This window comes from Phalangium opilio, unplaced genomic scaffold (genome assembly GCF_054372755.1).
Source record: "Phalangium opilio isolate 3A_F unplaced genomic scaffold, DU_Popi_V2 ptg000032l_1, whole genome shotgun sequence".
Lineage (NCBI taxonomy): Eukaryota > Metazoa > Arthropoda > Arachnida > Opiliones > Phalangiidae > Phalangium > Phalangium opilio.
The window spans coordinates 8,726,214-8,798,302 of NW_028324159.1; the positions used below are offsets into that span (position 1 = coordinate 8,726,214).

The 72,089-nt window shown below is 37.7% G+C and overlaps 1 protein-coding gene and 5 long non-coding RNA genes across 10 annotated transcripts; 2 read left to right on the plus strand and 4 right to left on the minus strand.

The window, feature by feature from the left end:
* Positions 1–1,290: 1,290 nt before the first annotated feature.
* Positions 1,291–2,621, minus strand: LOC149685906 (uncharacterized). Its single transcript, XM_089871143.1, has 2 exons — positions 2,067–2,621; positions 1,291–1,987 (listed from the first exon to the last, which is right to left on the minus strand). Exons 1-2 carry the CDS (start codon positions 2,171–2,173, stop codon positions 1,309–1,311), a joined length of 786 nt encoding a protein of 261 aa, XP_089727269.1. The 5' UTR covers positions 2,174–2,621; the 3' UTR covers positions 1,291–1,308.
* A 31,466-nt stretch (positions 2,622–34,087) lies between these two features.
* LOC149685907 (uncharacterized) lies at positions 34,088–35,766 on the plus strand. Of its 3 annotated transcripts, XR_016384095.1 has the most exons (6): positions 34,088–34,345; positions 34,492–34,562; positions 34,623–34,694; positions 34,822–34,936; positions 35,000–35,095; positions 35,176–35,766. It is a non-coding gene; the product is annotated as an uncharacterized LOC149685907 (long non-coding RNA). The 3 variants fall into 3 exon arrangements; XR_016384096.1 differs by lacking the exon at positions 35,000–35,095 and having other exon boundaries at positions 34,094–34,345; positions 35,096–35,765; XR_016384094.1 differs by having other exon boundaries at positions 34,094–34,345; positions 35,000–35,760.
* A 409-nt stretch (positions 35,767–36,175) lies between these two features.
* LOC149685908 (uncharacterized) lies at positions 36,176–36,606 on the minus strand. The gene is made up of 2 exons (XR_016384027.1): positions 36,364–36,606; positions 36,176–36,294 (listed from the first exon to the last, which is right to left on the minus strand). It is a non-coding gene; the product is annotated as an uncharacterized LOC149685908 (long non-coding RNA).
* An 82-nt stretch (positions 36,607–36,688) lies between these two features.
* Positions 36,689–44,802, minus strand: LOC149685909 (uncharacterized). 3 transcript variants are annotated; one of them, XR_016384099.1, is made up of 5 exons: positions 44,606–44,802; positions 43,937–44,549; positions 43,720–43,790; positions 43,588–43,654; positions 36,689–36,787 (listed from the first exon to the last, which is right to left on the minus strand). It is a non-coding gene; the product is annotated as an uncharacterized LOC149685909 (long non-coding RNA). The 3 variants fall into 3 exon arrangements; XR_016384097.1 differs by having other exon boundaries at positions 43,588–43,659; XR_016384098.1 differs by having other exon boundaries at positions 43,588–43,659; positions 43,720–43,859.
* Positions 44,803–54,698: 9,896 nt separating this feature from the next.
* On the plus strand, positions 54,699–55,576 carry LOC149685910 (uncharacterized). The gene is made up of 3 exons (XR_016384101.1): positions 54,699–54,807; positions 54,880–55,148; positions 55,228–55,576. It is a non-coding gene; the product is annotated as an uncharacterized LOC149685910 (long non-coding RNA).
* Positions 55,577–55,717: 141 nt separating this feature from the next.
* LOC149685911 (uncharacterized) lies at positions 55,718–56,912 on the minus strand. The gene is made up of 3 exons (XR_016384100.1): positions 56,820–56,912; positions 56,145–56,746; positions 55,718–56,062 (listed from the first exon to the last, which is right to left on the minus strand). It is a non-coding gene; the product is annotated as an uncharacterized LOC149685911 (long non-coding RNA).
* Between the last annotated feature and the right edge of the window lie 15,177 nt (positions 56,913–72,089).

A 72,089-nucleotide genomic window follows, 5' to 3' on the forward strand; every position in this document is an offset into this window, starting at 1 on the left:
GATATCAATCCACTTGTATAAGGCAATGGCTGGTTTGAGGTGTGAATCTGGTATTGTCATGGCTATTTCAGAATACCAATCTTTCTTTTTCTGTTGTTTAACAGGTTTCTTCTTTTTTCTTTTGTTAATAGCACTCGTTAGTAAATGATTGTACATGTTAACTTTTTGCGTCTGGTTCAATTTGTTGTCTACCAAAACAGTCTTCGTATCCAAATTTTCACTATGTTCAACTTTTGGTTGTGAGTTTAATCGGCGGTAAACCTCTTCAGGTACCAAAATCATCTTTCTAGCCATTTTTAATTGCTCTGCTTATAGCTGCACCGGCAGCAGTGCTAACAAGTGATAAGAGGGGTGCTAACAAAAGAGGTAAAATCCACCTTTTTGAATAAGGATCTTTTTTCGTTTTGCTACGGTGCTTTGTTTAGATAACTTCCGTAACATTAGACAGTGCTTCTTCAATCGTTTCTTCTGGTCATCTGATAACTTCACGTTACCGCGTAGGACATTTATACAACATTCCACTATAGCCTTGATAGAGTCATTACTAGCGTGTTTGATAGCGTATTTTCTCTGACACGCATTACAAGTAGTCAGATACTTTAAGAAATGTTGATGCGTATGCACTCTTTTCATTTTGGAATATAGACTGCGGCTTCTTCGCCCGGTATGAGTCCCGTCCGTAGTCTATGATCATCTGACGTCGTTGGCTTTAAATCAACCCATAAATACCCAAAATCTCTAGCAATTGCCTGATGGAACGCGTCGATAACGTATTTACTATTGGTGGGACAAATCTGTTTGGCTAAATGAAATATAGCCGATTTATCTCGAGGAGATTTGAATATTATCAAGTAGTGGGCGTTTAAATTTAATGTTCTAATTTCCTTCCCGGGGTAATATAAATTTTGCATCAAAATAAAAACAGAGGTGTTTTTATGGTGCGATCCCCGTATGAACAAATTAGTTACATCCTTGTTATTAGATATTTCACAAAGTAAATCATCAAGTATAACAAAATTCTTGATATTGGGGTCTAATATATTCACATTTAATATACCTTCGTGAAATTCTACAGAAGGCGTGTGATCTAATACCGAATTAAATAATTTCGGTTGATATTCAGTGTAACACCATATTATCCTATCTGGAGGGGGTGATATACATATATCTTTATACTTTATAAGGTTAGCTACAAAGTATGATTTTCCCGATTGTGTCGCCCCGGCTATGAGACCATTAAATGGGTGTTGTAAACTGAAGTCTATTTTAAGGAATGAATCATTTTTTAAGAATCAAGTTGTTTTTTATTCACAAATATTCTTTGGCATTACATACGATTTGACCAATCATAGACTTACAAAATTCGTCACTTAGAAAAGTGCTCAAAGTAAATATCTTATAAATTTCAACATAATCAAGATTACTTATCGCGGTGTCAAAGTTCATTGAAACACGCATTTCCCACCCATTCAAACAATCGTGTTGAGTTTGAGAGGGGTGATCAATACTACATCCGTAACAACATTTACGGATGTTTGATTTCAATTGTTCTACAATACAATTTTTTAATAACACACGTACTCGACTCGCCTCGTTAAGAATTGTGACTACGTCTTTATTCGTATCCATTAACGTCTTGGCAAGGTAGTGTCCAACGGCGAATCCCTTCTTTGTTGGGAAGAACTTTCCGTACATAGCACCTGTTCCGGGGTATAGTTCCCTGATGTCTATAATCTTACGGTCTCGATATGTTCGCAACTCCACACGCTTCGTTTCAGAACCGGTAAAGAACCATGATGTCTCCGTGGCGTCGTCGGTTTTGAAGAACTTGAATATTTCATCCTTCCTAGCGTATAGCTCGTGGAAATCGGACTGGTGAAGTATGAGTCCCGTAGAACTGTCTTTGAACCCTAGTCGTACGTCTAACTTCGGGGTAACCTCAATTACTTTCTCATCTGATAGGGGAAATAGCACTACGGCAGACATTCTGTCAAATAGAAAAAAATCTAAGTTTTATATCCAAACTATAGCTTTAAAAATAACAAGTCCACAAAAACTATACTTACATTGTACTTGGTGGCTGTTCCTTCCTTCCTCGTCGAGCTTGAGTGAGATTGTGATGGTGGTTTAACTCAGGGTCCTGGCTATTTATACAATTTAATATGATCATCATCCTAGCTTTGACTGTACATTATTGGTGTTTACGTTGTGGGTTTTTTCGGGAAGATTATTCTCGAACAATCTACAACTTTGACTGTACATTTTACGTCATGGCCTTAAACAACGTTAACCTGGGTTTTACGGGGCGAATTTTAATTTTTCTAGAATGATCTAGAATAATCGGTAGAGCTGGGTTTTTACTGGGATTCTTTATTTTCCCCCAACGTCATCTGGAGTTTCATACCCCCTTAACCATTTGATTAATACGGGAGAAATTAATGGTTCAAATTTTAATCTAATTAACATATTAAAATACTGTTTATTTCTTAAATCATAATTCACCCTATCTTCATACTCCAATGTATGTACTTCTACATCCGAGAATCGAACACGCTTCATTGACCTGTCAATCAAAAACACCCCTTGCAGGTGCGGGGATGAGAGGGGTGAGTCAATCATAAACGCCCTCTTACCGGTCTGAGAGAGAGGCGAGTCAATCAAAAGGTTTACGTTTTCTCTCCCGCCATCTTGCCATCCTCCAATCCTCCCATCCTCCCATCCTCCAATCCTCCCATCCTCCCCTGCCTTCCACTGTACCTGTGCTGGGACCGGCAAATATGTACTACTTATGCGACTTAAAGTGTGTTACATATTTAATATAAACCAGAATTAATATCATTTAATTAAACAAAATAGTGTTATAAAGGTCGAAAATTAGGAAAGCATGTTATAAGACCAATAACCAGCAATGGTTTTCACCTACAGAAGTTTATACAGCCCTTTGAATTTAAATAATTAGAAATGAGAAATGTTATTAAATGAATAAATCTATACGGTTGCAGTTGTGTTGAAATGAGAGCAATTAAATATATTTAGCTCTGATAATTTCAGAAACTTAATAAATAGTAGTGCTACTAGGAGTTCATAATAACCCCCGACCATGACTCATTTTATGGATTCTAAAACCACCCTTAGCAACTTTATGCTTTATAAAATTATCTATTAGTTGGATCTCTTTGAAATTTTATAATGATAAAATCAATACTTAAACTTAATTGATTTTAATGAAACTAAGAAAAGGCGCTACCTTGAACTCTTTTCTTTCATTCAAGATGGTTTTCAAACGTATCGAATGAACATTTTTCCTTATATCCCTGCGGGGTTGACCCCCACTTTCTATAAAATGCCCATGTTATGTCTATGGAAAAATATTGTATTTTTCACCGAATGTCGGATTAATTTTATGGATTCTAAAACCACCCTTAACAACTTTTTTCTTTATAGAAATAACTATTAGTTGGATCTCTTTGAAATTTTAACCACAAAGTAAGGGCCAAACGTTTAGTTTACTGGCAAAATTTCAAAGCAGCAAACACAATACGAAAAATGTTACGGTCAATCAGAGAACCCTCCTTTAGCATTAGAGGCAGTATCAAGTCTTATCTAAGAAAGCGACCGCTCTCCTAGAATAAATGTAGGAAAAACTATTCCATGTTATACACCCATGAGCACTGCACTAGAATGCAAGATTCTCTTTATTTACAAATCCCCATGTTTCGAAAGGCAAGCAACCAACGCAATGTTACATTCCATGGACCTAGAATATTTAACTACTTAAATACAACAATTAAAATTGAACAAAATCAAAATCGATATAAAATGGAGATCCAAAAATGGCTTAAAACAAAATATTCCATAATAGCTAATTGGTTGGTAAATAGCCAATTATGTTCTCTTTTACTCAGCTAAATAACATAAAGAAAAAGAGAGAAAAACAAAAAATTAATTCCATCCGAAAAATAAAATAAAATTTTATAAGAATTTACGCCCTCTGCTCACAATCATTCGCTTAAGAAAAACATGGCGCATTGTACAGTCTGTACGTAATAATTACATCCTACGCATGACCCCGATACCGATACAATAATGAAGCTTAAAGCTAAGAAAACAATGATTGCCAAAATTGACAACTCCAAGGTTAAGAAGAGTATTCGGGACGTTTTGATGGATATCTGCCAAGAGAAAAAGCGTCCGGCTTGGACAATGGAATTGCCGAGCAACAAATCCATTCATTGCTACCGGTGTTCAAATCAGTTCGATCATCGTTGTACAGGCATCAGACGGAACATCACCCTAAAGATCCACTAAATCGAAGGGATATTTTATTGGAAGGAGACTGGACGTGTGTCGGAGATCACAGAGAAAACTTTCTATTAGTAGCTGATGAAAAAATTATTCTTTTTGCTACAGATGAATTTCTTCACATCCTCTAAGAAGCAGATAGCGTGTTTATTAATGGCACGCACTATGCTTGTCCGAAACAATTTTCCAAACTATACATTCTACATGTGCTCTACAATGGCTTTATGATCCATTGCGACTACGCCCTACTTCCTGGACATTCAAAAATGGTCTATAAACAAATGTTTAATCTCATTCAACAAGGGCTGCCAAAATAGGACTGACGTTTTAACCGAAACAGTTTCAAATCGACTTCAAGAAAGCCATGATATCTACTATAAACACGAAATTTCCATCTGCCACTTTGAAAGGATGCTTCTTCCATTCCAAACAGTCAATTTGGCCCGCTGTCAGTAACAAAGGCCTATCATCCTTATACCGCAAGAACAACGATGGTCGCACCATGGTTCGCCGCTTTTAGATGACGTTTGGCTGAACATTCAAGCCACTTTCCCTATTGGCGAACCAAACGTTAAGCGATTTCTATACTATTTCACGGAAACTTGCCTCGAAATCTCTACGCATACTCCTGATATTTGGAATCATAACAATTGCTACGAGACACGAACAAATAACCATTTGGAAGGATTCCACCACAGTTTAAACCAAAAACTGAACAGAAAACCTACCTTGTACAAGTTCATAGAGAAAACCGTATCAAAAAACTAGACCATGATGCAGAAAAACTCCAAGACAAGCTCACACACAAATTTCAAATATTCAATGAAAGATACGAATGCGCCGTCAAAACATATGAAAAAGATATTAAAAAATCTCAAAATAAAATTTATTTTCTATTAAACTTCTTGATATTGCAGAAAATAATATGTATGTTAACCAATAACATTCTTGAATAAATTTCAATAAATTATTTTCATTGTTTTAAATTGTTTAACCTAACCTAACCTTACCTTTAAGAGATCTCCTTCCCAAGTACTGATGGCGCTCGATGCTGCTTAACTTCATAAATCGTCCAACTCACTCTATCCATTGCGCTACTGGCGCTCGGCAACTCAATAAAAACGCTATGATATTATATGTGTAAACCTGTCCCATTCAGTCGAAAGCTCTTCCATACCTGATATAAATATTCCCGTTCAGCAGAAAATCGCTCTTTGGGCTATAAATTGCATTAAATTTGGCTAGAATTGAACAAATCTGAATTCGGTCAAACGGGATTTTATCCAATAGAAGTATACCTTTAATCAAATGGATTTAGCACATATAAAATTCAATTTTTGTCTCATTTTATTTACACAAAAATATTTCGCCCAATCTGCCAAACTTTCCCCTTTTTTCATTAATGCTCCCATATTATTATAGAAAGAAATTTCATCCACTTGCTTAATGTGTTTGGTGGCCTTAAAATCTATGCGAACTTTTCCATCTACTGAATTTTTTTTCCCAAGGCGTTCTCATTTTTTTCTTCGTATGATTAATCATGTTTCGTAATAGATCGTTTTTCGATATTCCGTCTAGAGTGTAGTCTTTTTCTTGATGCCGAAAATGGTATAAGAAATTATTTTCGATCTCAGGGTCGAAAAATCTTCTTTCGGTCTCTTCTTTTGATAATATATCGCCCAGGTGATCGCAAAGAACGTCTCCCTTTTCGAATTCAAGAGTGGCAAAAACACCAACCCTGTTTCTCCAGCTATTCCCTTTTCAAAATTAAATTATCAATTATGTTCTCTTCCCTAACAGAATCCCTTTTCTGGCAAATTCTTCCTGTAAAAATTGTCCATGAGAAAAACAAAAGTAAACAACAAAATTATATGTGATTATACCATTAATATTTTCAACGCTTTGAAGGCTTTCGGCACCATTTTTTCCTCATGCATTTCATCTAAATTAACTTGGTGAAAATTTCACTATCTGATGGCTCTTCTTTTCTTTTTCGGAAACTGGATGTAAAAACTACTTCAATTAAATATTTAACTATTTTAAAATGCAATATGTGAATAACAAACAAAACTTACAAATACGCATCTTCATGCGACTGTGATACTTCTTTGCAATACATTCACCTGTTTCGCACAGATTTTACTTCACATTTAAATACCCCTCGATATCCTTTCTTCTTCAGGGAGGCGTTAATTATTTCGGAGGAAAAACTTTTATATTATCCGGCGGCATTAGCTCTACCATAATTTTTCGAAGTTCACCTGTTTCACTGGATTCACTTTCGGCAGAGATACACTAAGCAAGGGCTACAAGAGGGCATAAAATGTATTATTAGTTTGGAATTTTTTTAATAAAATAAATATTTTCTTACTTTCCACCGCTTTTGATTGTTCTCCACACGTTGCAGCCTCTTTACTGGATGATGCCCAACATTTACTAGTTCTGAAATTAAATATTCATTAAAATACGTTCGATTTGATAAACAGATATATATATTTTATACCCTCTGAGGAAATATTTTTGACAACTGGTTGCTAAATGACGTTTGCCATTTCATATATTTTTCCCTGGAGTCCAACCTATAACTTCTTGGAGCGGTAGATTCGGAAGGTACCAGAAACCCTGATAAAAGTTCATTGTTTTCTTTAAGCATTAGATCAGCCGCCGTTTGGAATGCTTTTTGGCACCTAGTAACAGTCATGTTTGTAAAATCAAAGGTATCCAAAAATCTGTAATGAACCATTAATTCTACTTAAAACCCCTCTGTATAACGTTAATTTTTAATATATATATCAAATTGTATAGAATAATTACCTGGCAATTTCTTTGGATCCATTTGGGTTTGTTTTCCCATTTGAAAAAATAAAATTGGTTTTGTTTGGCGGAGCCTTTAACTTTTGGGCCAATTTTTTTCAAATATATGCACAAAATAGTTTATAATTTTAGATATGGTCTTCTAATAAAATAAATTACTGACACTTACAAATTCGTTTAAAACAATTTTGTCACATTTGCTTGTTTTGTATAGTTTTAAGGACCTCCGCTGAGCCAGTATTAGCAAAAAAGCTTCTTTTCTGTAACCTTTTAATCCGTTTTTAGGTTGTCCCAAGTAATCGCCCGTTGCTAATAGAGTATTACCGGTACGTGGCAAATAGAGCAGGGAATCAGTAACGTGATAGAAGCAGTGTTGACTTACTTGTTCTATAGTTTTAATAAATGTTATCTCGCCATCGCGATGGTATGGTCTGCTACAACAACGTTGGTATGTTTTTGTTCGAATACGTGTTCTTCTGACGGGATATATTTGACTAAAATGGTTCTTTAATTTATAGTTAATATACATCTTTCTTCAATTTTTGGATTTAACTGTGGCAAGAATAACACGTGAGTGGTTTTTAACAACTTTTTTTTGTTAAAGTAGTACGTTGGGCGAATTTTTCTCATAAATAATTTAAAATAAGTTAAAAAAAAAGGTCCTTAAGCCTTCATTTTTCATAATATTATCTAGACTCAAAACGATACGTTCCACTGATTCAAAATTATTAACATAATTATGTTTCTCTTCTTCCGTCTGTTACTTAATTGCAAAACCACTAGCTTTTGTTTCGTATTTCAGGAACGTATCTGTATATTCCTGAAACAGTCCCCCTTCCCCGTGGTTTTATCGTAAAAAGTCAAGTCGGATACCCATGCCTCAATCTTTTCTACAATTTTGTAACTTCTTTTAACAGCGTATCAGATCTCATCGACTACCTATGCGCCCTTCAGTTTTCTTTCGGACAGTTCATGGGTACATTTTCCTTGGTTTTTAATTCTCCAACACGTGAGACATAGCGTGAAATCTAATTTAAAAATAGCTATTAACGGCAAAACAGGATAGAATAGGTTCGTAAGGAGCAATATTATGCAATTTCAGTAGCCATTCAAACTCTAAAATATCCGAAATGTTATTCCAAGGAGTAGTATATCGGGCCCACACCACACCCCATCCCCTAAGGAGACCTAACTTAGCCTTTGAAAGCGCCTAGCTACTTTCCGAGACAATTGTTATTGGTCAAAGCCAAACTTGGTCTCGGATTCGCCAAAAAATCCGTCTGCTCTAAAAGTTTCTTTTGAGGCGCTGAATCGCCTTACAATCCCGGTTCCCAACATTCTTCCTAGTGTTTTTCTATTTTAAAGGTACTAATTGTTAACATTTTCATCATAATTAAATTGGATTTCGTTCGTAATTAAATTTTACTTAAATTTATGTATATATTAGGGGTTATTATAGAAACCTTCACCGAGTTCTTCACTTAAGCCTTGGTAAGTGAATTTTTATTTATTGACGGCGACGCACGCGGCACAAGTGTTAAAATAACAAAATTATGTATAATTTTTAGTAAAATATGGTTGCTACAAGACACTGTTTATACCCTGGTTGCCATAATGACTGTCGCCACAATACCTTATTAATTTCCAATGTTCTCTTCTTCACGAGAACTAGGTTCTACACGAGGTGACCGTAATTTCGAAAACGGATTTGTTTTGTCGTCTGCTTATATCGCCAAAAATTCTCTTAACACTATTGGCTTAAGAGTGTCGCGCAGTGAGCCAATCGTATTTGTCTCACTTAGTAGCTAGGGGAAATGGCTAAGTTAGGTCTCCTTAGGAGATGGGGTGTGGTGTGGGCCCGATATACTACTCCTTGATCTGATAATAAAAATTGTTGTAAGGAAATCACCTTAAGACTAGCATCAACTAGAGCAGTATAACTGAAAGTCCCCTTTGTAATAGAAAGTGCCTGAATTCGTAGTCGGATAAATTGTCACGTGCTTTCCATCTAAAGCTCCTATGCAGCGCAGATGCTGCCGTGGCGAAAGTGGGTGCTGGCTATCCGGTGGCAGGCGTAGTGGGTGCTGGCTATCCGGTGGCAGGCGTAGTGGGTGCTGGCTATCTGGTGGCAGACGAAGTGGGTGCTGGCTATCCGGTGGCAGGCGGGGTGGGTGCTGGCTATCCGATGGCAGGCGGGGTGGGTGCTGGCTATCCGATGGCAGGCGGGGTGGGTGCTGGCTATCCGGTGGCAGGCGCGGTGGGTGCTGGTTATCCGGTGGCGGGCGCGGTGGGTGCTGGCTATCCGGTGGCAGGCGCGGTGGGTGCTGGCTATCCGGTGGCAGGCGCGGTGGGTGCTGGCTATCCGGTGGCAGGCGCGGTGGGTGCTGGCTATCCGGTGGCAGGCGCGGTGGGTGCTGGCTATCCGGTGGCAGGCGCGGTGGGTGCTGGCTATCCGGTGGCAGGCGCGGTGGGTGCTGGCTATCCGGTGGCAGGCGCGGTGGGTGCTGGCGATCCGGTGGCAGGCGCAGTGGGTGTTGGCGATCCGCTGGCAGAGAAATAGGTTCTAGCGGTCCGGTGGCAGTCGAAATGGATGCTGGCGATCCGGTTGCAGGAGAAATGGATGTTTATACTCAAACTAGTTTTTTGGCCTATTAATAATCTCATTTACTGTTTTTTATTTTTTGTATATAACGGCATACTATTTATGCGTTAAAGCAGTTCTATCACAGGTAACAATGCAGTAACATCTTGCAGCAAATAAAGTTTATTTAATTGATTTTATACTCGACGTGTTCATTTACATTCCGTCTTATACTTTACTTTGTTCGCAATTTCATTTTGGTCCGTCGAGCCCGATCCTCGTTACATATCCTCAATTTACGACTGAATTGAGAGGATACGGTTATTTCGCGTGGAAGAGTTAAGTACTTGAGGAACTTAGCTGATCAAGTGTGTTTCATCATGGAAGCCTTACTCAGTAAGCGTCGTGCTATTTAAGGTCAACTTACTAGATTGGAAGCCATCATTAATGACAATACACTGGAGTCGTTCTCAGTCACCGCTGTAAAGACATACCAAGAAAGAGCGGACAGAGTTCTTAACGACTTGGAAATCATACAAGAGGGAATCATAGTTGAAAGCCCAGCAGCAGCCTTCAATCAACATGAAGAAGAATACAATCTACTCATTGGACGATAAGAAGCAATCAGAATCTACTTCAACTATCTTCTGAGTCAAAAAACTGCCATAACCCAACAACCAGTTAGAGCCGAACCAACTGCGGATATAAGACTGCCTAAGATGGAATTACCGACGTTTAACGGAAGCCACGTTGAATGGTTCTCGTTCCATGACTTGTTTACTGCCTCCGTCCACAACTCATCATTGTCTGGTGCGCAGAAACTTCAATACCTAAAGATGTCTCTACGAGGAGAAGCTGCAGTACTTGTTAAATCAATCAGATGAAAACAACACTCAAGCATGGAACATTCTCGTGAATCGGTACAACAAAACGAGAGAGATAATCGACGCCCACCTCAAAAGATTGTTCTGTCAACCAGGCAACAAGGAAGAGTCATCGTCAGCACTTCGCTGCCTTATTGATACGACAACCGAATGCATTCGTTCATTGAAGGTCTTGAAGGAGCCAGTTGAGTATTGGGATGCGGTTCTTCTGTATATAGTCAAGGAAAAGATCGATCAAGAATCCAGGAAGCATTTGAAATTATCACTAACCGGCACCAGCAGACCAACATTTCAAGAGCTAACACTGTTCTTGGAACAACGTGCTCGTGCATTGATGATATCCCAAGCCTCCAACAATCCTCAGAAGACTAAAATCTTTCCGTACACAAAGAAGAACACGCTTTCCCATCATGGTTCAGTAAAGGAAGGATGCAGCATTTGCAAGGAGTCATACGCTGTCTACAAATGCCCGGCTCTCCTAAAAGCAAGCATAGATGATAGATGGAAGATAGCCAAGCAGCATTCCTTTTGCTATAACTGTCTACGATCTGATCATCAACTGTCTAAATGCAAATCTGGAAGCTGTCGAAAATGACCAGGCAATCATAACACGCTGTTGTATCAAGATACGAGACCATCAGGAGAATCAGCCACAAATTCTAATGATATCGTCACGTCCTTGGTATCCAGAGAGCCATGTGCATTACTTCAAGTTGTAGTGACCACAGCCATTATCGAAGCGCAACTCTCAAATGGAGAATGGGCAACGGTCCGCGCACTGTTGGATTCTGGTTCACAGGCCACTTTTATTCATGAACAGTGCTACAGAAAGCTGCAGTTGAAGTGGAGACATCTCATTGTTGCGGTCGGAGGAATTGGAGCCACTGGATTCGAAACCTCGAGGAAGCATTGAATTAATCATGAAACCAAGAACAGGAAGCTTGCTTTTGAATGTCAACGCCTTAATTTTAAGGAAGATAACAGCTGACTTGCCTACTCATCCTATCAACGTTGAATCATTTGCACATATCAAGAATCTACGATTGGCCGATTCAACTTTCCATCGACCTGGGCCAATTGACGTCTTATTAGGAGCGGATGTATATATGCATCTATTGCGGAATGGCGTGTGCTCAGGCCAGTCCGGTACAGCTGGCGCCTATAACACAGTCTTTGGTTGGGTGATCTGCGACCCGATTGAATCAAAGAGACTACTTGAACCGACCCAAGGGATCAAAGTACATCCAACTACAATAGATGAGCAGCTTGCTAAATTGTGGGAGTTGGAAGAAATCGGTCCAGAAAGGGTATTTACCGCAAATGAACGCCGATGTGAAGAGAATTTCGTCAATACCTACGGTCGAAATGAGGAAGGAAAATACATCGTTCGGCTACCTCTAAAATGTCACAAAGAATTCGGCGATTCCAGGAAATACGCCATACGAAGATTTATCTCCATCAAGAAGCGACTACAGACTACTCCCAGTATCTTCGAGCAATATCGCGACTTCATGGAGGAATACATCAAACTCCTATCTCCCACACCACCCTATCTTCAAAGAAAGCAGTAGCACCACTAAATCACGAGTGGTGTTCGACGCATAGGCGAAATCAGCTAACGAGACTTCGCTAAATGATGTCCTCCTCGTCGGTCCTAAAATCCAAGAAGACCTAATAATGCTATTGCTTCGTTTCAGACTATATGCTGTGGCAATAACTGCAGACATTGCTAAAATGTACCGACAGGTTTTGGTAAATCCGCATGATACGCACTTACAAAGGATAATTTGGCGATCTAATCCATCACAACCGATCTGGGATTACGAACTCCGCACTGTCACATACGGAACCGCTTCTGCGCCCTTTCTAGCAACTCGGTTCCTAAAGATTTTTGTGTCGACGACCTGATGACCGGTTCAGACACTACAGAAATGGCACTTCAACTACAACGTGAACTCTTAGAAGCCACTAACGAAGCAGGCTTCAGTCTACGAAAATGGGCCTCCAACGATCCTGCACTCTTAGCATCGCTTTCCGAAGATCTGCGCGAATTTCAAGGTCCACTTAACTTCGACAACGATGAATCGATTAAGACCCTTGGTCTGCGATGGACACCGGCAGCAGATTACATTTCCTTTATTGTCAACATATCACTGGAAATGGACAGCATAACCAAACGTGTAGTTCTTTCCGAGACAGCCAAGGTCTTTGATCCACCGGGACTACTATCACCAGTTATAGTCCAAATCAAATTGTTACTTCAAGAGTTATGGAGGCTCAAACTGGATTGGGATGACCACTTGCCTGAAACACAGGTGGATGACCTCTCAATCTGAGCTCCCAGAGATTGAAACCTCGCTATTCAACGCCATATGTCGCAACGTCATTCAGGGATTCTGCGATGCCTCAGAAAAAGCGTATGCCGCTGTAGTCCAAGGGAGCGCATGCTAAGAACGAGGTTTTGAGATTTTTTGGATCGCGCCTGGAGAGAAATTTTTTCCATGGAAGTGACGTCAAACGTGGGCCAAGTTCGTATAGACTCGCATTTTTTGGAAGGCTTATTTTTACAAGAACATGTCGGTCAGATGCATAATAAGAAAATACTGGTTTAGTTCTTCATAGTCGAGGTTTGTCGAGAAAAATACACACTATTCTTCATAATATGATGGAACTAAATTTAATACGGATTTAAATAAAACGGGTGAACATCATTCTCACTGTATAACTAAGATGAAGAAATTGTGAAGGACTATCTTTTACAGGGATCTCAGCCAAAAAAATCATTATAGAAAAAATAGGATTTTATAGGAGAAAAATGTGTTTTTACAGGTCAATATAGGAATAAAAATTCTCAAATATAATACTATTTTGGCTTAAACTACGTAGAAAAATCTCAAAAAATAAATATAAATTGTATTTTACTTTCAAAAGAGGAACTTAATTAAAATACAATATATAAAAATTTCGTTTTCTAGTCAAAAGTGATCTCGATAAAAGAGCTCGAAATGGTAAATTTTATTCAAAACTATACGAAAACATTGACTATGTCAAAAATACAGGGTATTATAGGACCGTTCATGAAATTGAAGGACAGTTTAGTACTGGTTAAAAAATAGGGTTTAAGGGAATAATAGGACCGCTGTGTCCCCTGCTTTTATTCAAAAATAAGGTATTTTTTCTTAAAGATGGAAGATGAATGTTCCAAGTATCACTAATCGCTTATTTATTAATTTAAAACAAATTGAAATTACAGTCATTTCCATAAAATAGAAACGTTTTACAGTTTAACGAAAAATTTATAATCATCACATAGATTTTTATCCATTTTGAACATCACAGAGATTTTTATCAATTTTAAACTGTAGCTTATACAAATGAAAAATAATCACAGTAATTTATCATTTCTATCGACTTATGTTTTACCCGTTTTTCAAAATAAGAAAAATAACTCATGTTAATAATTTTTTAATTATTTTAGCTCTTGCTCTATTTTTTTCTTTTAATTATTCTTGGTGTAATTGATTTAAATAGTTCATCCTTATAAATGAATGAATAACATCAGAGGGATATAAACACGCTCCATCTCTCAAGATTTTCTCAACAACAGATTGAACTATTCCCCTTTCATTACTTAAACCCTTATTAACCATTTCATTTTCGTGTGCCACAAGAAAAAAGATTCATAGATCTTAGCTTCATTTAAAAACTCCGTACTTGGTTTCACTAAGTGGTTAAGAGACAGTTGCGTAAACTGTAATTGTGCTGAAATGTAAAATTACTTTCGCATTTCAGATCTAAATCGGGATATTTCTCATTGTATTTCCTAGCTACCCAACCAGATAGATATTCCATTCCCCTTCTTCGAACTCTCCAATTTCTTTTGGTTTTGATGATTGTAAGCAACCGAATTTAATACTCTTTTTGGGGGGTGATGCGCAAGGGTTTAAGTTCTCATTTTCACTTGTTTCAAGAATATCAATTTCACTGGCAACTTCCCAGTCTTCGTTTATTTCATTAAGATCTTTATCGTCAAAAGCATTTTTTAAAATATCTGTAATGAAATATTCTTCCGCTCCTTGAGAAACCGTGTTAGAGTTCCCGTGAACAACCCGTCAATTTTTTCCCAAAATTATCATTCGCACTCTGTAAATAGCATTCAAAGGCGTTAGGTGGTCATTTAGACCTCCACGGGATCTCAACTGTGAGAAAAGATTTTCCAAGCAATCTTGGTTCAAACGGTGGGTGAGCAAATATATGTCGTATTTTCTTCTTAATTCATGATAAAGGTTGATTAAGGAATGTATAGATATAATTGACCCTTTTTGGAACATTTGAAGGGTGTTTTGGGACTTGCCAACACATCTCATTGAGTTTACCATTTTCATCATTTTCTCTAAAGCTTTTGACTGCTTTTGAATGTGTATTCCAAAGTCGCATTTCATTTCTTTTTTATCGGTTTTCTTGTAACTGTTGAAAATATCAAACCAGCAATCGACTGTGTCAGTGAAATTAGCCAGATCTAAATAAGACTGTAGTTTCTTGGAATTTCCTTGTCTTCTTATAGCTGCGGAAACAGAGTGAGACAGCAGCTCAGCTGCGGCTCTTACATTCTGCCTTTCTGTTTTAACACAATACACGTGATGTTTAGTAAGCTTTGGACATGATTTTAATTCATTGCAGTCTAATCTCAAAAAGCAATAACTGGCTCAATGTCAATATTTCTTTGGTCAATAAGGAACCCAGTATCAATTAACCAATTTCTAATTAATTTGAGCAGATGCGATGCATCAGCAAATAGAAAAATTGTATCGTTAGGACTAGCTGGATTTTGAAACCATGTCTTATGCACAGAGATCTCAAGGGAGTTCCACAAACTAATGTTCCCGCCACCAATATCATTAACGCAAGCAACAACATTAAAACCTGCTTTATGTAAATCAGTTATAACTTCAAATAGTATTGCTTTTGTCATTTTTGGATCGAACCCAAAATAAATGGGTTGCTTCCATGTTGAAAAAAGACTTCTAGCCATATTTACTTGAAGTTGGTTATATCTGCCCAATATCTGATCGTGCCTGGAATCATATTCAAAAACTGAACGTATTTTGACTTCATCAAAGGTGCAAACTTTTAGCTAAGGTAACGAAGAGTGAACGCGTTAGCTGAATCTTCGTTACTCCAGTAGACTTTTTTCTTCCCACTTAGCATCTTTATTTGATTCTTGGAGAAAATTCGGTGTAAAATAGATTGGCTTTAGTGATAGAGATTTTCGAATTTTGATTTTTCTTTGTTAAGTCGTTTCACATCTTTTTTCAAATTACACTGCAAAAAATACAGGAATAACTTTAAACCATTAATGAGAAAAACTTTTTTCCCGGATTGAAAACCCTGAAAGCCAACTTTTTAAACCATTAAAGGATCAGAATGGTTTACCTTTAAACCCGTGTTTTAATAAAGGAGAATATGACTTCGAAAAATTGGTTTACATAAGAGAGTATGCAGCCAGTATACGGTAATTCAAGATGGCTGCCACTCGAGGGGGAGGAATCGGGTTTTTTCGATCTCCTCACTTTACCTGTCAATATTTGATTGATTGATTGTATAGGCTTATAAATTAAGAATGAATATATAAAGACTATAATATAAAGTTAAGAACATTTATTTCGCAATAACAATGATATTAAATAGAATAACGAAGATTAATTTGGTATTAATAAAAAAGTCTGCAGACAAAACCCCAGTTAATTAAATGCTTAAAAACTATACAATTATATACAACTTTACTAATAAAAATTTACTTGAGATAACCCTAAGGGGTTGTGGTGTAGTCTGGGAAAACTCTAACTTTGTCAACGACTACTTGATATGTTTTAGTTTGATCAATAGTAATTAAAGTGTGATTAGGTAAACGTCTAATTTGGGGGCCAATCGGTACTTGTACAGAGTTCATTTCTGGTTTGCCGTTGTTGTTTACGCCTAACAACTTTTTCATAATACCGAAATTGACGTGGTTTTCTGTTGATGAATTTAAATAAAAACCTTTATCTTTAATTATGTTTGTGATTTTTTCTGTTGCGGGGTCGTAAATATTCATTGAATAATTTTTCGCACCAGCGCTTCCAAACTCACAAACATAGGCGTCTTTGCCGTATGGCTCTAACTCATTCTTTAACTCACCAAGATAATCTCCTGTGAGGAGTATAGGGGCTCCATCTGGCGAGAGGTAGATAAGACTATCGGTATCCATATAAAAACATAAGTCTCTCACCATCTCGAGATGTTTTAAAAGATGAAGGCGTGCCATAGTCGTAGTATAGCACGCTATAACTACGTTTGTATGCTTGTGAGCTATCTCGTTTTCTGCAATATCATCTGATTTGACTAAGATGGTATTGTCGTTTAAAGTCAAGAGACTTTTGACCTCTGTCTGGGTTAAGAAGTACTTCATATAGGGTTTTTGCGTCTTTTATTATATCTGTTGAGGCGTGTCTGGTGTTTTGTCCGAACTTCCCCTAAAAAGAGTTCAACATGAGCTTATTTAGGCATCTCAATCCCCCATTCTTTTCAATTTCATCGATGTCTAAGTCGATCCCCTCGACTTCTTTGTAATTTTTGACGTACTGTTCTTTGTCCTCCTGGGTGACGCATTCAGCAGGGAAGCCGCTAGCCAGCGTTTTATACTCAAGGAAGGCGTTTACATAGTCTTTAAAAAGACCGCTTTGTTTAGTATATGGATCGTATTGTGTTATTTGATATGACCAGGCCTCGTACATCCGCGTGATTTTGTATCCTCGTTCTACGGCGTATCGTAGTTCATCTGTTACCCAGGTACCCCGTAGTTCTCTTTGATCAGGTGTGTGTGTGCAGTCACCTTGAAATTGAGTTTTACAACAGGTGTAACAGACAGGAAAGGTGAGCTTACCGTTTATACGAGCTGGCAAAACTGGATGTATTAGATTTTGAGCCGGAAGTACATTGCATTTGAGAAGCCCATCGAAAGAGAAGATGTCGGGGAAATTATCCAAAATAATTTTAGGGTGTCCGATAGGAATTTTTCCAGTTTTGTTGACGATAGGGTACAAGCTATTGAAATCCACATAGTGCATTTTTTCTGTCCCCGTTGTTTTATGGTATAGCTTGTTAGCACAGCAGCGTCCCCCAAAGAAAGCATCGCGAGGGTTTAACCTTTTGGATGTTTTAACGCGGATGTCGTTCCGTTTTTTTTAATTCATTAATTTCGGGGTTATTCGTTTTATTCTGCTGCCACTCACATTCCCATTTGACATTGACTGTATATCCGAGGGCCTCTAGTTTGCTAATTTTCTTCTCAGTTTTTGTGTATCTTGTGTTTAACGTTTCAGTAGGGTCACCATGTAACATCTTGTTTCTATTGTGGGGGAAGTGTATTTTGCATCCATGATAATAGCATCCCATATATTCGAACACTTCAGGGTTAACATTGATTGTTTTGTCCTTGATTACTTGAATGTAGCATAAATGATCGCTGGGTTGATGTTTTCCACATACTTGACAAAACATCTCCCCACAAGTGTGGTTAGTCTTGCGGTTTCCGAAATCAATTGTTTTTAAACAGTTTTTACAAAGGTAGAGCCTCTCACAAAGAGTTTTTTTGTTACCAGTTGGAACCAAGTGACTGTTATAACAGTCGTCACCCCAGAATTTTCGCAAACATGACCCACATGTTTTTTCGCTACCGTGACAAACTGTTGGACGCATACATTTGAAACAAAAGTCGTTGCATTTATGAGATTGAATACGCCAGTAGAGAGTGAGACACTTCTCGCAAAAGTACTCGTGAATAAAAAGAGGCTTTAAATTGGTAATAACGTTGTAGTGATTACTTTCGTTAAGTAGAAAGAGGCGTGGTCTGGTATCACTAGGGTCGTTTTCGCCTAATACTAAAATGGGTACCCTATTTTCGAATTTATATACAAAGATGGAGTAAGCCGATAAATATAGTTTAAATTTCTGAAATGAGTCGGGGGTCAAACATTCGTCTTGGGCGACTCCTGCCTTACGACATAGCTCTAAAGCGGCTGTTTTTTGCATTTTGTTGTGAGGACCTATTCTGGTTATGGATTCTAAATGGGTTTTGACCTCTTCGTTGTTTTTGCTGTTCATGAAGTCACGATGAGAAATAGTTACACAGAGAGAACGAGCTAGGCACAGATTATCGGTACTCGTAATCCGACGTATTCCTCGCCTATCTTTAGAGAAAATATTGAAGGGTTTAAGTTGACGACGATTAGATCGACCGTATCCTTCAGGAATTCTCACTATATGAAAAATCATTTTTACGGGGCCTTGAAAAAAGTGTTCAATTTCGTCGTCGTAAAGCAGTTCGGCTAGTTGGTCAAAGAGGATAGAGGGATCTACTTGGTCTAGTCTTTTAAAGGATAATTCTAATTCAGACCTGCAATTTATACCTAGGCCTCTCAATGTTATTTGAACATAATCTGTTGCTCTGTACTCATTTAATACGTGCTCTGTAATACTACTAATACCGTCAACGGGATCGTCAGTGATGTTTAGAACTAATTCTCTACCGTGCATATTAAATTATTCATAGAATTTTTCGCTCTGTTCCAAGATTTCGCAATAAGGGACATCCTGAATAGGTGAAGGTGGGCACGCGCCACCCCATTGATCGTACGCATCGGCCTCGGTTTCTTCCACGAGAGACTCCTGTTCACTGGGTAGGTAGTCGGAGAAGTTTAGAGACAGGTACTCAAAAGGGTCGTTTTGTTGGCATTCCCGATTCCAAAATGCAGCCATCTCTATATCGCATTGTGGATTGTTGAAATCGGCGATTAAGGTTTCTTCCTGGTTAGTGGGTAGTAATTCATTTCGTCGACTTTCTATGCGATCGGCGTAAGAAATATTTAGAGGTCTAGGAATTAAGTTACTTAGGTGGTTTAGTTGGTCTACTGTATGGCAGTCTTCCGGTGTTCTAGGGACGGTTCTCATGTATTCGATGACATCAAGGAATGTCTGAATTATATTTAAACCACCATTCATAATAAAAGTGGGTAAACTTGAGTGTACATTAGCAGGGTCGATGTGTAAATAGGCACATTGGAAAAATAAAACTTGTATAATGAAGTCAGGGGCCAAGGCCTATTTACAGCTAGTTCATCCAAATTCCAGCGAAGTGATTCAGGATCCATCTTGATGTTACGAGATCTAAAGTTCGAATGCAATATTCTGTTTTTTTCTCTCGTTATTTTATACTAAATTTCTCTAGGCTTATTAATAGGGGGTTAAAGGGGGTGGAGGGTTACCTAAGCTTCTATTGTCAAGGGTACGCCGACCTTTCGGACGTGTTTAAACACGTCTAATATTGTTTGTAAATCAACAATAGGTGACATAAGATTGACATCAGAGTGATTTTAAGAAGTGGCAGATGGTAACAAAAGGATGCGTCATCAATAGATTTTTTATTTCAACAAAAGGATTGTAACAAAAGAGATGATGCGTCATTCCATTAGCGGGGCTTTTTACGACATTACACGAAGATGTATTGTTAAGAAAGTATTTCTTCAATCAATCATATATTGACAGGTTAGGGTTGTCTCTATTAATATATAAATAGGCCAAGTTTACTATTGTATAATTTATTTACTCGTAAGTTGTTATGGAGGCAAGTACACACCCTTATAAACCAGTGCTTAAACGTCTAATATTGTTAGTCAATCAACAATAGGTGATATAAGATTGACATCCAGGTGTCAGATGGTAACAAAAGGATGAGTCATCAATTAATTTTTTAATTCAACAAAAGGATTGTAACAAAAGAGATGATGCGTCATTTCGTGGGTTTTTACGACATTACATGAAGATGTAAGAAAAGTATTTCTTCAATCAATCAAATATTGACAGGTATATTTAAGGATAAATAGGTCAAGTTTACTATTGTATAACTTAAACTCGTAAGTTGTTATGGAGTCAAGTACACAAAGGATGTCGAAAATTCGTCAGATCTTGGAGATTAATCCCCAAAAACTACTTATACTATTATTTATTTTATTGATTTTGGGAATGTTGGAATTCCTTAATATCTGGTTTCAGAACTTTGACCTAAAAATACGCCTACAGTCTAACAATTTAACAGTAAAGAACAATAGATATTTCGCAATAGCTACGTAAGAAATTTGGTATAAAAACCCCTGTCTCGATAGCGTAGAGTATCATTACTCGAGAAGACCTTAAACTCTCAAGATAGAAAATCAAGAAGCTCCCAAAATGAAGATAGGTGTAACTAACGAACGTAAAATTAACGGGAGATTTCATATATCTAAAGAGTTGTTCTTAACAACTGGATTTGTAAACGGTACGCTGGATCCTGAGGTTCGCCTATGTAGGAAACAATCGGTAAAAAGCTTCGCCATTTCTACGGAAACCTGGTAAAAGCTGGTTCCCCGTTTGCCCGTATTAGCGGGCTGGACTGCCGCCCATGAATCCAACAATTTTGAAATCGTGTTAAACGACAACCCCAATGAAAAGACAATGGTTGTGGCATACCATAACACATGCCATATTAAAGACATGTTAAAGGAGGACTCTATTGTTTTGAACAGTATGGAAACAGCAGCCCTGAATCGCGTTTCGGGTGCTGTAAAGGAGCATCTTATTAAGATAAGTAACCATGAAATTGTGTCTACACACATGGCGGATATTATCATAGAATTTTATAACGCCATTTATGATAATTTATACGGGGATTACGAACGCATACCGTGTTTGGATAGCCAACCAGAGAAATTTGACGCGGTGGTTGGGTACTTCACCAACTTTATAACGTCGTATCAGGTCGTGACGAAATTTAACAATGTTCTTCAAGAAGAAAATCTTGAAAATTATTTTTATAATTTATTTTTCTGTAATATCGGGTCAAATAACGTATTTAAAAACACGTATGCATTTACTGACTCATTTTTAATTTTTTTTGTATTTAATTTTATAATTTTGTCTTTACAATAAATTGAATTGAACTAAAAACTGTTCCATTTTATATAACTAATACTAAGCATATCTTTTTTTCTTTTACTATTTAAGCCTATGAAATTAGAGTTTAAAAAAAAACTAAACTTTGAAGGTAAAAATATAAGCTTAATTTAAATAAAGAGAAGTATATAAAGCCAAAACTAAGTTTATTTTTTAAAAAATATACAAAAATATTTTTTTTTACATTTTATTTTTTTTTTGGTTTTTTGGGGGGTACACCCCCACCCCACTCTCTTGTTCACGGCGATGAGAGGACTTGCACGAGTGCACGAAAGCCTTCGAACATTATATCGTCCCGGCTTTCGTACACCGGTGCGTGGTGCGCGGGGACTTATAAAAATCGTACCCGGCGATACAGGTACAACTGCGAGAGTTCCTGGATCACCCTGTGGAGAAGAGAAAAAAGAGGCTTAATAAAGTAATGGATAAGTATTTAAAAAATTAACTTACCGGAACCCTCGACAGTTTAAGGCCAGGAGGCTGTAATAAAAATTATAAAATTATAAAATCATAAAATAATGCGTGAAAACTCACTCGTGGGGTATAAAGATGCAATTATTATACACGACCTGCCGAACTTGGTTTAGCAGGTCGTGCATAAAATCATCATCCACCACAACCTCGGCGAGTATCGCCAGGTATGCTGTGATTTGAGAGATTAAACTACGAATAAACAGAAATTTTAATTTCGCGTTTTATTGGTCCCAAAGATAAAAGATTCACTTACAATTCCCCGTTGACGCTGAGGTCATCCTCTCCCGGCCGAGGCATCACTTGCCAAGGGTAATATATGGCCGGGAGAGGAACGTAATGGTCTGGTGAGGGAGTCCTTGGTGGGGTGGGCGGAAGTGACGGGCTGGGCGGCGGTGATGGGCTGGGCGGTGGTGTTGAGAGCGCTGGGCTGGGCGGTGGTGACGGGTTGCGTCGCCGTTGCGGTCCGACGACGCAGTGCGGGCGTTGGGGGTAGGCCGCGGGTGTCCCCGAACGGGATGTCCCCGGCGAGTCCGAAAACTCGCCGGGGGAATAGGGTGTATCAACACCGTGCACATAACTATAGAGAAAGATTTTTTAGGTCTTCTCTTAAAAAAATTAAGTTTTAAAGAAAGTTTTTTTGCTTACCTGGTTGAAGAAAGGTCCATTGCTTGTTGATGAGACATGTCTAGAGAGAAAATGGTGCCTTTGGGATCTGAACCTCGGCCTTTTATACCTTTTACTATGGTCAGGGCGTGTTCGAGATCAAACACGTGTCTCCAAGATGGTTAGCATGTACAAGGGTAAAAATTTTTGCGGGAAAATTGGTCCGCAGGCATGTCATTGGACCACAGTTCCTCATGTATCTCTCCTTTTAAGGGAATTTTGAAAAATCCCCAGCATTTCTTTATTTGCTCATCCAAGCTTCTTTGGTTGTCAGTACAAGCTTCTTTAACCGTATTTACCATCTCGAATAGTGACAGATCATGTTAAAGGCTTATAGAAGATACCACAGTGAAAGGCAAGATGATGTCAACGCGTTTGTGGTGCTGGCCTACCCCGCGTGAACCGCGCTTCCCCGCGAGCCGTTTATGGTCCGACCGCGTTTAGGGGGTTCGCGAACCGCGCCGCGCGTTTTAATTAATCGCGTTTAAGTATGAATGATAATTACAAATTTGTTTCATTCGAGTATTAGACATGATACCATTCACTACACCTGGAAACTTAATTATTTTTGGTCCTTCGGGATCTGGTAAACTGTGTTAGCGCAAAAGGAGAAAATCCTGTAGTCAAGTGTATAACGGAATTAATAGCTAATTGATGCATTTCCAACCCAAGATCCCAACGATTATGGCTGTTCCCGACGTATATACTCATCAATTCCCCAAGTACTCGGTTGACACGTTCCGTGAGATTCGTCTGAGGGTGATACGAGGTGGTGAAAGTAGTCTTAACTTTCATCAACTGGCAGACACGAGCCCAAAGAGCAGAGCTGAACTGGGAGCCGTTATCCGAGCAAACAGCGTCCGGGGAACCATGGCGAGATAAATATTTAAGGAACACATTCCCGACCGTTACAGCCGTAATGCTCCGGATGGCGGTAATCTCAACATATTTGGTGAAGTAGTCAACAATAACTACGAGAAATCGATTCTGTCGGGCCGTAACAGGTAGCGGGCCCATGAGGTCGATTCCCACTAGCTGATTAGGTCCATAGGTGCTAACATTGGAGACCATCTTCCCTGGTGTTCTCTCGTTACGGGACTTGTATTGCTGGCAAACAAGGCATTGTTTGACGTACCGTCGGATTAAAGGGCGGAAATTCGGATGGTAAAAACGGGCCGTTAACTTCCGTTCGGTGGCTAAAGCACCCCTATGTCCGGAAAGAGGGTGATTATGGTAGATATCCATGAGCCGACTATGAATAGACTCAGGGGCCAGCTTCTTTGCGGTCTTAGATGCCGTACTTTTGCGGTATAATAAATCGTCTTGTAAGCAGTACAAGGGATGATCTTTGCCGTCCCGAAGGTCGGCCAATATCGGGGACCATGTTGGATCCTTCTCCTGTGCTTCCCGGACTTCGAGGTTAGTGATAGGTTCTACCTCGTGGTCGTCAGCTACTATAAAGACGGAAAGGAAGGTTTTAATGTCCGTACGTTCACGGCCCTGGAGATCAGCTACAGGCCGAGACAGGGCGTCCGCAACCCTGTTCGTTTTCCCCGCGCAATGGATAATATCGAAGTCGTATTCTTGAAGCTCGATGGCCCACCGAAGGAGTTTGCTTCTCTGATCTTTTAGGGTGAATAACCATGTTAACGCCTTGTGATCCGTGACAACGGTAAAACGACGACCCTCGAGATAGGGCCGGAATTTGCGTATGGAGTCCACTACAGCCAAGCATTCCTTTTCCGGAATACCGTAGTTAGCCTCAGCTCCTTTAAAAGACTTACTATAGTATGCCAAGGGTACTTCCCATCCCTCCTGGACCTGGGACAACATAGCTCCCAGAGCATATTCGCTCGCGTCCGTTGTCAATATATAATCCGCATCAGGATCGGGAACATGTAATAAGACTGCATTGGCAATGTGCCTCTTGATTTCCTCAAACGCCCGGTCCTGCTCGTTCCCCCACGTCCAGGGAACACCTTAAAGGAGCGACGATGTCCGCGAGGTGAGGAATGAAACGCGCGTGCCAAGTAACCATCCCCAAGAATGTGGACAATTCCGGCACGTTCCTATTTGGTTGAAAATCTCGAATCTCCTGCACCTTATCTTCATCGATTGCGATACCGTGGTTGGATACGCTATATTCGAGGACTTTTACTTGGTCGCAAGTGATACTGCACTTGGAAAGCTTCAGGGTGAGACCGGCTTTTCGTAACCGTGTTAATAGGTGACGGATGGCCAACACATGTTCCTGCCAGGAACGAGGGACGATAATGATGTCGTCAAGATAGGCCGCAATCCCCAGATGTCGGCCATGTTTAAGGACCTTATCCATTAACCTTTGAAATGTTGAGCGGGCATTTTTAAGCCCAAACGGCATGACATTAAATTGGAACTTGCCCTAATGGGTGATAAAAGCGGTATATCTTGCACTCTTCGGGTCCATCGGGATTTCCCAGAACCCGGATCGCAGGTCAAATTTCGAAATATAAGCGGGCTTTTGGAAGGTATCCAATATTTCATCAATCCTGGGTAGAGGATACGGGTCAGTCTCGGTGATCTGGTTCAAACCTCTGCTGTCCACGCAGAAACGACCCTCATTACTGTCCTTTTTAGGTACAACCACTACTGGGCTAGCAATGGGACTATCCGATGGGGAGATGACGCCTTGTTGTAGCATTTCCTCCAGTTGATCCTCAATGATTTTCTTGACTCTAGGGCTAGCTCGGTATGGTCGTTTCACAACGGCTTCGGACCCGGGGACCAGCTTTATCTTATGTTTGACCCAGGTGGTTCGTCCCGTTTTATCCGTCACTACCTCAGGAAAAGATTTTAACAAAGTTATTAGTTCTGTTCGTTGATCAGGGAGACTGACGGTCCAATGATGGTATCTAGTTCCTCCATTGTGTTAAGAGGCATTACCGTGGGGGCCTGATAGGGTACATCCATCTCACGCAGGGCCACCGATCTTCCATCTACTGTCAGGATCTTCTTTCCCAAATCCACTATTCTACCATTGTTAATGAGCCAATTACTGCCAAGGACGATGGGATAGGGAAGATATTCTGCCACTTCAAATTTTATGTCCGTCAACTTCGTACCATCCTCCAGTGGCGGAAATATCATTCTTCCGGACCATTAAATGGTACAGATCCATATGACGTAAAGTAATTAAGTTAATAAAACAACAATTAGAACCGGAATCCAAAAACGCTATATTAGTAATATTGTTAATAATGATGGTTATGCCAAAACCCCTGCTATTGGCTAACATAACAGGCATCGGGTCTGTCCTGGGGTTACGGAATCCTGTCACTCCCGCTCCCGTTGGCCGTTTCCCGGAGACGAATGGGAAGGTCCGGATGGACCCAAACGTGTAGATCTCGGTGGTGTCTCAGGCATAGTCCGCCGGCCCCGTGGACTAAACGTTATCAGGCCAGGGTTTACTTCTGCGTTGATGCGACCCGGGCTTCGTTCGCCCTGCCCACCGGTCTCTTGATGCTGCGACCTTCCGCGATTACCAAACTTATTACGGGAATTTCTTCCTCTTGATCCCCGAAAAGAAGTGACATTCGCTGGAGTGGACGTATCAGAATTCCATTGTACGTTTGGGTCCTGATATACCGGAAAAGGGGAATCATCCTGGCGTTGGAAGGGTCCTCGCGGAGTATCTGCCTGGTAATGGACCCTCCTAGGGGGAATGGTAGTGTCCGGATGTGGATTCCCGGGCCAAAATGCGCCGTGCTTCATTCTCGAAGACGTCTAGAGAATGACACAAAGCGGGGGAGATGGAAGACTGGTATTTGGATTCCATGTTGGATAATACCATCCGTAATACGTCCTCCATAGGATAAGGGTCTCGTAAGGCCCTATTTAACTTCAGGATCCTTGACTCAAAATCTAATAAACTCTCCCCCGGTCCCTGCTTCTCTTGATTGAGTATAAGTCCGTAGAGTACGCTCCCGATCGGAAGAGAGGAATTTACCTTTAAAGGCCTGGACGAAACGATCCCATTGGAAATTAAACGGGCCCCCCCGCGACTTAAACTCATCAAACCATACGGAGGCCCGCTCCGTTAGGGATTGTGACAACAGATATAACAGATCCTCCATTGAAGCCCGCTTTAGCCGGATATAACCTTCAAGATCCTCTAAGTACTTTTTGGGGTTTTCCTCATCTCGTCCTGAGAATTCAGGTACGTTCATCTTATAAGTCCCCGGATGCGAGGTAGAGAATATAGGCAGGGACGACCCCAAATAACTTCCAGAGGGTAGAGAGTTAGGAATAACGCCGGAAGGGGTGTAGGTAGCGCACCCCGCGTTCCCCCATCCCATACCTGTGTGTGATCGGGCCTCAGAATCGGGTGCCAGAACCCCCGTTCCATCATAACTGCGAACCAGCCGGTCAGGGTCCCAATGTACATGTCGTTGATCTGATGATTCAGTACTCAAATGTTGAGCACCAGTGGACGAGCCACACGAACTAGAGCTATACCTGGGGATCGAATTTCCGAAATCCTTGGCCGAGACCGGACATTGACTGTCTGGATGGCGACGGACGCGGTTTCCCGGGAACCCCTCGTCTGAAAGACCAATTGCTGAAGTAAAGCGACAATTGTGTCTGTGGCCAAAGGTGGTGACGTGGAACCAACTCCTACAGTTCCAACGGAAGTCGGCCCAAAAGCGGCGGTAGCCTGTCCCATTTGGCTGGGAGGACCTGAACCAGGTAAGAGCGTAGTAGGAGAACCTCCGGGATGAGTGACGGTTAACCCTAAGGCCCCATATTGAGGTATGGGCAGCAATCCGGAACCCAAGGCCCATCTTCTATGGGTTCCGACCACATGAACGTTGAAACCTTTATAAACATGACGAATAAAGATCACAATTAGACGGTAAATACCGCGCCCTGTAAACAGTGTTACTTCAGGAATAAAGTTAATAATAAATTCCAGGAACCGTAACAAGTGACTAGTCGGCGCGCATGTAAACAAGGAGGATATGGCAATTCGTAGCCAAAGCCAGTGGAAAAGCAGCTTAGTCGCCAAAACAATAGTCTTATTATACACCGCAAACGAGGAAAAGTCACACATTAGATTCAAAACTCAAAAAAAAATACGGGGATATCAAAAACACAACCAGTAAGAAATTGCCAGCCAATAGAACCAAGGCCCACGGTGGCGTTATACATTATGGTACAGGGTATACTACGGTATTGATATCAAAATGTTATATAAGATTAAAAGAACCGAACATAATAAGAAAAATTGATATAAAATATTAAAGTTATAATTAAATGAACAATAAACAAAACAATACCCAGTAGCAACGTGGTTAGGCTTAGTTGTTCCCCCCATGGGCCACCATTATGTAACGTGCCAAACGTGCGGTGACACACTAGCCTAGGCTTAACTCAGGTTAGGCATACATCGTGCTTATGTCAATATTTATCCCTTAGGGGCTTATCACTAGTAAATATATAAAACAATAAGATATTTACGATCAATCTTCTTTAATATCCAAACATTCGCCGTTTCCAAGTAACTTTTTAGAGGCTTACCTTCCGACTCAAATTCCTTTGTTCAACTGCCGTTCACCGTTCCGAAAGCCGCCTATTAACCCCCAGTTCCCGATCGGGGCGCCCCCTATTATCGACGGGAAAATGCGATCGTCTGCTCTAAGGTCGGCTACAAAGGTATAGAGGGGTTATCCACTCATTAGGGTAGGGTATAGAGGGGCTATTCACTCGTACGATGTGGCTACTATTACGAGCCCTTGGGCCGTCTTGTTTATATTTGATAAAGGGGTTCCTTTCTTCTTTAAGCACAGTCACTATTATTGAACTGTGTATATATGTACTTGTGGGGAAGATTTTAGAAGTGTTGGATGAGTTGCTGTTTAGTTGACAACACTATGAAAACTTGATGTGTTTAAAACCTTTTGAAAGGAAAAATCTCGGAAATTAAAAACAAAGAGTCAATTTGATTAAATTTACAAGATATCCCTCATAATTATAAATGCATGATAAAATTTTTCAGGAAAATGGAATTGTTGTTGAAAAATCTGAGGTAAGTAATTTTTTTATTTTCAATTAATTTATAGGAAACTAATCCATTAGCAGTAAAATCATGTGATTGAATTAAATTCTAAAGAGTAGTAAAATACGGATTGTCTTTAAAATTCAATAGAAAAAATATACGCGCTTCAGTCAACTGGAAAAACTCATCGTTTTGTTTTTAAGGCTTGGGCAAACCAAGTTTTTTTATATAATATCTGTTCCTTCAACCTTAATTTGTATTAATCTATTATAAAAATAATTATATGCTTGTCAAACGTCATTAATTCGATGTTTCAGTAAGATGTTCGTGAGCATATTGGCTCACTCCGAGTGCCTCTCATTATTTTATGGGAAAAATAATTTTGTAGGGGAGTGGTAAATTAATTCACAATTGGAAGGCGGGTGGTAAATTAATTTACCATAAATAGGCGGGTGGTAACTTATTTCATGATAAAAAGCGATTTGTAACTCAATTTACGATTGGTTGGCGGTTAGTAACTCAATTAACCATTGGTAGGCGTTTATTAACTCAATTCACCTAGGTATTATTCTGAGCCTAATCTTGTGACCCTCATAATAAATAAGTCTTACTAATGACAACTGCTTTTTAATATTTAGATTTGAGGCTGTTACATCGATTTTATACAAGGGTTCTAAATACGAGAGAAGGTTATGTTATTTACCCTATGGCTTCCAGAGCGCGACTATCTGTCGTTATCACTGAGGGCTGAAGAGAGGCTAGCGTCATCTATATGAGTGTACAACATAACAAGTAACGGTTTTACCATAATTTATAAATTAATTAATTTAAAGTACTTAAACTTAATTGTTCTTAATGAAACCTCAGAAGTTCAAAATTCAATAGTTGATTGACAATTCAAAACTATTCCGAACCTTAACTTCGCTGTAGATCCTTACTTATTCGAAGTAACCGACCACCAAAAATCCCATCCTTATTCTATGGGACGCTAAGCCTAAAATCTGTGAATTTTTCTTTAACATTACGGGAGGGTGTGGGTTCTTATCTAGAAAGGTCTACAGGAGTTCTTGTTTTTTTTCTTTTTTTTTTAAGAAAAAGGGCTGAATAAGTTTTTTAATTTTCAAACAAGTCGATTCTAGCGCCGCTTGACTACCAGCGCTGGAAAGCCTCGCATGAAAAATAAAATGTACTGGACATAAGAAAAGAAAACCCACCGTTTTGCTTCTAGCAGACGACACAAAGGAAAAACTCGACCGTAGCCAAGGTCTATAGAGTTGCCCCTATGGACCGTAGCGCGGGTTTTTTTCTTGTGTCAAGTACATTTTATTTTTCAAGCAATGCTTTCCAGCGCTGGTAGCCAGGTGGCGCTAGTATCTACTTGTCTACTTGTCTACTTTTAAGTATAGGGAGTTGCACATTCTATAGAGCGACGAATGTGTCAAGCCATCAAAAAACTAAGGAAAAATTTACTGGTCAACCGTTCGGTGACCCCTTTAGTTTTATATAAAAATTATGGAACATTTTAAATATTTATTGGACAATGTCCAGTGTCCTGTGCTCATTTACGGCCCTGAGATAGTTTCACCTCTCCTGATCTGGGCCGGAAATAAAAACAGCACACTGACCTATGTCCAATAAAATTTTTAAATGACCTATTATTTAGAAAATCGCGTCAGGGATTTTCTATTTATACTCAATCCTAACTCTTACTGTTAATCTCTACGGAGCTTAACATTACGATGTGAAAAGAGTTTTCCGAGTTAGACCCAAGGTTTCGCGACCAAGGGGGTCCACTTTTTTCACTACAAACTTTACAGCAATAGTATAGAAAAGGCACATCTCTAAGTGTAAAGTTTAGTTGACCTTTTTGTATAGGTTCAAAACAAAAGTTATTTCTAAACCATGCGCCAGCACGCGCGCATTTCATTGAAAGTTTGTTATTTAAGAATTTTCCCTTCAATATTCTAAGAATTTTTATCAAAAATAGACAACGAGCTTTACAAGATTCGAACCTGCAATGTTTTGCATCGAATGCAAACGCGTTATCCATTACGCCACATGCCCGTACTTCGTAACACAAAAAATTATCCAAACATTGTATTTATATGATTATTTCTTTTATGATGTATAAAATATCTGTAAAAATAAACACCGAGCTTGCCTGGACTCGAACCTGCAATCTTCTGCTCCGTAGGCAGACGCGTTATCCTATGCGCCACAAAGCCGTTGGAGGCTAAACCAAATGCTATGCAAACAGTATAATATATGTAACGATTTTACCATGATTTATAAATTAATTAAAATAAAATACTTAGACTTAATTCTTCTTAATCAAACTTCAGAAGTTCAACATTCCATAGTTGCTTGATAATTCAAAAGTGTTCCGAACCTTAACTTTGCAGTAGTTTCTGATTTATTCGATGGAGTGAACAGTTAAAAATCCCATGCTTTTTCTATGGGACGCTAAGCCTAAAATCTGTAAATTATTTCTTTAACATTACGGGAGGGTGTGGGTTCTTATCTAGAAGGGCCTACAGCAATTCCCGAGAATTTTAATTTCTCGACGCTTGGTTTTTTTTTTTTTTTTGCCACCTACTAACACTAGTGCTTAGCCGTTAGGCCTTGAGCACCAGGAAGAATTGAGCGGGAGACCCTACGCGGCCCAGCACTGACGGGGGCCGCTAGGTCGTATGTGTAGAAGCAGGGAAGGAAATGAGGTTTACTTGGGAGGTGACGGAAGGTGGAATTGGGGTAAGTCACCTCCGGCGGACACGGGACAGTCGGCACCTATAGGGTAGGATCGCCGACATGTGTCGTATTCCCTCAAACTTTGCCGCCCAGAAGCTTGGCTTACAGGAGTGCGCCACACTCCCGGCCTCGACGCTTGGTTTCATAAACATAATGAAATCCCAAATTTATCACTGACCTATGATTGTCCATTTTACAAGTTCCTGACTTATCCAAGCTCTACAATCTACACCACATTTATCATAGGCGGGGTTTTTATGTCTGACGTCGTTATTAACCAAATAACGCAAAAAAGTACAGGGACGTGACAAAGTGAGCGACAAAAAACACGTTATAATAAAATGGGTACTTACATTTTAACGACGATCGAATCCAAAGAAGGTGACAAAATGTCACAAACACAAAAAGGCGCGCAACCACTTTGACCTGAAAGTTCGTTAATGCGCGCGCAAGTTTTGTAGCAGAAGCTCGCCTGTTACAATTGGCCTTGAAGATTAGGGGTTAAGAACTATGGGACGCTGCGCTTTGGCCTGACACCTGGGAAAGGGCCTATAGGACGCGGCGCTCTGACCTTAAAGTTTGCTTTTTCGCGCGCCAAATTATGTACTCACCCACTATTTTTGGCATCCCGATGAACTCGTAGATAAACGTAACCCAGGTAGCAAAAACCCGTGATTTACACGTCTAAAAGCGGTGTACGGTAAACCAAATTATGAACGTTTAAAAAACCCATACGATGTCACCTCTAAACACCGTCTTATTCACGTTAACAAATAGTGAAGATCACGTTGTTTTTATTAAATATGTAAACAATATTTGCACTCAAAATTAAAAGTGAAGATCACGTTGTTGTTACTAATAAATATCATAAGATTAACTTTAAATGCGTGAAAATGAATGGCACATGATCATTTAACTTGATGTTATATGTTGAAGTCCAAAATATGTCCAGGTTAAATTTTAAACGCAAAGCTGGAAACTAACCTCCAGCTAGCCGACTGAAAACCAAATGATTAAAACATTGCGATAGATAAGGAGGTCTAATAAATTTTAGACCTCGATTTAAAATGAAAGATTTAAAAAAGCGAACGGCCGAACACCCTACCTATTTTTTAGGAGCACTATACTGAAGGAGACGCAGCTGTATTTTAAAGCACTTATCAGGCAACGCTAATTTTTAATCCTATAATATTACTCCAGGGAAAATGTCAATAGAAAACGATACTATATGGTAGGTGTCATTGCCATAATGGAGAAAGAAAATGTGGGCTTCAACATTTTTCTGTGAATGGCGGTCGGTCTTAACAACGACGAATTCAATACAATAATCACTTTTTATTTGTAACCATACATATCACCTGTGCTTGCCTTTTTAAAAATTATATTAATACAAATGTATGTGTGGAAATTTGATTTACTAGACGTTTAAAGTTAAATATATTGTGATACTATAAATTAACAAATAATTTCATATGTTAGAAATAGTATATATTTCAACTAATTTGTTTGAATCAACTTCAATCACGCGTACAAATAACTTGTTCTTTTCCACCTCATTGTCACGTGATTTAGGCATATTGAGAAACTGTTAAATTCAACCAGGGGTAAATAACGAAAGGAGTTAGAGACGCTAGCTTCCGTAGTGAAGAATACAGTGGGACCTTGAAACGTCATAGAATTTGTAACTAACGTAGTGCCATCTTTGGAACTGTATTGTAAATAAGACCAGAACCCTAAAAGTTTTGCCTTAAAATCTCGCGTCGCAAGGTATTCTGGGTAAAGTAAAATGGCGGGTGTCGATGTTGTGAAGTCGTCTCATAAATCAATCCAATATAATTATTATATTCAATCGCGAGTAAACAGCAATTTAAAGAAGAAAGATAAGTCAACAATTTGCAATTTGAATTTTGAAGCCGATGAAATCCTCAAAATGTGTTCAAACTTGTTTTGCCGTAAGTGCGCGGTTCCAGAGTCGGTCCAGTGAGCCAAGGCTTAGTGATTTTTCGGAGTTATTGCCAGTGGGAACTGTGGGATCAGGATCATCGACTGTATCTGTGAGTGACTAAAGAAATTAAAACAACTAAAACTGTATTGAAGGATGCAAAAACGGCATTTAATTCCATTTCATTATCGAATAAGGAATTTACCAACTTTAAAGTTGCATGTTTCTAACCTTAATGAATAAACTTTACTCTAAGCCTAATTGTCACTCAGTCGTAAGCAGACGAACACAAGCAGACGAACACTGGCAGACAAACGCTAGCAGACAGGAGAAAATGGATATCCCAGCATGACTTTCGAAACTTTGCTGCCACGCTATTGGTTGGAAAATATCATACTTATTTTGAATTATAGACGGCGCGACCGAGGCGTTTTCTCTTTTCTGTGTCTACGGGTGAAAGTCCCACTGGATTCTACACTACGGAAGCTAGCGTCTCTAACTCCTTTCGTTATTTACCCCTGGCATTATGAAATAGAGTAAAAATTTATTTCTTTAACCAGGGGCCGTATTCTGCAGAAAACGTATGCTCCTCCCCCGGACTTAAGCTCGCTGATTGGTCGGTCAGGATCGAACTTAGGGCTTTTCATTGGCGGTGGCGGTTTTGGGGCAAATCTCACTTAAGACTTGTGATAGGTTGAAATTTTCGAGCAGACGATATTGACACGTGTCAAAATATACACCAAATTCAAAGTAGTAATTTTAGAACACGGCAAACCGTTCAGCACCATGAATCGGTTAATTGACCGGTTTTTTTGCTTTCTTTTTTCACCGGAACTTAGCAGACTACACTTCGTCGTTGCTAATGGCGGTAATGGCAGGTAATGGATTATATTGTTCTTGGTGTTGTTGACTTTAGGAAGAAAGACAACTAAATTATTGTTTTAAATACTGTTAGTTTACAAAATATAAGGGTTTGCGTTGTTATAATTTAAAAATTATGCCTTTGTTTTGTGGGAAAATAAAGTCGAACTCTGCCCGAAGTCGAAAAGGATTTACACCGAGGCTTATGACGAAGAAAGTCCTCTGTAGACTGTAGTAAGTAGTAAAGAAAGATTTTATTGTTTCTGTTATTGACTTATTGTTTGGTTCTGTAAGATAAGTTTCAAGCAACAGAGGCACGCTAGTAAATGATTGGAACATGAAATGAGGCACCATCCCATAGCGAAGGTATTTCGTCATTCATTGGCCATGACCAAGATAATTGTGTTTTGATACAAATATGATTGCCTAATCCTTATGGGTCATGAAAGCCTGATTCGTTATACTTATAAAATATATTCCATGACTGTCACAGCCATCTTCCCTGGCACTTGGCACCATGAACTGTACCTATTTTATAATCAAAGCACCAACAGCGAAAGAAATACTTCTACCTTTTAATAAGCAACTATTGCATTAATGTTCAACTGGTAAATAATGTTGCACACATGTCTAACAAATAGAAATATTCATATGCTTTTCTTTTATTATAGATTTGTGGTAATGACGTGTTTGACATGAACCCGAATGGGAACTACTTTTGACCTCTATAGTAGGAATTTCTCTTCATTTTCTTCTGTTACTAACAGGTTTATTTTAGCAAATTAAAGATAGCAATACAGGGACAATGTACTTTAATAACTTCATTCACTGTCAAAACACCACACAGCAGAGGAAAGATAACTGGATAAAACATCAGGGATCACAGATAGGTTAAATGATGTCAACGAGGAAGATTGTTGGTTGGAAGAGATCAAGAAGATGTTGAGCATCTTGAAAGGCAATATATGAAAGAAGACTGCTTCGACAATGGAGAGCGGTAAAACGTCCATGAACTCCTAAAATGTATCTTTATTCCCAGTTTTGAACTTGACATTTGTCAGTATGCCGTAAATTGTTAGCTATTTTATACTCGAATTCGGATATTCTCCAGCAATGTATGTAAATATATAGTTGGTAAATGTCCAACTTTTATTAAACTGTTGGAGAAATAATAATGACACACAAGAATATGTTGACCCCCTATTTCCTACCCTTTAAAATGTTACAGTTTTATTGTCTTAATTCATTTTTGCGTGGCATCTTCCCTTAAATACATAGGGGTGCTCGAAACATTAAAGACGGATCACTGAGATAAAAATATAACCGTAGAATCACCAATAGGCTTACTAGTTCCTATAGTGGCACATTTTTTAATTGTGATTTAACAATAAATGGGTAGTAGCGAATAAATCAATAACTAAAGTTTAAATTGAAACACGTACGTTTTTAGAATAGAATATGCAAAATGAAGGTCATTTTAAATATTTTGTTTCAGTAATGCGTCGTGTCTTGTTGAAATGTGAAAACTACAAATATGGGGAATCTTCTTTTAAAACTGCAACAAAGATGATCAATAAAAGCCTTTTTTCCATACATAGGATTTTAGGTTCGATACATGATTTCCATTGGTCCTGTATTAATACAATCTTATAATGATAATTCATAAACAACAATGCTCAAGATTATATGCACATGAATGCCAGTTCCTTCATCCAAATACCATTCCAACAGACTCATACATTTGCCTACATCAGATAATAATACCATAGATGTGCATTTAGTGGCCGTCTAATAAAATGGTCTTATAGACATTGAAAATAAGAAACTAATTTACATCGAGAATGTGATAAAGTCAAAATAAACTCAAGTTTTATTTAAATAATGTTGCTAAACTGTTTTTAGTAACAGCTCATCATTCAGTCTCGACATTGGTTCCTCTCCATTACTTATTTTCCTATAATTGATTCTTTATTACCATAATAGTAATTAGTTAAGTTTGATTTGTTTATCTAATCCAAACCTTTAAAGAGCTCACCTCATATTTGTATAGGCGCAAATCACATACTCGTTGGTAGTTTATACTTGCAACAACTATGCCAGCCTTTTCTTTAAAGGGATACCTTAGAGTAAAGCATGCTCAACTAATAAAAGTGTTAATACCTTAATATGCAAGTTGATTACAACACTTCAATGTTGGCAGATATCCTTATAGGAAGTGCCCACCCTAGATAATTCTCCATTGCCATTGCCAGTGTCAATGATAGAAATGTCATTACCACAAATCTATAATAATAGAAAAGCATATGAATATTTCTATTTGTTAGACATGTGTGCAACATTATTTACCAATATTATTAATGCAATAGTTGCTTGATAAAAGGTAGAAGTATTTCTTTCGCTGTTGGTGCTTTGATTATAAAATAGGTACAGTTCATGGTGCCAAGTGCCAGGGAAGATGGCTGTGACAGTCATGGAATATATATTATAAGTATAACGAATCAGGCTTTCATGACCCATAAGGATTAGGCAATCATATTTGTATCAAAACACAATTATCTTGGTCATGGCCAATGAATGACGAAATACCTTCGCTAGGGCTCGGAATCGGATACGCATTATCTTAGGTTAACCGTTTTTTAATCGACAATTTAATTTCGGATGGTTTGCTTATAGACAAAGCATATCAAATGTTAATCGATTTCACTTGAAACGGATAACATGGAAACAATGTTATACGCTTATATTTTTAATTATTGGGTTTTATTCTTTCGGATAAATATCATATTGTTTACATTACTCAAAGTTTTGCTAGCCGTAATGGATCTCAAAATACGATTCGTAACGGATGGATGGACCGTGTCTAATAATTAATTGCTTACTCGATAAGTGGAAACAAAAAACATTATAGCATCCAAATATATTAATTAATTGTTTAGATAAGGTGATGATATGAAAGAGACAATTTTTCTTCGAAATAACTACAACAGATTATTTTTGAATGATTGCTTAAATAGTTATGTAGTGTACAGATAGAATCTTTTGTTATACTATATATATTATAAAATGGAATGGCAAGAGATGTGAATAAATAGACCGCACAACTCCCGCGGAACGGTCGGGTACTGACGTCTCTTCGTTGCCGACATTCTACTCTTTCAACCTTCCTTTAACAATGTAAACACAATACGCAGGGGTATGTGTAGTATGTAGTGAAAAAAACAGCTACGTAATGCAACATGTTTTATTTATAAGTTTTACAAAGATAAATCATTTTTCATCGTAATTATGATTCCACCATGACTTCAGGCACATGCAACTCGATATTGTTTCCGGTTTCATAGAACCACGTTTCTGAGAGATTAAGTTCGTACCGCCAGAAAACGTTCTTTCAGACGCAACTGAAGAACCTTGAATGCATAAGTAGTCCTTCGCCATTTTACTAACCGATGGGTAATTGATTGAATTTGCCTGTGTACATAATAGGAATAAATGATATTGAAAGACGCACGGTAAAACCTTTTTTACCTTCCACCATTCTATAACGTTTGTCTGGGGAGGAAGCAAATCATCTTTTAAATACTTAAGAAGTTCAGTCCCTTTTACCAGTCTTCGAGGACGCTTAGGGTAAACACTAAATATTTCGTCAGTGGGCTCAACGGCCACATCCACTGTTGTTTCTTCTCTCGAATCGTAGAACTGGTTGAAAACGTTAAGAACAGTAGCCTTGATTTCTTTTAATTCATTTTTGCTAGAGATATCTTTAAAGAAATCTAGCTTTAAGGTTGGGTCCAAAACTGTAAATAACAATACTATTTTAATTACTAAGTCATCGTTGAGTATTATGAAGGTCTGCTTTGCAATGCAAACTAATCGAGATATTAGTTGTAGTACTTAATTATAAAGCCTACTCAAACAGCAAAGTCCAAGGTTTCTGGGAGCGCTTATCTGCCAAATTCCACTGAGGGGGCTTAAGAGTAATTTCACACTACTCAGTACAGGTTTTATTTTCTCATTTCATTTAAGGCGGATATGAGTGACATCAATGTAAGCGGTTTTTTGACTGGTTGAGTTAAGTTGAAGCGGAATGTGTACAGTAATGTAAGACTATGTTTATATATGCCATCAGGAATGTATGGAGCATAGGAAAACTATTTTAGAAATTCTCCCTATAATTGTGCCTTTATGCGATTAAATATGGTTGTATCTTACGGGCCACCATATTTCAACCCGAAAGAAGGCAAAACAAGAGGATCGCGCATACCTAAAGTAGATAGGTAAAGATCGAAAAAATTTCCCCAGATTACCGGTTTTCTCCTCTTTGATATTTCACTGCTCGGAAGATCGTCGAATTTCAGAGTTGGACTCAGACCACCACAGTGGAATCCGCTAATAGAGACACTCATCCTTACCTACGGCAATCCAGTTTGCTTCGTTATTAGACAATTCTTTGTATCCTTCCATTTTGGCTTTCGCTAATTTGCAAGCTTCCTTTAATGGACCATCATTGCGCTCAATTGAGTCATTAAGCTTTTCCAAAAGCCATTGATATATTGGCATCACTAGTGATATTGTTGGAGATGTAACGAAAGACACTTTCCTTGTCGCAATATCAAATTGCTTTGGAAAATAAAAAAGATAAAGGTTAGGTCACCAGACAATTTTTTAAGCCGTTCTCTACATCACTTTTAGAAGTTCTATGTACTCAGTGAAAATAAAATCTATAACTTAGGTAAAATGAGTGTTCGGTGCATTAAAATAGTAGCTGCACAAAATGGGAAAGTTTTTGTGCACTTAACGTCGATAGATAAATCACGGACACCTTAAAACATACGACTATCGATATTCTAGAAAACTATGATATTCTCCGTAGTTATCCATTCAATTATTTGAAAATCTCTTTTATTGAGGACATGAAACTTGTATAAGTAATATATGTAAATGGTTCCTACTTGATTTATTCTTCAGCTACTCATAAGATGTGCTCAAGCAAAATAGTACTTAGAAAATAAGACGAACCTTTAATATGGTCATGAAACTCTCGATATTCTCCCATTCAGTCTCAGTGATGCTGAAGTTTTGTAAATCTATATCAGATCTCAGTATTGACTGTAAAGGCTATTGTGAAGTATAATATTCCAATTACAATACAGGGTGTTTCACTGTCTCCGAAAGATGTTGCACAAATACATTGTGGTGTTTAATAAGTCACAAGGAATAAAAAGGTCGATGAACCCATTTTCTAATGTGCTTAAATTCAGCGTTGTCTGCCCTTCATCGTAGCTTAGAAACAAAACTACATTATTGAAATCAGCCGTTTGGATGAAAACAATGCCCATATGGTACAATATGGGAGTACAAGCTAACACAGTTTTGTCTATACAGGGTGTTTTTGAAAGGTCCATCAATAATGAAGGAGCGTGTTTATTGTCCCCAACTGAGTGTCAAAGAACATGGGGTGTACAACATTAGATTACGAAGATATGGTCCCCCAAACATTGGCTCCTGAAATAAGGAGATATTCAAAAATGTAGAGTACGACTTTAAACCAAGTAACCAACTTGTTAAGATTTTACAGACAATTTCAATAGTCTTCAATCTAAAAACGTTTTGCATCTATACACAGCAGAAGGGTACAATTTGTGTAGAAGTATGCCTACGACAGTAATGTTAAGCCAATTCCAAGTTTCATGGAGTTTGAAGATCTCCCAGCTCACTTTACATTCGAAAACATTTTGGATTCATTGTTGGATGCTTGTCAAGTCTTTAACATCACGAACTTGTACGCTAATTATGTCCAATGTATCCAAAATTATTTCGAGTGTAATGAGTGCTGGGAGATCTTCAAACACAATGAAACTTGGGATTGGATTGACATTACCGTCGTAGGCATACTTCTACACATTGTATACCCTTCCGCTGAGTAAAGGTACAAAATGTTTTAGATTGAAGACTATTGAAGTTGTCTAAAAGTTCTTAACAAGCTGATTACTCGGTTTAAAGTGGTAGTCTACATTGTTGGATACTTCCTGGTTTTTGGGGTCTATGTTTGGGGGACCATATCTCTGTAATTAAGTGTTGTACACCCCATCATCTTCGATACTTTCCCTTAAGTTGGACCCAATAAACACGGCCCTTCATTATTGGACTTTTCAAAAACACCCTGTATACCGTTACTGAGACAATTTTTAAATATTTGAGACCCAAAGAACACGTAATAAAATTTGTGCCACACCTTTCAGCAACGCCTTTCAAACTTGCCTGTTTCAAGCGTAGGGCTCTTTCAAGCATTATAAACGTTGAGTTCCAACGGGTTTTAACATCTAGAACTACATTTATATCGCTTTGACCACAAGCTAAAATAGACTGTCTTAGTGCTTCTTCTTTAACATTTGAAAGGCGGATTTTTACAATGGCTGCTCTTAGCTGAAAATAATTAAAACTTTTTTTAGAAAATTTCTATAAATATACTAATTTGTACAAATCAAAATGTCTTAGTTGTGACGATATAGAGAACTAGATTTTCTCATAATATAAATGGATAGTGCAGTGCTTCCAGTATACCTTAGCTACGGTGTTGCCAATGCTGGCCTCTGAGTTTAAGTTTTCCCCCTCTTCAGGACCATACTCTTCTTCGCAACTAGGTGTCGGGTTTGATTTAAGATGATCAAGAATTGCAGACACTGAGATATGCAATACGTGAGCGAAGCAACGGATTCTATTCCCGGTTCGAAATCGAAGACCTAACGTTTGGCTTCGCTTTTCAAGTTCTTTTGCAAAAGTGTCATTGTTAGAAGCATTGTCCATTGTAATTGCCAAGACCTACCCAAAAAGCAAGGAAACTTTTAGAAATATTACGTCAAGAAAAGAAGTATCATACATTGAAGTATTTGCTTCAAACAAGAGATATTCTGTTTACCTTACTTATTTCACGTTATTCGATTAAGTTGAAAAACTTATCACAAATGTTAATGCCTGTATGTCTCGATGGGAAATGCACAAAGCCTAAAAGAATGCTTTGCAATACCCAGTTTTGAGATATCCAATGAGCAGTTACGCCCAGGAATGGAAGTCTATTTGGTGAAGTCCACCCATCCAAGGTAAAAGAGATTTGACTTTGAATTGTCTTGCACAGTTCTGAAACCTTGAGTTTTTCTTGCGTGTACAGTTTAAGAACATCCGTCCTTACAGTTCTAGCACTCAATGCTAAACTGTCAGCAACTATGGTATTGGTAGGATTAATAGAACGTAACACTTCTTGGAAAGTTGTATCTTCAGCTATGTCAAATGGTTTGTCCTTAAGAATAATCCATCTATATAAATTCATTTTAGCTCTCTCCAATATAACTGGAGCCGGCTGTAAACAGTAAGACCTATTTAAAAACCTTATGAATAGCATCGCCATAACCGCGTACTATCAGAAGTGACATGAAACTAGAAGTACTGAGCTAACCAAATTCTTCACTTGGCGAAAGTGAATATTCTTGATAACACACCAACGGTTGGCCCTCTGGTGGCGGTTTCAGAATTTCCCCTCCAAAACGTGAGACGCTCGCGGTGGTAGACGGCCGAACTAGATTCAAGTACCCACGTCCAATTTTTTCTCTCTAGTGTAGGTGCGATGGAAGCGGCATAAAATCATCACATTTGTTCACTAGTGCCAGGATCTAATACCAATGCTAGAGCTTTTCACTTCTAGTCTCATCTCACTTCTGGTACTATGCATGTTCAGAAAAATAGTACTCTAATATCTATACTACGTGTGAGTGTTAAGCCTATTGTATTACAAATTAAAAAGTATCTGCGATTGTTTTTCAGCTAAACGTGAACGATTTGGCGTAAAACAGTCTAGAAGGATTGGCGTTTTCGTCCACGTTTTCTGAAAATTTAATGTTCTGTTCCTTGTTAACACTTAGTAAAACTATTTATCGAGTACGTTGGGAGGAGAAACGAGACATTTCTCAGTGCGCTCAACTTTTTTCGCCTAGGAACCCATCGTAGCCAGCGTTCATAAAATAAGCGAGATAGTTTCCGTCACGTAAGACCAAATAAAAATGGAGTCTGTCTGTAGCTAAGTTTAAAGATTGGCCTTCACGGATCCTATCTCGTTCATTGGATGTACACTGGTTTAGCCGCCTATCTTCGATTAGACAGTTGAGCGCACTGAACATTTTGTGGTGGCCTACTGTGAATACAGTCTTTTAGCATTGAAATAGTACTAGTAACAACCTGGTTGTGAAGTTTTACAATAAGACTGCGTTATTCCGCGCGATCGATTGATAGTTCACTAAAACCCAGAATGATTCAAATGTTTCGCAAAGGTACAGCAAGTAACGGTTTAAATCAGGCTTTAAATATTTCATGCCATAGAATGCCCGTGTTTATACACTATATTACTAAATTTCAGCTTACCGTTGCTAGTGATTCATTAAGTAGATATTGCGGATGCTTTTTTTCTATATGGTATCGTAAATTCCCCGTACTAATGTTGGATTTCGGTCGTTCGGTATATGACGTGGTTAATTAGTTGCATCAAATACAATGATTTAAAACCATTAAAAAAACACGATTAAATGAGCTATACTTACTTCTCGCAGTAACGACATTGAGCCACTTTATACTTAGAGGTACCATCCTCAGACGTTTTAAAAGACACATTAAAATGCCTCCAAACGTCGCTCCTAGTTTGTGGGCATTTAGATTGACTTGAAACACCCTCAGCCATGACTTTATTAGATATTTAACAACGAAAATCTAACCCTTCGTTTCGCAAAAATACTATGCAATAGATTTATCGCGATAGAGTTCAGACATCCGAATGTTTAATGACTAACATGCGTATTACAAGCGCGGAAAACACAGCTGATTGTGAATGAAACAAAAAAACTCAATGAAAAAAATATGCCTACCGGTTTTTTATTTAACAGATAATGTCTATTTTAAAATCTCGGCCTCTTTGGTTTTCAACAATACATAGCTTTATTGGTTTAAAAATGTACGATTGGCAAAATATATTTTTTTATTTGTTTCCACAGTTGAACTTTAATCACTCAAGATTAAGTTTCCCTGATTGCATTTACTTTATTTATTTGAAACTATGCCAATAATATTACGAATACAATTACACGATTCTACTACACCTTGGATTCGTTTAATTGTTTTTCGTATAAAATAATACTATGTTATATATATGAGTAAATACCATTGCCCTTCAGATGATCTTATCCAATAAACAAAAGTTACAGAAATTCCGAGCACTAACCTTCGCTATGGGATGGTGCCTCATTTCATGTTCCAATCATTTACTAGCGTGCCTCTGTTGCTTGAAACTTATCTTACAGAACCAAACAATAAGTCAATAACAGAAACAATAAAATCTTTCTTTACTACTTACTACAGTCTACAGAGGACTTTCTTCGTCATAAGCCTCGGTGTAAATCCTTTTCGACTTCGGGCAGAGTTCGACTTTATTTTCCCACAAAACAAAGGCATAATTTTTAAATTATAACAACGCAAACCCTTATATTTTGTAAACTAACAGTATTTAAAACAATAATTTAGTTGTCTTTCTTCCTAAAGTCAACAACACCAAGAACAATATAATCCATTACCTGCCATTACCGCCATTAGCAACGACGAAGTGTAGTCTGCTAAGTTCCGGTGAAAAAAGAAAGCAAAAAAACCGGTCAATTAACCGATTCATGGTGCTGAACGGTTTGCCGTGTTCTAAAATTACTACTTTGAATTTGGTGTATATTTTGACACGTGTCAATATCGTCTGCTCGAAAATTTCAACCTATCACAAGTCTTAAGTGAGATTTGCCCCAAAACCGCCACCGCCAATGAAAAGCCCTAAGTTCGATCCTGACCGACCAATCAGCGAGCTTAAGTCCGGGGGAGGAGCATACGTTTTCTGCAGAATACGGCCCCTGGCTGAACTTACTTTCCAGTTTGGTTTCCAACTCATTTAGTAACTCTTCTTCACTTTTTTAAATTTAGAGCTAAGTACTTTTCTTCTTTTATATTTCTTAGATATTTTTAGCATTTTTTGTACTGAAGTTTCATAACCCTTTGCTGGGCAAAATATTCTCAGAGAGTTGACAACTCTTCCGTTTTCTTCTTCTTGCTTTTCCAATGCGGCTTTTGCTTGAAGCTTCTGATCTTTAAGTTTTTCTTCTTCTGTTTCAATTTGTTTTTTAGGTTTTTAATAACTCTTTCTTGAACCTGTGTATGAACAAGTTTAATAATATTGCTCAGCAAACGTTTCGATTTTTACTTACAATTATTTTATTTTCGAGATATAATACCAACTCCACTACACTCATGGATTTCACAACGCATGAAATGTTGCTGACTTCATTGTTTGTTTCCACTTCGTCACTTGAATGCGCGGAATCGGTGTCGCCTGATAGAAAATATTCCATTAGATATTTTAATTCCGATGCGCGTATTTCTATTTTTATATTACGCTCCTCAATTGTTTCTCTGTCAATACATCCTCTGAACTTTGCTCCATTGAATAAGTTAGTGTATTCAGGAGGAAGAAGAAGAGTTTTTTTTTAAATTTCGGAGACATATATTTTATGATTTTATGCCCGTTAAGAAACATTTCAATAGGTGTTTTTATTTACGGAATTTGGATGGCTTGGATTCGTGTTTCAGATCTAGGGAAAGTTCGTGCAGATTTTTATAGACTAACAAGCACCACTACCATGACGCGAAAGATTGCTCAATGCTTAGCAGTTTAGGCTAATTTCACACCAAAAGACTTTTGTCGTTGGGTAACAGGAATGAAAAATCGGAAATAAAAATTGATTTTCAAATTTCTCTGGGAACTTAAAGCAAAGGGCGGCTCCGTTGATGCCCCTGAAAGATGCCTTTTCTGCTACACGTTGGCTAAGCTTGGCAAAGACTAGTTAAACCAAAGGCAGGAACCAAGGGGACCTAGTGCATCAGGTCTGATTGGCTCCTGCCTTTGGCAAGGTAAAATTCGTGTCCAAAAGATTAGCCAGCATACTAGGGGTGATAATGGAGCCGCCTGTTACTTTAAGACGTCTTCCCACAGTGCGTTTAAGTGTTAATATTACAGAGAAATTTGAAAAACAATACACTTTTCCGACTCATCACCGGCGGTACCAACGACAAAAGTGGCGCAGTGTATGCCTTACCGAAAAGTTTCACCATAAATGATGAAATCACATCTCCGTAAGAAATGGAGCCAGACGCTCTCAGCATCAAAAAATACTTTCGCAAGCTTGCAGCATAATTACGAGGAAAATCTTTATTTTCGTTAGAACAACATTTATTTTTAAATACTTTATATCACCTTTATATATCATCTACGGTTTTAAACTTACTAAAAAGTTAGTTTAAACACTTAGATGACATAAACCTACCATCCACGTTCTCTTATCGGGACTGTCCTTCCCTTTCGATAGCAGTTGACTCCAGTCTGATGCTAGAAATTTCGCAGCATATTGCATGAGGGCTTACAGAATGGTTGAGAATTAATTTTTTTGAAATCTGGGGGTGGACTTGTTTTTTCTTTTAACATCCCAGGTAGCAAATAAACGTTGATTTAAAGTTGATTTTTGGTGCCAATGTTTTGAAAACGTTTCACTTGTACTTCACACGTAAGAAAAACTTTTATTTTTGGTACATAAGTTACCTCAACCTGTTTAGGATTTTCTTAACGTCAATAACTCGTTTTTACAAAGTGATAACTATAGCGTTTACTACAGGTCTACACATTAGGTTTGCAACACGTATGAGAATTACCGTTAGTGAGGCTAGAGCTATTTGAGCGCGCGGTTTAGAGGATGGAAGCGTTCTGAAGAGAAAAGTTCTTTTATGTAGCTATTCGATACCGTTCGAGGTTCGTCATGGGTTTTTGGTGGTAAAAGGAGGATTTTGGTCGCCAGGTCGCTAGGCTACTTCTTTATGGAAAGTTTCGGGGTTGTTTACCTCTCGACATGGCTTGGTTATCATGATGGTATCGGCTACTGAAGATTTTTGGGGAATTTTCTTTAGCGCGCTCTCTAGCTCGCTCTTGTTTGAATTCAAATGGGAAAGTACATAAAGTAAGAAAATTGCTTGGAATTAAAAAATACGAAAATAGTTAAAAGGGGGTTGTCTATAAAACAGTTAACAAAATTTAAATTTAAGGGATTCGCGTATTCACTTTTTCAACAATTAGAAAAAGAGAGCGGTTCGTCAGAGGACTGCACTTAGAAATAGTACAGTCATTTTAAAGGGAATGTAATGTGTGTGGAGTCCTTATAAAATTTAACCCCGACGAAACCCCAAAATTAATTGCAAAGTTGTACAAATAGTTTCATATTCCCTTTAAAGTAATTCATGACTGGGTAAAATTATCGGCCCTTTCTGTGTGAACTTTGAAAGAGTTGTCTTGGCAATAGCTGTGAAGAGGGAGAGGTGGGACGATTCAAGGGCTTAGCTATCGCTACGAGAGAAAAAAAGCCACACATCTTGCGTTAATTATAGAATTTCTAAGAGGTAAAAATAAAATAAAAGCGTAACCCCTGTTGGTAAAGCGTTGCAACTAAATATGATTTCTTAATAAAATCGTAAAAAGGGTACTTAACACAGAAAATACTTGATGAACTGAAATTTAGACACTAGTATCCAAATTTTAAACCAATATCAATCCCAATTAATTTTTTAAAGAGTTCACTAAATATCAGTTTCACATCTTCATTAACAACGCTCTAATTCTAGGAGAGCGGTCGCTCTCTTAGATAAGACTTGATACTGCCTCTAATGCTAAAGGAGGGTTCTTTGATTGGCCGTAACTTTTTCGTATTGTGTTTGCTGCTTTGAAATTTTGCCAGTGAACTAAACTTGGGCCCTAATTTTGTGGTTAAAATTTCAAAGAGATCCAACTAATAGTTAACTCTATAAAGAAAAAAGTTGTTAAGGGGGGTTTTAGAATCCATAAAATTAATCCGACATTTGGTGAAAGATACAATATTGTTCCATAGAGATATCATGGGATTTTTTTGAAAAATTACCGTAATTGGGATAGTGTATATAGAAAACTATTCATTCGTACGTTGTTTTGGGTATTGGAATTACGGCGTTTTACCACTGTTAGAGACCCGCATTTTAGCCCTAATTTTTTCTATTGGACTTACGGCGTTTTTGCCATGATTCACGCCGTTAGAGGGATATTAAGCAAGAAAACTTGGCGTTTGAGCTCTTGTAGGTGCTTTGCGCGGGTGCTTGTAGGTGCTTGTGGGTACTTGTAGGTGCTTGTGGGTGCTTGTGGGTACTTGTGGATGCTTGTGGGTACTTGTAGTTGCTTGTGGATGCTTGTGGATACTTGTAGGTGCTTTTGGGTGCTTGTGGATACTTGTAGGTGCTTGTGGGTGCTTGTGGGTACTTGCAGGTGCTTAAGGGTACTTATAGGTGCTTGTGGGTACTTGTGGATGCTTGTAGGTACTTATGGGTGCTTGTAGGTACTTGTGGGTACTTGTGGATGCTTGTAGGTACTTATGGGTGCTTGTAGGTACTTGTGGGTACTTGTGGGTGCTTGTAGGTACTTATGGGTACTTGTAGATACTTGTGGGTACTTGTAGATACTTGTGGGTACTTGTAGATACTTGTGGGTACTTGTAGGTACTTGTGGGTGCTTGTAGGTGCTTGTAGGTACTTGTGGGTGCTTGTAGGTACTTATGGGTGCTTGTAGGTACTTCTGGGAACTTGTGGGTGCTTGTAGTTACTTTTAGGTAATTGTGGGTACTTGTAGGTACTTTTAGGTTCTTGTGGGTACTTGTAGGTACTTTTAGGTACTTGTGGGTACTTGTAGGTACTTGTGGGTACTTGTAGGTACTTGTGGGTGCTTGTAGGTACTTGTGGGTGCTTGTAGGTACTTGTGGGTGCTTGTGGGTATTTGTGGGTACTTGTAGGTACTTGTGGGTGCTTGTGGGTACTTGTGGGTGCTTTTAGGTACTTGTGGGAGCTTGGAGGTACTTTGCTTCTTCCGTAGGATTAACATTACACTAAGTTTTGGAAGCTCGTAACTCTGGTTATATTAGATATACGGGGATATCCTTTGATTATGTAATAGTCCTATTTGCCCCTTCCCTCCTTCGCTAACATTTACTCCATAGGATACTCCATATACGGGAAAAACCTGGAAAACTCAGGGAAGTATATGGGGAAAAGCCTGGAAATCTCAGGGAAATTTGTTTTCCAAAAGTTTTATGAACCTTATTATGGAACATGTGTTATAAACTCATGGTTTTAGTAAGAGATGTACAGGGTGTTACTGATAATTCTGCCATAAATTAGAATGTGATGTGTTCTTTGGGTCAAACCAAGAAGCGATATCTAGTTTACTAGGGAGAAGGTATAAGATGCCTAAGTATTCGCACGCCATAGTCCCAGTCCCAATTTCAAAATACAAGGGGGGACGTAAAAGGAGGCCGGGCTATTTCGCCTCTCCTCAGTCGGAAAATACGTCGTTTTCGACATTCGCGTCGTGTTTACGTGAGTTTTCTGGTCCGTGACCAAATAAGCATTTTTTAAACTGGACATTAGGCCAGCGACTTTCCTGACTTGGAATAAATAAACCGGTCCGTGACCATTGACCAGAGCACGTCGTCTGCTAAACTAAAGAAGTGGATAATTAAAATATTAGAATTCTAATGTGTGGAGTCTGGTTACCCTTGAACTTTCTCAGTAGTCTCGTGGACCACTGACCCCCCCCCTCCGATTTAATTTTTGAACTGAACCAGGCAATTTTTAAACTGGTCATTTGCCCTGTGTCACCGCCTTATTTCCCACACTGGCGCGAGTTGCTTTGCGTTGTCGAGTGCGTGATGGAGTTGGCTATGGCTGGAGTCCCAACCTTGAAGGAGAGAGGAATGGAGTGGAAACCCTCATACCTTTAGCGTAGCCTGTGTACCCCCACCTACGGCAACATAGTCCTCCCAGCATCCTCAGCGGTTAGATAGGGTCGTACTGGACGAAATTGAAAAGGGTGCTCCATCTATCTTCAAAATAGAAGCTAGTTCTCATACAAATAAAATGGCGCTACGCGTCAGCACTTAGCAATCGCCTACCGAAGGGTAGATGCGTGCGCGAGGTACATCGTGAGAGATACGGTGCCGCAGGTCGCCCATCATCACATCCAATCCATCTCAACTTCCTTATCCCTGTCCCAACCCCCGCGACTTCCAACCACTAGCATAGCCCACTCGATCCCGCTCTCTTTTCCCCGGCTACATATTTTGAAGATGGCACTTTTTAGGCGTATTAACAATCTTGGATCATCTTTGTGAACTTTTAGGGTAGCCCTGACTATATTTTGATTAAGGTTTAAAGCTTAATATCAAACAGACGTTAGTTTATGCTACAAAAAAAGTTTGAAATTGACAACCTCGGATCGTCTTTATGAAGTTTTAAGGATATCCGAATTTCATATTGGGCTTATGACAATTTTGAGCTAAATGTTAAACGGACATAAATCAGCATTTTTAAAAATTTTGTAAAATTGTGAATTTGGTCCTATTTCTGGAATTTTTAAGGGGGCGCCTCGCGTGTCAATAAATGATTGTAAAAAATTGTATTATGTTAATTACAATAAGAATACAAACTTTTATTGATTTACGTTTTTTTTTTTGAAGTATTATTATAAATAAATGTCTGATTGAGCTAAAGTTATGGTCCCCTTTATAAATGTTTCTGCTTAGTGCAGATTTTGAAAATGTAAAACAGTTTCTTAACATTCTTAATTAAAATAAAGACTGAAGGAACAGATATTAATCAAAAATGTCTTGATTAGAATCAAGACCTAAAAAGTATCGATAAGACTGAGGTTATCACTTGTCTGAAGGATCAGATATTAATTATTCCTTTTAATTGAAACTTAAATGCATGCTTAAGAAAAAACAACGTTCCATTACCGTTTTTCGTTGAAATAAATTATTTTACTGGTAATCAATTTCAAAAATTTACTTATTACGGCTTTTCGACCACAATTCCATTCCCCGAAAATATTTTATCATTACATTAATTACTTTTGGGAGATAACTTGTCAAAATAGCCTATAAAACTATAAAAAACTGTAATATCGGTCTGTTTAGCCATGACAACAACCTTTTAAAAGTTACAAGGACTATATAACCCTTTCGAGACTAACAGGACCTGAGAAAACTATAGCTTAACCTGCTATTAGTACGACCAGGGAGAATTGATGTAAACTGGAGTTGAAATTTCATCATATCAAATAGTCTCTACACTGTAAAAAAAGGGGTTCTTCGAGGGTTTTCAATAGAACTCTTACGTTCTAGTTGAAACGCTACAGGTTCCCAGACGTGGATGAAGGTTCACAGTAGAACAGGAAGGTTCTTAGCAGATCGTATCTAATTAAAAGGGTTCTTGTAATAACGTGTGGGGTTTTATTAGATCCTTGAAGGTTCTTGAAAGAACATTCGGGTTCTTGAAAGATCCTTGAACGTTCTTGAAAGAACATTTGGGTTGTTGCGAGAGCCTTCACGGTTCGTGAGAGAACATTCAGGTTCTCGATAGATCCTTGAGGGTTCGTGAAAGAACATTTTGGTTCTTGATAGATCCTTGAGGGTTCATGAAAAAAATACGGGTTCTTGAAAGATCCTTAAAGGTTCGTGAAAGAACACTGTTTGAAAAAAAGGTGTTTCATGGATGTTTTTTAGAGTGTTTTGTAACTGGGATGGTACTTTCTCCGTAAAAACGTGCTAGTTGACTCTTTTTAGGTATTTTTTAAAGGAAATGGCGATTCACTGGTACTTAGAAACACCTTTAGGTTTTATTAACTCTTCCAGGTGTGCTTTAATCTGCAGGGTGTTTTTGTTTCAGTTGGAAGGTGTTCTATCAATGGGTGCTTAGAAAAACGGCACGGTGTTAATTGACCCTTATTGAAATGTTTTTAAACGGAAATATAAGCCGCGTTTACACGAGCTTGCACAACCGTTGCCAACGCATTGGACACGATTACACAACCGTTTTTAACCGAATCAATTCCGTATCGCATTGTTGTTTAACATAAAACTGTTTGAATGGTGGGGACAAACACCTTTGGGCTTTACTTAACACTTTTTTCCTCATATGGTGTGTTTTTAAGTTAAAGGTTTTTCGATATGAACTTAGATCATGAAGGGTGAAGAGAGAAATCATCTATTAATTCTACCTGCATAGTGAAACATTCTAAAAATATCCCAAAGATTTAAATAATCAAAATTAATTTATAATTCGTCGGACTACCTTATACTAAATATTTGAAGGAACTCATATTTATTTTGATTTTTAAGACATTGTGAAATAATTCTCGGAGAGTTCAATATGCTGGAATGTCTTCAAATTAGAGGAATTCATAAAATTACTTGAATTTTCCCTTAACACAGGGTTTTACCTCTCCGAGTGACGATGACGTCACGAAGAGGTATAACACTGGACGTGTCTGTGTGTGTGTCTGTCTATCACCGCGTTCGCAGTTGGCAAATCAGAGCAACCGTGTTCGCAATTTCCGGACCGCGTTCGCAGTTAACAGAAATTAGGAAAATTCTACTTCATTACGCTATCTCCACACTTGTCTTTCGTATGGTATATACCACATACACGCAAATCTGTACTTATTGGCTTCTGACAACACCTTTGGTCTTCTGTGTATACCACATACACGCCAATCTGGAACATTGGCTTCTACTACATTATCATCGTTGGGGTTAAGATGTACGCGCGATCGGCTACGGTTACGAGAAACGTTTAGCCTCCCAATGGCAGGGCTTCCACCAAATGCTAACGCAATTGCTCTCATTTTTATCATTTGTGAATGAATCGCTTTATATACCCTAAATTTCCAAAAATTGTGAAAACGCTATACGCTAGAAGTCAAACGTCAACAATAGCTATGTTTAAATTCATTTTAAGAATAATGTTTCTTAAAACGGCTTAACTAGAATTAAGGTAAAATACTGACGATTAAAAAAATTAATCTCAGTTATATTTATTTAATTATTTAAGATAATCTTCTTTTCTTTGGAGCGGCACAAGTGAAAGTTTATATAGAACGAGTAATGAAGATTGCATATGAATAGAAACACAAGGTTAATATAAAGCGAGTAGGATGAATTGATCTCTTACAAAATCATAACATTTTCTTATTGCTGAATATTAAATGAAAATTTGTTAAATATGTTTCGGCATTACGATTCCTTTAGTAGTTTTGTAGCTATAAAGCTCTGTTTCATTTCAATATTCCAAGAAATTATTTTATATTAATATTTCAAATTTGGTGTTTACTCTTTAATTCAGCTTTACTACATTTATATATAGTGTAAACTTATACTTCATGGTGAAGTGTTTTTAAAGAGTCACCAAGAGAGAAAAATTGAATATCATTGTCATGATTGCAACCTAACACTGTTAAAATAAGAACCTCTATGAGGTGGTCATATGCTATAGGGAGAGGGCGTTTGCCAGGGAGGGAAAGAACATCCGACGTCATTTTATACCTCTGCTTACGGGAGCGTTTGTAGGCGCGATGCTGAAATTCCCCCGTTAGGGGGATGGAATCGAGGTAAGAGATATAAGCCTATGACGTGGCAAGAATGGGTTTGCCCTCTCCCTATAATATATTTCCAACGGATTTGAAACAAACGAGGGTTCTGAGTCAAAATAAATCAGGTTCAGATTTGAACTAAAGAGGAGTCAGAGTCGAGCTACACGGGTTCTGGGTTGACTGCAACACGGTTCTTAGGCTAACTCGACAGGGTTCAGAGTCGAACTAAACAGCGTTCTGATTATAACTAAACAGGGTTCAGAGGCAAACTCGACAGGGTTCAGAGTCGAACTACACAGCGTTCGGATTATAACTAAACAGGGTTCTGGGTCGAACTAAACCGGGTTCTGGGTTTAACGCAATACAATTCTTAGCCGTACGAAGCGGGGTTCAGAGTCGAACTCAACACGGTTCTCAGTCAAACTACACATGGTTCCGATTACAACTGAACAAGGTTCTGATGCACACGCCACATGATTCAGGGAGGAACCTAATACGGTTCCAAAAGAAACTAACTTGGTTCAAAGAAAAACCCCAGCTAGGATCGTAGATGAACTCCTTAGGGCTTTATAGAGAACTCATATCAAAGAGTTCTTTGTAGATCAAAAAAGGGTTTAAAATAGGGGACAAGCGTTAAGATCCCTTTTCTCGGCAAAGTAGAACCTTTTTTTCTTAGAGTGTAACCATTGTAAGAAAATAGAGAGAGAATTTGGGCAGTAACACTGATCATGCCCTGAACTATGAGAAAGAACACAAACACACACACAAACAGACACACACGATCGTTACAGAACCTCTCCGTGACATACGTCACTCGGAGAGGTAATAACGGTTGTTTTTTATCTATATCCAGATTTTTTAACTACCTGTGTTTTTTATGCATCGCGGTCATACTTGTAACCTTTTTTATCGCGATGCCTTTAACTATATAACCGGATAACATTCAGATATCAGTATTCAGTTGTTCAGATAACAATGTTCAGTCAGTTGTGTTCCCGGAAATTAATATTAATGTTTTAAGTAAATTAATAAAGAGTTCGTAACCAGTTAGTCCCAGAGTCGTTCTTGCGTCAAACAACAACAGGTTATGTGCCCAGCACGCTTCCACTGCGCAAAGGTTTAGAAGTCATACGAAGTTCAACGTGGGGAAGATTATCGTTTAAGGTGCGGAGTCAGACGGAGAATGGCCGGAAATCACCTGGGACGAATCAAGACGTTAACGAAAGATAATTATGATACCTGGAAAATGCAAGTGGAAGCCCTGCTTCAAAAGAACGACCTCTGGGAGTACGTAGATGGAACTTCATCGAGGCCAACTCTGGTGCGGGAAACGGAAGGCAACGCCCAGGCGGTCGCTACCTGGGACAGTAATGATCGAAAAGCAAGAGCGGACCTAATCTTGTCGATCAGTCCGTCGGAGTTGAAGCAATTAAAGAATTGCGCGACGTCTCGGGAACTATGGCAGAAGCTCGAATACATGTACCAGTCCAGCCGCCGTATTCTGCAGGCTTAGCCTTCCGCGCCCACTTGGATTCTCGTCGCTCATTGGTCCATAGAGAACTGGATTCTGGCTTTTGATTGGGGGCTTAGGTTTCGAGGCGAAATTGGATTCTGGGCTGAGATTGGATGTTCATGCAAGCAAGGAAAGATAGTGGTGGTTCAGTTCAGTTAGCTTTTCAATTGACACTGAACGTACGGTTTAATGTCAGCATTTTGTGTCGGTTATCGTCAAAGGTCAGTGCAATAACCTTTAACCTCTATGTTTAGGTTCTTTACGCCATCTATTTCGTGAACCTTCAAATAGCAGACTATTTTCCCCAATTCCCACATGTTTAGGGTTAGTGTACTGTATCTCGGTAACATGACTCTGGAATGGAAGTTTATTCAAGTATTTAATGTGTAACGATAGTGTACTTTATGGTAGACGAAGTAATATTATACATTTTAATAATATAACTTCACAATCTTTACTAAAATATAGCATTGTAACAGGGGTTAATTCTGGTCGTCAAAAACCTTGTAGCAGAGGTGTTTTATCATTGAAAGGGGCGTGTGTAGCTGAACCATGCAAGGCTATCTAAGATATATTGTGCGCAATACACTGATTAGGCTTTAGAGAACCCATTTGTCTTTATGAAAGAGAGATTCCAATGCACAGAAATTGAAGACGTAACTGTTCTGATATGCCATTCCAGTTCACGGGTAGAATGTATCATGTCACCAAGTAATAAGTTGAGAAAAACAAGCGTAAAAACGCTGCTGTAGGTTGAAGAAGCCTAAAACAATAGATTTTCGGTTATAATTCCCGGGTTTAATCTTGGCATTTCTAATTTCTGTTAGTCCTGGATGAGTACTAATTGTTGGTATCTTGTATCTCGATCGAATATCAATACAGGTACTTGTACCAATAATAAGTGATACATATCGTGAAGATTACCAATTACAAGAATGACATTCGACATATAAATGCTCGAACGAAAGGACACCATTAAGACTTCACCCTGTTTCGATAGTGTCGCACACTCTATGGTATCACCTTGAATGAAGCGTATCTTATTGATTGCGTTCAACTTATTTTGGCTTTTCAACTAACGATTTAACTGACGATGTAGCTTCTCCAGTTTCACATATAAAGACGACACACTTCTATATTAGGCAAACTTACACTCTACTATCACTTGAATCTAAGATTTGCCTAAATGGTAAATTAGGCAAACGAAAAAGTCGAAACAGGAAACTTCTTGTAATATGTCGGCTTCAATCAGTTTTATTCATACTTTCTACCAAAAATCTACTTTAAAATTATAATTATAAAAAATTTATACAGAACGATATTTCAGAACATATTGCTTTATTTTGACCAGTTTATGAAGAAACGTTGTCGCTACTCTCATGACAAGAGAGCAAATTTTTGCCGTTGTCATACAATTGTTTATTTATAACATTTTACATCCAAATGTACCTTCAAACATTGTCTCTTGTCTTTTACACAAGCAGGCTGATGTTACTTCATTTGAGGTGACATTAAGTAGCAGCAAATCCTGTATATAGGTAGTTTACACAAATGGAGCATTTATGAAACTTACACCAGAAGGCCGGGCTGCATGGAGGACAAAAAGAGACGGGTTTCTGTCCTCCTGGTGTAAATGGTACGATTCCTCCACATGTGCAAATCCTGTATATTAAGATCAAACTTTTGTGAAGCCTTAAAACATTATTACATTTTTGTAATATTTTCTAAATAAAGTGGTAATTACATGGTATTTGATGTTAATTATAACAATTTAAAGTTTGTATTATAGATTGAAGCGTGGACGTCATCAATATTGACTATAGTAGCCCATTCGTGTGACACTGTCAATTATACCACTGTTTTATTCCAAATCTTTAGCACAACAAAAACTGATTCACATTTATATTGTTAGACACTTCAGTAACCATATTTACCAGTTGAACATACTGCAACATTTACTTTTAAACCCATCTATCATAATTTCTTTCTTTGACTATATCACACGTACAGTCAATGGTATCCCATAGGGGTAGGATTGCCTATGGGGCTGTCATACTTTCAATTGTATATACGGAATGACGTTTTTGTCTCATTACCCTTGAGTGAACCCACTTCAGCATATCAGTAGGATGTTATTATATACTATAATTAATATTCTATATTGCATTAATTATATAATTATTATGAGAATTGAATGGCTTTAATAATGGTCAGTTGGCTCATTCGATGCTCATGTTATTTACTAACGACGCAGAACGATAAATGAAGTCACATTAATGATTAAACTTACATAACACTTAAGCCTTGGTTGAAATAATTTTCGATCACGAGCTGAAACGTCTTACACTATAAATGAACGTTTACTTTTATTCAACTATATTGTCACAGATAATTTGCAATTGATAAAATAAAAGCATACCCGTCCAATGCGACGATTTAAGTAAATCGCTCTTCTTCAAATAGGCATCCGTACTTAGCAAAATATTAACCGTACCGGTGTACCCAAGTCGCCTCTAACAATGATGAAAGTGTAGTCTGCTACGTTCAGCATCAGAAACTAAAGCAAAAGCACCGGTGAGTTAACCGGTTGATGACGCTGAACGATTCACCCATTGAAAAACCGTATTTCAAATTTGGTGGACATCCGCAATTCAATTTCGTCTTGAAAGTCGAAACCTAAGCCGCCAATAAGAAGCCAGAATCCAGTTCCTTTACGGACCAATGAGCGACGAGAATCCAAGTGGGCGCGGAAGGCTAAGCCTGCAGAATACTCTTAAAAAACGAGACTAGGTTAGATACTGGCCTCACAGTAGGGCCAGCTCGAGAAGCCAAAGTGGGGCACTTGCTTTTGTGACATGTTTTATCATTATTTTGAGAAAAATTAGAGTACAAAATGGATTTTTTTTGTAAAATCTGTAGTGCAAATTAGATTAAACGCGTTTCTGGTGCTCGAAAAACTCTTAGTGAAAAGAGATTATTAAATTTAACAAGAACGTCTCTATCTACTGCTTGAATATTATAGCCTCCAAGACTAATTTGATACCCTATGCAATTGTACGAAGTGAAAACTTTCTGCCTTTTTCAGAAGTTTATAAACCCGTAAAAATGACTTTATACGAAACAACCCTCGCTTAAAGAGGTATAGTTCTGCATGTGAGAACTTTCCTCCCTATAGGTGATGAAGTTCTCTCAAGGAAGAACCCTGCTATGAATATAGCATTGATTGCTAATAATACTGCGGAATGGCGGATAATCAAAATTTAATTAAACAGGAAAGCATACTCGATATTTGAGTTATGCCTCATGAGTGGTCAAAATGTAGCTACAATAGTGTTTTTTACGTCATCGGTTTTGCTCTTAAGTCTAGGAAAAGTACTAGAATTTCTACTACTATCCTACCAAATAATCTCCCACTCTTAAAGATGTTACGCGACACTCATAAAGGTGTGAAGCGACACTCTGAAAGGTGCTATGCCGCACCCTTTAAGGAGTTGCACAACACTAATATGAGAGTAAAAATTCACCTTCAGTGCGATATGAGTTAAAAAGGTGTTAAACTGCACCTCTGTTGCACAATTTTATACTTATCTTTGCCACCAATTGCTCAAATAAGTGTTATTAAACCCTTTCAGGGGTGTAAATGAACACCTGTAACGGTGTCAAATTTGGACCCATATAAACTACTTTTAAAGGTGTTAAAGCACACCCCATTTTTTTGAGTGTAAGTGTGATTAAATCCCTTCAGGGGTGTAAATGTACACCTGTAACGGTGTCAAATTTGGACCCATATAAAGTACTTATAAATGTGTTAAATCACACTTCAATTTCTTAGAGTGTACAGTAATAACGCTAAACTAACGGTCAATTGAACACCATTCTCAAACGTGTTACGAATAGTCCTGAAATAAACGCTCTGGTAAAATGTTTTAACAACGTTACCAAAACATACAGTAATATTGCAAAACTAACGGCCAATTGAACACCATTCTCAAACGTAACAATTAGACTTGAAATAAACGCTTTAGTTCTCACTTTCAATAAACGTGATAACAACGTTGCCGAAACATACAGTAATAACGCTACACTAACGGTCAATGGAACACCATTCTCATACGTGTTGTAAACCTAATATGTAGACCTGAAATAAACGCTATAGTTATCACTTTGTATAAACGTGTTATTGACGTTAAGAAAATCCTAAACATCTTTTGGCGCGTTTTGCTAGGGTTTAGGACTTTTTTTGAAAAGAAAATGACGTCTACACACATGAAAACACGCCCACTTGTAATTTTTTATTCATTTGAAGCTTGTTTGAAAACGATACGAGTTCCAGCTTTTCCGTTTTAATTTTTTTGAAGATTTTTTATCTTCGAAAGCCCGTCAAAAGTTCTCAAAAAAGCCACAGCGAAAAGCTTGGAAAAAGTTGATTGAAAACGGGCCTTTACGCTTGAATAATTCATTATTTAAAATTTCAAAGCCTGTAGTTGCATATCAAAATATAGTGATAGTTGTATATTGAAGTAAATAAGTAGATAGATAGCCCGCGTCTCGACTCGGAGAGGTTAATTTTTGTTTCTGAACTTGTTTATTTTTGTCCATTGGGTTTTTTTGCTGTACCATACGGTAGCTTTGAACTTCAGTTGTGAAATTCGCCTTTGCCGATGCTTTGGTTTCGGTCGGCTTTATTACTAAGGCTAACTTTGCACTAAACATAGGAAATTAAGCATCTCCAGGCTCCGTCTAGCAATGCTCCGTCGCGTAGCGAATTTTCATAGTTTGGCAGCTATCCCCTCTAGTTCGCATTTGTCTATTTGAAGCAGGGGCGTCGATCATGTGGGGGCAGTGGGGGCCTGAGCCCCCACGGGGAAAAATAAGAGGGGGCTCAGCCCCCTCTGGGAAGGTTCGTTTAATTTGGGTGCCACTGTGAGTCGGCCGAGACTGGCTCACTCTTTTTACCCTATAAGGAAAATATAAATGGCCTTTTGTTGTTGAAATAATAGAGTTACTTTAGTCTATTTCACTATTTACGATTAGGTCTGTATTTATATCAATATAGAATATGTATACTAAATTCCTCATAAACATTTTCTACTATATATGGAAGTAGCAAGATTATATTCAGAACGGAGGTGCGCAAAGGTTTTCAGGCTGAATTTTTTAATACCAACCACTTGGCATCGCTTAGAAACGCCAATGAGTGACTGCAGATTGGTTGGAGCGACCGAATTCTCCAGGAGTCTTGTGCTGAATCAAACGGAATCTTTTAATATTGCAGGGAGCCCAGCGGTCCTATTATCTATAAAATACTATATATTTTAACCTGTCCCATATTATGTTATAATTTCATGATAGGTCCTATTATATCCTATACTATTGACTTAGTTTTATATCCTATACTCTTGACTTAGTCCTATATCCTATACTCTTGACTTAGTCCTATATCCTATACTCTTGACTTAGTCCTATATCCTATACTCTTGACTTAGTCCTATATCCTATACTCTTGACTTAGTCCTATATCCTATACTCTTGACTTAGTCCTATATCCTATACTCTTGACTTAGTCCTATATCCTATACTCTTGACTTAGTCAAAGTTTTCGTATAGTTAAATGCCAAATTTGTCAAAATTTAGATCTTTCATCGAGATAAAATTTAAAGACAGCGAAATTGCGGTGCTCGCTCGCTCGCTCTGGAATTTTTACACATTAAGTTTTTTTTCGAAGTAAAATCTGATTATTTTTTGTTGAGACTTTTCTACACAGTTTAGAACTAAAATAGGTTTACATATGAGGATTTTTAGTACTATATTTCCCATAAAACACCCTTTTTCTACTATAAATCCTATATTTCATATTTTCCTATAAGGAATAAAAAAATTTTGGCTTAGCTCCCTGGTGTTGCCTTAGGCCCCAGCCCCCCCCCCCCTGGGAAAAATTATGATCGACGCCCCTGATTTGAAGGGCTCTCATGCTGCACATATGCCATCACGACTGAGATTTCTCTGTGCTGCAATGAGTCGGACTGAAGACCTGACGTTATTAATTTGAGTTTTATATATTATAATACGATGGCCATAATGGCAATCTTTATCGGGCGTTTTCCCCTCTTCAAAAAAGGCAGGTTTTCTCTCAATGAAAGTCAGATGGGTTTTAAAGAATTGCGACAAAAGACCAACCATATATATGCATGCAATAATGTGACATAATTTCTAAAAAGAAATATGTCGATAAAGATTCAATGCTTGATTATTAAGTATCGCCATTTAAAACGAGGTTGCCATACTTTGAATTAAGGTTCATTACTCGTAACCTACTCATCCGACTTGGATTTGGTGAAAACCTTTCAAGTATGATTCAACGACGAGGAATCCGAAAATTGCGTGTATAACCTCGAGTAATCAGCATTGTAGATGCTGATAACATTGTCACTTGCGGTTTTCCGATGTAAGTTTGTCATTGTAAACTGTGAATAACGCACTTTATTTCAGATAGTTAGCTTGCATAGTGTTCGACATATCTTAAAATATGTGGGTAAACTAAAACACGCAAACACTTTCTTAACACTCAGTTAATTCATACTTGTCGAAGAATTGAAAATTTATCTCTAGTAGCGGTGGAAGAAATTGTGCAGAGTTTAAATTGGCCCGTAAATAATATTGGAACGTTTACAAATCCATTTCTAATTGAACTTTATGTTCAGAACGATTACTTCTGTATATTATTTATGTGTTTGTAATATTTTCTTTGTTAACCCTCTAGAGTTACTTTTTGTTACCAATTAAGTGTAAACCTTCGATACAAATAGTAATCAAAGCAAATGTGAACCCAAGTCCCAATATGCATAGTGGAACGAAAAAACTCTTCAAGTGTAGTTGAATAACTTCGTTTTCTGTAGTCTTCAGAAAACATCTCTCTCCCGTCCAGAAAGCCTCTTTCAAGGATTTAAATGTTACTCCACTTTCAAAAAGCTGGTAACAACTGAGAATAGACAAATCTGCATTATTGTGTTCAACTGAAGTGTAATAATACGAAGTAGAACGAACCAAGTTCTTAAAAATTTAAAAGAAACGTTTACCATTTTTTAAATATATTGGCGTAGGAAGAGTTGAATCCTCTTCGGATGGGAAAAGCCAACTTTGTCTTATATACGGACTTTGATAAACAGAATCTACCTGGATCCTCAGTGCAAGAACTTAGCTGCTCAAAACCATCTTTAATTAAGAGTTCGGGCATGAACAGAAATTGTTTTTCATTATAGACTTCTTCTAAAGCCTTTTGGATGTCCAAATCACTAAATGGGATAATTCCTTTGCTCTTCATAGATAGTTCCCACAGCTTTCGATTATCAGTATCAGTCGTTCCCTATGTCGACGAAAAAGGTAAATCGAAAACTCTAAATATTTTTTCTGGTTTCATTATTGTTTCTATAAATATAAAATTTCTTAATCAGTTAAAACGAAGTATTGTAGGGGATTTTAAGATAAGCTGAAGCGGTTGATGACAGGGTTAAAAAAGCCCGGCATTTTTTAAAAATGCCCAGCCCACCGGGTTTTATTCGGTTTTTCTGTGTTTTTTGTTTGGGTTTTTTATCTTTAGCAGCTGCGTGCATGGTAGAAATTGTTATCCAAAAGCAATTGCTTGATAAGTCTTAAAATGTTTCATAAAAATTAATAAATAAAATTGAATGTACTTTTGAAGTTGAAACTAAAATATTTTTAAAATGAAATTATTTTAGCATTAAAATTTATCGTAGTTGAAGATCTTGGTAATGGTTTATAGTGGGTAAATCCCAATAAAACCAGTGGGTTTTTTTTGAGGTGGTTTTTTTTAATTCGAACCTGGTTGTTGACTAAAAGTCGTTTTCGCAATCAAAGATGTTCAACTACAACCCAGAGTTGCTTTGGCTATAGTGTCTTAGCGTCAACCTGTTTTTTCGAGAGGTTAGGCTCAATTCATCTCTGCTAGGAAGTGAGAATTAAGGTACCGTGTATTTAGGCGAAATTGTAGGCTGGAATTATTTGCTTACTTTAAATATAATAATATACAATTTTCTTACGTAAAATAATTCATAATATATTGCTTTTCTACATATTATATCTAAAAATTATCGCTCTTCGCTTCTTAAAACCTTTACTTTATCATGCTATCTAAAATTACAGATGTTACTAAATACAGTTTTACCTCTTCCATCTAAGTGAAAGAAACCTGGTGAAACACATGGCAAGAAAATATATTCGTTTACCTCAAGGAATGTTTCGAGGGATGTGCTCTTGTGCACAATGACCCGACGTTTTGGAAATTCCAGCATATCTTTCACTGTTTGTATTGGACATGGTTTCTCTGATAATGTCAATTTGGCGAGAAGGCATCCAGTATACGAAGATGCGATCCAAAATGAAAATAGCAACCACCCAACTATCATAATCCTCTCACTATCTCTGTCTACCGACACGTTTATACCTGCCATTTTACATTTAATGTATAATAATTAGTTTTATCGAAGCAGGGCCCAATTTGTACTTACCCTGAAATAAGAGAGCTTGAATATTTTCAAAGATATTTTTCATACAGAGTCGACCCCAGTAATTTTTACTAATACATTTCTCCAACGATGTACGAGCCATGAGAAAAAGTAAAAAAGTGACAAATAAAAATATCCAAACCTAAAAATAGAATTAGTGAAATTTCATTAATGATGAAGAAACTACGTCCTACAATAATAGATGATCTCTAGTTTCAAGCTCGTATTTTGAAAAAAGTTTGAAAATTTATAGCTTTCACTAAAGATTTGGTGTCGTCGTTCTGATCCTGGCTAATCCTTATCTCCTTAACTGCCAGATCGAATAATGAAATAGGATCATAATATGTAACCATCTTAACTCAGAAATCAAATTAAATTTTCGATTAATCTTTAAATTAATAATGAAATACCTTAAATTAACATTATAAAGATATTACTAGCCCTTTAAACTTAAACTTATCCCTTTAAAATAAACTGAAAAGAGATTCTTTCGTACAAAAGAAAAGGAACTAGCCCCTCAATGTTGACACAGAACGTTCTAGAACTATCCTATACCCCTATATCCATAGTGCAAAATGAAATACCTAGCAACGAAAACTCTTTCCAAGAACCCAGAGAAATGTCACGCTGATTTAGACCCCAAGCAACAAGACCTTGAGTCACTATCCTGGTACCTGGCCCGAGAAACTTCTAGAACATTTTTTTAACCCTTAAACTGACCAATCCCCATTTGGTCCCAGATTTAAAAGTTTTGCCTATTCGTTGATAACATGAATCCGCCCGGCTACGTAATAAATATGGTCCACTATTCGCCAAACCAAAGTCAATCAACAAACGTCATTGTCCAAGAAATCCTTGCGAGAAACTAGAAGTTATATATACGAAGTCCCTCCTGTCCCACCCTCAGTCGATTCCTGAACTGCTTAATGAAACCCTGTCGGCTCATCCTTAAGAAACCCTTAGAAATCCGGAGTATTATTTTATATCGGAGATATTTTTTATTCATTTTGATACCTTTATTTTTCATCAATTTGAATCCCCAAGTTTTCGGAAGAGAATCGGAGAGATTTTTTATTCAATTTGATACCTTTCTTTTCGTCAATTTGAATCCTTGATTTTTTGGAGAAACTCGGAAACATTTTTTTTAAACCCCTAAGTTGAAGAAGAGAAGGAGCGCGAGTGCGCGAGATATTAAAAGAAAAAAGAAAATAATTAACCCTTATATCGCGAGAAAAGAAAAAAGATCCTGAATTAAAACCCTTAAATCGAGAAAAGAAAAAAGATCCTGAACCCTTGAGAAGAATATGCAAGAGGAGCAACTTGTCGTAAGAAATTAAATAAAACTTGAAACTATTTTGATAAACTGACTTGAAACTATGGTTAAATAACTTAGATTATGGTTAACGGATTGATTTATTTTTTTTAAAATCCTAACTTTCTATTTTTGAACATTATTGTTTTAGTGCATAACTGCACGATTTTAACCCAAACACCCCTGAAGTTTAAATTTGAAACTTAAAGGAGACATTCCATAGAGTATATTACTTTTGATTTTTGTTTAATTTTTTATCTTGACCCTTAAAAAGTGTGTGGAAATTTATGAACAAGATTGAATATTATGTTGAATATTAAAATTTGGATTAGAATCTATTTTGACTCTCAATTGACACATACCATCAAAAACGCGGTCACTTTTGATTCAGAAATTTTATAAGCCCCTCGTTCCCGTTAAGAGGCCTTAACTCTCCACAACTGACTGCATTCTAACATCTTGTCTAGCGTTAACGAGGTTGAATCATAAGTGAAAAGAGGTAGGTGTTTGTCTTGCATCTTCCTAACCCCTCTAGTAAGACGTAGAACACCCCACCTTACCCCCATAAAATCTTTCGTACAAAAGAAAAGGCTTATAAATAATATTAATAAAAACTGTCATTGTAGACAAAGACCGGAAAGTGTAAAAGATAAGTTTCACTTTTGAAGACATGATTATAAAACATCAATTGTTTTAAAAAATTCTTATCTTACTTTTTTTCACCAAAATTACTTCAGAACAATATTTTAACAAGAAACATGCGCATCATTTTAAAAATAGTACGTGTTACATTTTATTTTCTATCAAAACTTTACAATTAGGTAGAGAATTCGGCCCTATAAAAAGTATAAAATGGACAGAAAATCGTTGAGAGCTAAAAAAATAAAACTGCATGAAAACTTAACAAAACGTATTCTTCAATTGTAATGTTTTCGAAGTATTAAATATTAACGTGCAGTATAGCTCTCAAAGATCACGATCCATCTACAGATCTTTTCGATACAAACAAAAACGGATTTATGGGATAAGAACGTCGGATCATAGCTTTAGCCTCTAGTACCATCCTCGCATACTTTATTGAGAAACTTCGTCTGCTTATATTTTGATTCCACCCACAAATTCGATCTCTAGAAGTAGCTATATACAGAATTTGTGGGTGGAGTCAAAATATAAGCAGACGAAGTTTCTCAATAAAGTATGCGAGGATGGGGAGTGAATTCGCTAACTCCGACGTTCTTATCCCATAAATCCGTTTTTGATACAAATAACTAAATCACAATGAAAAGGCCTATGTTATTTTCCGCTTCGCAATAGTTCCAATTTTAAAATAAAAAAATTTAAACTCTTCAAGAGAAATCTTTTCAGATATCCAAGTATTTGAATATCCTAATAGCAAGTGATAGTCGAAAGTAAAACCCAGGATCAAGCTAGTTTCCCTTAATTTCTTCTAGGTGCCATTTTTCTTAAACTACTATTGAGAACAAAATACAAAATATTTTGGGAAAATGAAATTTGGTGAAAAAAAGTAAGATAAGAATTTTTTAAAATAATTGATGTTTTATAATCATGTCCTCAAAAGTGAAAATTTGAATATCTGTTGCTTCAGGGAGTTAATTTTCTAAACTTATCTTTTACACTTTCCGGTCTTGGTCTAAAATGACAGTTTTTATTAATATCTGATACTTCAGTCTTCATATTAACTAAAATTGTTTAGAAAACACAGGAGAGAATAAGCTTAATTACCAGCCGTCGCTAATCCGTCTTAATTATCTGCCGTCGGTAATCTAGCTTAATTACCTGCCGTCAGTAATCTAGCTTAATTACCAGACGTCGGTAATCCGGCTTAATTACCAGACGTCGGTAATCCGGCTTAATTACCAGGCGTCGGTAATCCTTCTTAATTACCAGTCGTCGGTAATCCGGTTTAATTACCAGTCGTCGGTAATCCGGTTTAATTACCAGTATTCGGTAATCCGGCTAAATTACCAGTCGTCGGTAATCCGGCTAAATTACCAGTCGTCGGTAATCCGGCTAAATTACCAGTCGTCGGTAATCTAGCTTAATCACCAGTCGTCTCTAATCTAGCTTAATCGCCAGTCGTCTCTAATCTAGCTTAATCGCCAGTCGTCGGTAATCTAGCTTAATCGTCAGTCGTCGGTAATCTAGCTTAATCACCAGTCGTTGGTAATCTAGCTTAATTACCAGTCGGCTCTAATCTAGCTTAATTACCAGTCGTCGGTAATCTAGCTTAATTACCAGTCGTCGGTAATCTAGCTTAATTACCAGTCGTCGGTAATCTAGCTTAATTACCAGTCGTCGGTAATCTAGCTTATTTACCAGTCGACGATAATCTAGCTTATTTACCAGTCATCAGTATTCCGGCTAAATTACCATTAGTCAGTATTCCGGCTAAATTACCATTCGTCAGTATTCCGGCTAAATTACCATTCGTCAGTAATCTTGATTAATTACCCTTACTTGGTAATCTAGATTAATTACCCTTACTTGGTAATCTAGATTAATTACCCTTACTTGATAATCTACCGCTCTCATAGAATTGTTCAAAAGGCCTATCTCATTATAAAAAAGCCTTATGCATTTTGGTTTTGTTTTGGTAATTCACGAACAGATTAAGAGTAGGTAAATCCGCTCATCGATAAAAGAAAAATATTTATTTTTGACGGTATTTAATTTTGGCGCGGTGGCAATTTATAATTTTGTGAGTGAGGAATGTCATGAAAAGGTAATTTTCTGGACGTATCTGTCGGTGTGAAACCAGGGGACCGCGTTTGCAGTTTGGTGCAAACGTTTTCGCCAATTCGGAAACACATTTACAAGACACTGAATTTTGGAAAATTTTATTTCACTATTTTACTCTACTTAAGTCCAATAAATTTTTATTGCACATTATTCCTTCATCTGCCTAGTTCGTCGTTCATTGAACAGAGACCAATTTGTGAACATTGAATTCTAACATAGTCTTCTAGCATTGTCTATCTCACATAGACATCAATGTGTATGAAGTGGCTCCTAACACCACCATCTTGTGGTCCTTGCCTTGTTCTATCCCACCTAGAGATCAATCTGTACTTCTAACACCACCATCTCCTGGTCTCTGCCTTCCCACATAGACACAAATCTTTACGTATTGGCTTCTAACACCATCATCTTCCGTTCTTTATTTTTATCTTTCTCATATAGATATTAATTTCTACTTATTGACATCTATCAACCTTATCTTCTGGTCTATAATTTTGTCAATGCCACAGACACCAATCTGTATTTATTGGCTTCTACCACATTTTCAAGCAAAAGCAATTTTTATTCATCATTTATTGGAAATCGGCCGCGTTTAAAGCCCTCAATTTTCAAATATGCAATTTAAGAAGAATACGCAACATGAATTGTATTTAGTACACTATTTAGGGTAAAAGGATTTTGCATAATCCGTTAGAAGCTAATACAATATATCATGAATTATGAATATTGCTTAGTAGGTCCATACAGCATTTGAATATTAAATTTACTATGGATCGAGTAATACTTTACCGTATTGTATTACAAATCCAAAGTTTGTATGGTATGAGTATTTTATTGTTTGTTAATAAAAACAGTGGAGTTGTCGATTTAGGAGAAATGCCCAATTCTGTTTGTTGTATTTCAATTAGGGAAAAGAAGGTTAATATTTTTTAATATATAAAATCAAAAACGAAAGCGAAAGAACTTATTTAAAGGTTGAATTTACTTATTATCACAAATCTAAACTGAGTGATAATCAGCGTCCAGCTCAAATAGCTTTACCCAAAAAACTGCACTTTTGTAGGGACGTTACTTAAGTTAGAGGTACAGATTCAGAAAAATTTAGAAAAAGTATAAAATAGGCGCTGTTCCTCTGAAATTTATAACCCTGCAAGTAAACCATCAGAAATGAAACGGTCCCATTTTGAAGGGGGTATCACCCGCCTTTAATATGGTTAAGGTGGTTTTATCGGTATGTAGGTCCAAAGAGGTTAGATAGGATTTTAATTTACCAGTCCATCAAAATTCGTTTATTTGAGCCACATCCAACGTCTTTGGATCTTAATACCACGTGTTTCGTCTTACGAAAACAAGTTACTGAAACATTTAATTTGGTTTAAAAAGAAATGTTAAGTATTTCATCTTAGTTCGGTGTTTCAGACTCCAGGTAAGAGTAACAAATAAAGTTGATTCCGTGAAAATGCCAACATATTGTGATGTCAAAGGTGAAATGATTCTCGTTATTATTGTTTGGGTTAGGGAAGCGTGTGATTAAGTAAAATGTTTAGGACTAGAAATTTGAAGTCTAGTGACCAACGTGTTCACTGAGGAGTAGGCCTATATTTAGTAAGAATTCTTTATCTTGCGAAGCAGATTAAGAAAGTTTAAGCCTTCGTTAGAAACGAAACAGTCTTCTCAAAAACACAGTTAAGGTCCGTCCACACTATGGATTTTTTTCGCGTCGCAAGCTACGTAACGCTCGCGCGCCCGGTACGTCGCTTCGCTCGGATCGTTTACACTACAGAAATTCGCGCCAAAGCTAAGCTCGCAAGGCCTTGCAAACCTCGCGAAAATCTTTGGCATGTCAAAGATTTTCGCAAAGTTTGCAGCCTCGCAGCCAATCAGAGGTCTCCTGGTTGGCGCAGGCGTAGTGTATTCGAAATTTTTTCCCGAAAACAAATATGTCTCCGGTTAATAGGCCTAGTGTTTCTAGTAAACGAGTGGAAATCAACAACCAATTTCGTTTTTATTACTTCACTGCAAAGTTTTTGCAGAGAGAAAGAACTGGTAATTGCCATCATTTAATTCCAAAACTTTAGTTATATAAAGAGCTTTATGATGATTCCCTTCATGTTCAATATTGTTGACTAACCCCCTTCTCAGTTTTAATATTTATTTATGTCTGAAGTTAACCCGGATATAATATTCAGCCATTGAAGCTCTCGGATATGCTGCGAAGTTTGTCAAAACGAGGGCTTGCTTACCATAGCGAATTTCTAAAGTGTAAACAATCTGAGCGAAGCGGCGTACCGCGCGCGCGAGCGTTACGTAGCTTGCGACGCGAAAAAAGCCATAGTGTGGACGGACCTTTAGTTGTTTAACTGAAATTCGTTTTGTAGAAGGGTAGACCCCGCGTTATTATATATGTAACAACTCTCCGTCGAAAAGAGAGCACTATCCCAAAGAGGTAGCAATTAAAATTAGAAACAATTTCATATCAAGGATTTCAATCTATTGATTAAATCGTAGCTAGTCCAAGAAATTAGAGAAAGTAGAGAGAACGATTTAAGCTTCGTTAGACCATTATAGTAATTTAAATATATAGGACTATTAAGGCTAAAGTATTTCGACACGATTCATTGACTGTATAATTAGTCTTTCTCTCGAATCGGAGACTTAATATTTTAGTTTTCTTAACTTCTTTTATTTAAATATTCAATCCGCACCAATGATCTGTAGAGTCCGGCCAACGCACGTATTATGTTATTATTAAAGTGATTATTTTTCACTTACCTTGAAATCAAATATTGAAAGCGTGGCGACGAGGTATGCATGAGAATAAACTGGTTTCCCGGAACTTAAATATATCCAATTATCTTCAGTTACGACAGGAGTGAAGTCGAGGTATTTAAAATTTTCGTACATGATGGGTTGCAGGTTAAAAGCAAAATCCGATTCCTAATTAAATAAAGTGATAAATTGTATTTCTAACACATCCATGGTCGTCTGCCTTTGCCTTCTGCTTATTCTAAGGGAAAGATACCTCTCATAGATAAGACTTTATACTGGCTTTAATAAATTAGGATGGTTTTTTGATTGCACGTAACGTTTTATCATACTGTGTTTGCTACTTTGAAAAAATTCCACAAAACTAATTTCCGGACTCCTAATGTGTGGTTAAATTTCATGGAGATATTTTCATCTTGATGTGTAAAAGAAAGTTTTCTAAAGGTGGTTATAGAATTTATGCAATAAATTCGACCTTTTGGTGAAAGAGACTAAATTTTCTCGAACAGATAACGTACATTTTTTTTCAAAGTGAGGGAAAAAGAAACGTAAAAGGAAAGCGCGGCTCCATTATCACCCCTAGCATTCTGGCTAATCTTCTGGACACGAATTTAACCTTGCCAAAGGCAGGAACCAATCAGACCTAATGCACTAGCTCCCATTGGTTCCTGCCTTTGACTTAACCAGCCTTTAGCAAGCTTAACCACTGTGTAGTAGAAATGCCATCTTTAAGGGGCACCAACGGAGCCGCGCTTTGCTTTAATAAACAAAAATATTCATTCGTTACGTCTAGGAACGAACTTAAAGATCCAACGTCCGGGTAAAGCCTTTGCATAGTTTCATACTTCATCGATTTGGTATGGTATGATCATTATACAATAATCACAAGCCTGTCCCAACATTGCAACTGAGCACTCCTACTTCCCCCGATTTTAGTAAGTGCAGGTTTTAAAGTGCAATACAATCTTAAAGTGTATGGGAATTTACAATTTCAAATCATATTTTACCACGAAAGTGGTATTAAGTTACATTTTCAATTCTCTACTCTCAAAATATCAAGTTTTTAATATAATTGAACCAAAGTTTCTATTTTTAAAATCCATTGAAAAATCACGAAAATTCAGTTTCGATATATCAACAATTTTGTCTTGTCGAGCTTGTTTGCCTGTTTTATGACATCACTATGACGTGAGGAAAAAAAAGACTGAATCCTATACGCGCGAGGTATACGCGTATCGAGCTTCTCGCTCTAAACTCTGGGTCTTATAGCAGAGAGAGTGGCACCATCTCACGTTAAAAAATATATCTCTGACGTCGGACTTCAGGAAACGTTTCAGCCTTTCTTAAAATGAGGATTTCAAATAATTTCATATGAAGCATATTGCCAAATAACCAGAAATGGGAGAATTAAAAGCTTGATATTTTTGAATTTACAGAAATTAATTCTATGTTTTGCTATATAAATCAGAGGTTTTTCAAACGAAGCTTCTCATACCCTTTAAATAAAATTAAGATTGAAGAAACAGAACTGTTTTTGTAGAAAAAGCTAAAGATAATTGAGCAAAATGGAATGGCTGAAGTACTAGAAGTTAAAAATTTTCACTTTAAAGACATTTTTAAAAAACATCAATTATTTGAAAATTTGCTTATCTTAGATTTTTTCACCAAAATTACTTTTTCCCAAATTAATATTACATGAAATTTTGCATTATTGCCGAAGCATTGCTATATAACAAACAAAAGTGACATCGTTCACATTTACCGCCAGCATATCGATTGTAGTTCTTGGTAGAAAACTTTGCTGATTAGGGGAAATACACTGTAAAAAATAAGCGTCCTTTTGGCATTCAAAAATGATAGGGACCGTTCAATTTTGAACAAGCCTGTATTGAAGCGTTCACATTTAACCAGAGGCATTCAATTTTGAACAAGGAGTGTTTTAGGCGTTCAAACCCAACCATGAGCATTCATATTTGAATCAAAACTAAACTCTAGCATTCATTTTGAACAGCTTATATATTACCATCCAAAAATGAATCCTTATCGCATTCCATTTTGAATAACCGCCTTGCGCTAATGAAGTGTTCAGATATGGTAGTTTTGGCGTTCTAATAGAATTGTATTAGTATTAGTATTAGTATTAAAACAAGAGCGTTTTAGGCGTTCAAAAAAGAACTTTTTGACTTTCAATCAAGTGCATAATGGGTGTTCAAACGAATGCGATGTGGGCATTGAAAAGAACGCGATATGGGCATTCAAACGAGTGTGATATGGGCGTTCAAACGACAGCGATATGGGCGTTCAAATGGATTTGTTTTTGGCTTTAAAA

Coding starts and splice junctions, on each gene's coding strand:
- LOC149685906 (XM_089871143.1), bottom strand. CDS start 2,173: ATGATGATCATATTAAATTGTATAAATAGCCAGGACCCTGAGTTAAAC. Junction 1,988..2,066: donor GAACAGCCACCAAGTACAAT/GTAAGTATAGTT, acceptor TCTATTTGACAG/AATGTCTGCCGTAGTGCTAT.